Below are 66,845 nucleotides of genomic sequence, written 5' to 3' on the forward strand. Positions count from 1 at the left end.
GAGCTGGCCTCTAATGCACATGGAGGCAATTCCAGAGTCAACAGCTACGTAGACAGGCAACCAGTAATCAAGGTAGTAACCTCGTATCGCATATTAACCAGAAGTGTCTTGGGAAGCAGAGCAGCAGTGAAAAGTGTTACCAGAAGCACACAATTTCACTTCTACTCGGTGTCAGGCCACAAAGGCATCGGCAATGAATTATTGAACAAGATTGCCAAAAATGGTGTACGACTAAAACACGAAAACGAGATCAACATTGGGAGATCCATCCATTATTTATAACATGATCTGAACAGAAGTATAGTTAAGAAAATCAATGGATGTAACGAGCTAGCTGGATTCAAAACACAAAATTCCTATTGGCACTCGATAGAAGAGACTGTAGGTACCTTAACGGAATACTAACTGGTACTGTCTGGTGGCGACACACGCCTGCGGAATGAAGCTGACAGGTCGAGAAGACTGCAGGAAATGTCTACGGCAAGGCGCCAGGGAAACAAGGAATCATTTGTACGCTTGTCCCGCATTGGTAAGACTAAGCATCTGGGATCCCCACGGTATGATCCACTGTTAAAATAAGCGTCAAGTGCAGGCATTCTCTACTCCTCATGGACCTAGTAACAGAACTGCATCTAGTATCGCAAAGAACCGAAACTGGTCTATGCATGGCTCATTGACCTACCAGAATATGGATAAGATTAAGGTCCTCTCCTGAACCTAGATATACATATTTACTGTAACCCGAACAGAACTTGGTTGGATTGGTTTCGATGAAATTTGGAAGTCGCTTACCAATGTGCTATTATTTCTCTCAGTTGAAGAAGATAGCATCTTTGACCAAAGGAGTTGAGAACTTACAGTATTTACTCACAAATTATGAAACTGCTAAAAAATCAATGAAAATGGCTTATTATATTCATGTGTTATATGATATACGGTTGGTTCAAAAGGGAGGCGTTGGAAGCGACCGTACTTTGGACGCCATTAGGCTATTGTGCTCCCGGGGTGTCACCAATTGAATATTATCCAGTAACTCAGTGCATTTGGTAAAAAACGGAATTTGCCACCCCTCCCCAGCTGCCAAAACTCTTTTAAGTTCGAATATGGGAAGCTGTAGACATTCTCTATCGTAATGTTTCAGTATCTCATAATCCTCCTCGGATACTCTTCATTCCGCCGAATTCTCTTTTCCTGTTTTTTAAAGGCGGGATCTTGGGGGGGAAGGTCTACTCTGATGATCCCTATAATACTACTATGATTCATCTTGACTAAATGTATACGTTTTTTCTTTTGGTCGCCATCAACACCACCCCAGTTGCTAGTGTTCCAAGACCTGAGGTATTCCTATAGGGCTCATTGCTTCAAGCAACCTTTGAAGGAGCTTACTAATTGTGTAACTAGCTGCCACCGAACAAGCGAACTCTTCTGCCTCTTCGTTTCTTTCTATTCCTACGAATATATGATTTTTATTGAGGTACTCACTGAGAGTCTAGTTATTGCCTCCTTGCATCACCTAACGCACTGATACTTGGAAAAGTCAATATGGATAGCTTTAATTGTCTTTTGGGTATATAATAGAAGTTTAATAGACATGCTGGTTATATCAGAATATAAATATTATACATATATACTAAATAACTACATTCTAAATGATTATCTTTGCCTTATCATTTACTTCTACCCTTTGCTGCATCTCGAACGTCGTCGCAGTCACCAGCAGCTATCCTCAGATATGCTTTCAAAATCATTGGTAGCTTTAATGAATTAAACAAATCGTCTCACGTAGATAATCAACTAATTAAATGACAGTAGAAACATAATTAAACTCAGATTACGATAAACTCATGTGTTTTTATTTTATGGTCATTGAATAAGCCATTTGGAACGTGTATTGAAGACCTGCAGAAATTATGCCAAACTTAATATGAAGCAAATAGTTATATCAACAATACATATATCGGTTGTTTACTGCAAGACTGTTATAACTCGAAATATGCGTTTTTTTGAGTTAATTAGACAGTAACGAACATTGCTTACTCAGAAACTTACTTAGGAAGAGCAACTAAAGTTTTATATTGCGTCCAAGTTCCATATTGCCATTACTAATAATCTCTGAGTGAGGATTGTGTATGCCGTTATTAGAAAGTTGGCGAAACTTTATAACAAAATAACAAATTTTGAGTTATAAAAGTCTTGCAGTAAGCAAAGTGTATACGAATGTATTTATGACGATACTCGCTTTAGTAGAGCCTTAATTTCAAAGCCAAATATTCTTTAGGATTCATATGGAGTAGCTTTAACTATCGAAATATGCTTATTGATTATAATGCAAGGATAATTATATTGAGGGTCTGTCCAGGTTGCAGCTTCAGGGTACAATAATATTTTTTTATTCTTTTCCAAGCATAATAAAATGTATGGTCAAGGTTATGGCTGTAATTATTACATATATAATACAAGTATATAGAAATCATATATACATATGCATATCATATACAAATAATATATACAGACATATATGTATATTTGTGTGTAAGCTCGCATTAGCTGCAAAAGTATGCGAAACATTTAGCCAATGAGTTAGCATATTTTTGGTGTAATTTCGTTTTGTTTTTATTTATCGCTTGCAATTAATGGTGAAAATGGCCAATTAATTGCATAAGTTCGCCAACTTGCAGAGGACGCAGGTGAATTTCATGCTCGGCAATTAACATTAATGGCGCTCATATCTCATGCCACAGAAGCGACGCGAAAAATGTGGCAAATTAATGCTCATATTCAAAGGGCCATCTACTATATGTATGTATGTATGGATGAAATTAATTTCAAATGTAATTGTGCGAAAAAGTAACACAAAATCATTTGCTTGGATTCGAAATTCCAAACTAAAAATTATGAACTTACAGAACGTTTTCATTCTAGCATAAAAAAATTTTCTGTTGAACGTTATTGGTTTGTAAGATAAAATGTTCAATTAAAAAAAAATATATATGAAAAAAATGTAATAATAATTGTGTATATTAAAAAATCTTTACACAAAATAAATAATTTTTAATTTAGTAAAAAATAGTTTTGTTTTATTTTTTTCTAAAATAATACTTTGAAATCGTATACTACAAAGACGACGTAAATAATTTCAAAATTATATTAAAGTGTTGAATTTTTTATATTATTTTAATTTTTGAATACCAAAATTGTTGACTTCATATTAGAGGTTAGGACAGGTTCGAAAAACTTTGAAACTGATCAAATGTGACCCGACTTGTCCATTGAAACTGTGAGTGTAAAGCGAATCGATAAAAATGTTTTCCTAGTTTGTTACAGTCTTTATTTTGTACTTCCGAAGTTTGTTTTCCCATGATGTTTTTTACAGCGCGAAACGTTTTCTAGCGATTTTTAACTTGGAAAAAATTGAACAATGAAAGTTTTGTATTTCCAAAGAAACCATGTGGAATCGTCGAAAATGTTGCAGAAGTTTTCTGGGAGGTCTTCTTCATAACGCACACAAGTATTTGAGTTCAAAACACTACTACTACTTTCTACTTTCAGAGAAGATCGTGAAGTCGACAAAAACGTGCCTCATTCGAGCTATCACCTTCCTACCTTTACCCTGTTGGCATCAGAGAGAATGCATTTTTGCATCAGAGGCACTTATCTGATAGGTCGGGATATTTTTGTGGGGCGAGAATCGAGGATTGTGGGCATGTACTCGGACAATAGGGATCTGGAAGGTTTGGGGATTAGCTAGACTGATGGACGTTTAGATGCTGTCGGTTTGATCTCCACTTGTCGTAATGCCGAACAGTTGTGATCGTTTAAATTGCTTAGGCGACGAAAACGTTTAATTGGGAATTAGGGTTAGCTTCTTGTGTGAGTGATGTGTGTGTTTATGTGCGTATGGGAGCCAACCCCTGGCACCAGTCCAGAGCAGTCTGGTAGCTCAAGGTCAAAGGTCCGACCGAAGACTTAATTCTGGTACCACGGGTAGCGGGAACCCTTGGCCTTTTGGGGAATATCGTGGTGGTTGTGGTTAAAACCCTAATGCGGAAAGAACTGACACTTTGTCATTTGAATGTGAAGTTGCATTGCCATCGGGTGCCACACAAAGTACGACAGAGGTTTTAGATGAGCCTGGAACCCTACCAAGTTGGTAGTGTGTCCATTTCGCACTGCCAATTGGTACTGAAAATACCTGGCATATTTTTTGATCAACGCATTGATATGATCCGCTCTGCTCTTGAGCTAGTTGTGTAAGTAACTAGTTTCTTAACAAAGATTTCGAAATATTTCCATTCATTTGAAATTCCTAATTATACAAAGTGAGATCTTTAATGTTTTTTTTTTTTTAATTTTTTATATTTATTTAGTATTATAGCACTGCATGAACCTTGTGTGAAGTATTTCCACCTCAGTGGATCAGAGAAAATATTTTATTTATATCCTCTAGCACAGTCATTTTCCTCTAATTATCTTATATGTATCTTTTCAATTGAATTTGCCTAATTTGCACAGTGAATTGACAAAATATTTATTACCAACTCATCTAAGGGCAGCAACAAATACTTCAGTTCATCTGTCTGAATTTCGTTCTGTTGCAGTTAAGTTCAATATAAATGCCCGCACGTAACTCGTAAATCGATTGAGCTTCTACTCTCTTTACAATTTAGCTGGCATTACATTTCATTTATCACCAAGAGTTTAGTCGATCAAAGGCGCGTGCCTACCACCTGATGACATGGCTCAGCCACAAGCGGAAAATTGAGACTACTAACATGCATGCAAGCCTACATACACACACACATATTTACATATGTATTAGTTAGAGCGTATGTCGTTTGGTTGGAGGTAATGAGCTTTGGGAGTTGTGGCAAGTATCGACGTCACTTGAAAAGCTTTGTGCCACAACACGAGCTACAGACGCTGAAATTGCCAGCAAATATATACGTACACACATATAGATATCAAAAAGTGTTAGTGTATAGGTACATTATCTATTCAAAGGTGGAAATGAGAGTCGATGAAAGTGATTGAATGGCAAACACTTGAGTTTATTTACACACTCTCACGCGAAACAGCACACAAGCATCTTAATAAGTGCTAATCGATTAAAAAAGGAAAAGCTTTGAAAGCTTTCAGTCAATACTTTTTGTTGCTGTCATTCAGCTCAATTTCTGATATAAGTGAAGGGAAGAACAATTAAATGCCTTAAGAATTAAAATCAAATTGTTGACAGGACACCCCAGCTTCATAAACTTTGCACAGGCCCGCTTTGGACTGGTATTGTCATCTGTAACCCATTTTATATCATCACTACGCATCCACTTCAGAAATAGATCCATTTTGTTGCGAATCAGCAACGCGAACGGAAATTCGGAACATGAGAATTTGTTCCGTTGTCTCTTGTGGCACTGAAACATCGATCTTCTTTTTGTATCCAGCCTGATTTAAAAACAAATTTGAGCGTGATTTGCTGCTACCTTAATATAGGTTTTTAGGGACCTAACCAGCGTTTTCGTCTTTATTGAAGGAAATTTGTAAAATATTGTATATTTATACAGTCGTTTCTTCTTTTCGCAACGTGGCGCCAATTGGAGATTCCATGTGAAGCTTGGTCTTTCAAACGGAGTGGAAATCTACATTTTCCTCTGCTTCCTCCGACGGGCACTGCGTCGAATACTTTTAGAGCTGGAGTGTTTCGCTGTCTCCTACTTCGCTGAACTACTATGTCGATGTCGTCGTGTAACTCATACAGCTCATCGATACTCCACGCCAATGCGCAAAGGACCACAATTCTTACGCGGAACCTTTCTCTGGGTGACTTGTAGAGTTCAGTTTTTGCTCGTCGAGAGAGAACTTGACTTCTCAATTGTCTACTCAACACACCTGTTGGCCAGAGTTATTCTGCGTTGGATTTTGAGGCTGATATTATTGTTGGTGTTAATGGAGGTTCTAAGATAGACAAAATTATCTACGACCTCGAAGTTGTGATTGTCAACAGTGACGTGGGAGCCTAGTCGCGAGTGCGACGACTGTTTGTTTGATGGCAGGAGATATTTCGTCTTGCCCTTGTTTACTACTCATCTAGTCTGGAGAAAGCAGAACTAACGACGCGGATGTTGAGGCCAATGATATCAATATCATCGTCGTATGCCAGCATTTATACACTCTTATAAAAGATTGTGCCTTCTCGATTTAGCTCTGCAGTTCGAATTATTTTAATCAGTAGTAGATTGAAGAAGTCGCACGGTAGAAAGTCGCCTTGTCTGAAATCTCGTTTTGGTATCGAACGGCTCGTAGAGGTCCTTCCCGATCCTGATGGAGCTTTTTATTGCTCAAAATCAAACTCAGACATAGCAGCATAAAGGCAGCTCCTTTTCGTATGTCAATAGCAGCTATGAGTTCGACGAAGAGGTGGTGTATATCGATCCTCTTCTAAGGGGTCTTTCCTTTCATTGAGGGCGTTTTTTACGTGGTGGGTCCCAAATTCAGCGCACAACCCTGAGGAGGGATGGTTCTTTGGCCACCCTGATGATACTTAGCCTGAAAGTCGTGAGCTGCTTGAGCCGTATGTAAAAGAATCGTTTCTGACCACTCTCAAGAGAATAGCGCTCAGAGAGCTTTCCTCACTTGCGTAAACTTCTACACGTGATCCCTCCTCCAGATACAGATTACTAAAGCCCTATATTAGAAAAAAAGGATATAATATAAGATATAATATCATTATTTAATCAATATTATAATTATTTATAAATAAATTCACATTTCAAAGTTTAATCATCTCTACACCAATTCATAGAAGCCCGAATTCTGCATAAATTACAAATTCTTGTCACCAATGACCAATTCGACTAAAATCTCCATGCAAATTGCCAATAAATTAATTTGCATACGCCAACAGGCGGCAAGCGGATAACAGTTCATATTGTTTTATACGAAGGAAGCTGACACCGCATAACCAAGCGCTCCAGCGCAACCCAACCGAGCGCAGCAGCAATGGGAATGACACAATCAAATGCTACCCACAACTTCACAACCAATTGAGACATACGCAAATTGCCACGCCTTCTCATTATACGTCAATGTCTTTCTATGTAGGCTACCCTTCCCTCCCTCAGCCCAACCGTCCAGCCGTTCGACCGTTCTCTAGCCAAGCCACAGCACAATTATGTACATTTTACTGCTTTTAAAGCGTTTTAGCAAATGATTATGTCTGTATGTATGTGTAGCAGTATTGCTCGCTCATTCATCGCCAATTCATTCATGCTAACCATTGTTGGCTAGCCAGCCGCTCCCGCTGCCATCCACTTCGTTCGCAGTGTGCGTGGGGCTTCCTGCACCGCCGCTCAGCTGGCTGCCAGTTGTGCCACACACAATTGATGCGAACCCGGACTCAGTGGCCTATTATATTAAATAAAATGCTGTAGATCTAACAATTATGAAATTGTTAAGGAGAGATTTGCAGCAGAAATTTCTGACGCACAAGCAAACATGCACGCTTATATACAAATACACTTTCAGATAAATATACATAGAATAGCGGCATGCATTCAGCATTCAGACATTCCGTTGCTAATTGGCAGCAATCTGAAAGTTTTCCAATACGCGTCGGTTATCATATAATTGCACAACAACAACCATCATTTAACACGAAATGCAATGGAAATAGTTTGTCCTTTTGAAAATTAGCTGAACTGTTTACCAAAGCACCACTGACTATATTTTAATTAATGAATTCCTGGCATAACGCTGAAATGCTAAATTTCGCATAATTTTGTATCTCCGCTTAATATTAAATAGCTCTTTCGAGTAAATATGCGGCGAAGGCACCACAACGGTTGCTATTTCGCGTCGTCTTTTTGAGGTAGTTTGGATATGAAGAAGTTTAGTGGGGCCGCTGTAGGGGTGACTACGCTTAAGTCCACTAAATAATATGTTGCTGGAACTAAATATAACGGTGATCTGAACCAACTGAATCGCTTCAGATATCGGCCGACATTATTGAACTTGTGGAACATGAATTAAGTTTCAGTTATGACATTTAGGAAAGAAAATGGTTCATGAGCAGATGCTATTCGATGGAGTTCTGATTGGAGTTCTGATTGACGAGACATGACTCCTTCTGTACAAGTAATTTATAGCAAATTTGCGTGTTTTCTGTCTTTGAAGTTATAACTCCTTAAAGGAAATCAGTTATCATAGTTATCGGCCTATATTAGCCTCTTGCTTTGATTTTCAGGAATTCGTGTTGGTTCCATTAATCGTGTAACATAAGTTTTCGTGTTTATTTTCGAAACTACTCCCGATGGATGACCGTAATAAGCATGTGAGTTCTCATGTTTATTTCAGAACTGGAAAGATACAACTGATCAAAAAGGAACAGTGGTAAAGTAATTGAGAATATTTATCGAATTCGGTAGTCGTTGGGAGCAAAAAGTTATAATCGGTCAATTGTGTTATTATTCAACTAACATTATTCATCTTTATTGGTGTAGACACCGCTTACAGTCGATTGTAGAACAGCCCGCCAATCGTACGTCCTTTTCATATTCCTGGTCTTCTTCCTTCTCTATCTGGTCTTTCCAGCGGAGTTGAGGTCTTTCTCTTCCTCTGCTTCCCGCGGAGGGTACTGTGTCGAATACTCTCAGACATGGAGTGATTTCATCCATTCGGACGATACGCTGAACTACTTGTATGTCAATGTCGTCGTATATTTCATACAGCTCATAGTTCATCGAATGCGATAAATGCCAACGTAAAATACCATAAATCTTCTGCAGAAACTTTCTCTCTCGAAAACTCGCCGACTCATCAGATGTTGTCATCGTAGATGCCTCTGTCCCATATAGCAAAACAGGGATGCCGAAGGATGCCATGTCCGAAACCTGGTTTGTTTTCGAACGGCCGGAGAGGTCCTTCCCAATTCTGGCGAAGCTCTTGGTATTACTCAACGTCAATGCTATTATTCGAATAAATTAGACTAATATTACTGGACCAAACACTGGTCCCTTCTAACACCTCATCGTTTAATTAAAGAAAATATAAAATAATTATATTGGACCACTTGATGCTTATTATTATTAGCATCTTTTCGAGTTTAGCAATTCATCCTTAGCGCTCTATTTTTCAACCATTTATTCATGAATTCTGGGAACCTTTTGAAATCATTTTCATCTAATTGTATATCAATATTCGCTTCACAACTCTTCTCTGTGTTTACTTTTGGTATTCGCTCCACTAGGGCGTATGAGTATTATATCAAATGTTGTTGACGTCAGATTGACTACGAAGATAATTCTCACAGAAGCAGTGTGTGGGCAGTATTTAGGTACACATAAGTGGAATGTGTTTAACCCTTCATATTTACTCGAATGTTTATATATGTATGTATGTATGGCCCACAATTTATTTATCCATATTGGCAGAGTACTCGTGCTTGTTTGTTTGTTTATACACTTGAGTGCATATTGTTTGCTGTAACTGTTCTTTTGGCGTCATGACTTAATTTTATTATTGTGCCACTGCCATTGTTGACACTTCCATACTCATATCAATCGTTCCGAGTTGTTTGTTGAACGATACGTTGATTGCTGTTTGGTTGCTACTTTGGAACAGTGTGCAAAAAAAGTAAAGGTACAATTTTTTTTTTTCAATATTTTGGAGTTATTTAAACAAAATGAAGATTAAGCAAATGTATTAATCGTTAAAATGGAAACTATTCGTGTTGTTTTCCATCTCTTTGTATGTCATATAAATGCTTATAATTTGAGCTGATTTAGAATCTTATTTATGAATCCATATAATACGCACAAATTGTACTGTTCTACAAAAATTTTTTTACTTAACTGTAGATACGTTGTTTCGGATATTTTTTTCTTATTTCCTAAATTATTTATGTCAACGCCGTTCTAACCACAAATGAAAGGAAAATAGTTAGGTGGTCAATTATTAGAATTTTTTGCCATTTAGCTATAGCGGGCTATTGACTCATAAGGTTAAGCACGTGGTGCAACGGAAACGCGAGTGGCGAGATTGCAAATAGGAAAATCAAGCAAATACGAATATAATTGAGAGATTTGAGGGTTTCAAATATGTATATACATATAATGTATATGTAACTCTAAAATTAAAAATATCTATTTTTGAGAAGTCTAAAATTTTAATCTTTATAAGTCCTTCGATCATCACCTATATTCATTCATAATAATAAGATTTCTTTTTGGTTTTCGGATGTGAGATAGTTATAAGCAGAAAAATCTTCTTTTTTTTCGAAGATCGTCTATGGGATCAAGGAGGCTCTCCTTAAATGAATCGCTTTTTAAAAAAATTCACATAAAAACGCGTTTTTTCCGACTTGCTAGTGGATATAATGTCCTAATCGAAGCCTCAAATGCCTTGGCACAATTTTCTACTCTGTTTTGTTTACCTTATTCGCTCAATCGCTTGCTACTGCACTGTACCCCTAGCCTTATTTATACTACAAACTTGGCTTTTGGTTACTTTATTCACTTTAGATTTGGCGTAGAAGCTCAAATGTCGCTTTCAGATTGTGTCAGTTTTGTAGTGAAAGGATTGACTAGGAGGAAAGTTTGTGTCTACTATTGAACATGGTATCCAGTTGCATATGAATACATGTGATTTATTTTACAAACAATAGCTTTTGCTTGCTATTAGCTCACATTTGTTCGTTAAGGATTTTCAACTAGCTTATTTCAAGGACATTGGAGTATATATTTTCTTTTCCTCTTTCTGGGAAAGGAAACATGATAACTTTAAAGCAATTATTAAACAATAATATAAGCAGTTATGGTATCATTCATTCACCATTTTAAAACTTGAGTTAATTTCTTCATCACTCATTCACAATATTGGCTCAGTTTTTGCTATAGGTGGCAACTTAAATTCGAAAAATTTTTTAAATAGAAGACATATCGATTTCTTCGGAAAGCTTTCATAAAGTCTTTTTGTATTATTTTTAATTTAATTTTTATAAATATATGGCAACTCTGTTTCCCAATATGCCTAAACAAAAGAAGTTTCGAATATATTGGTAGTCGAAAAAGTATTTTCGTATTTTATTAATAGATATCGTTGCAGTCGTATATTTCCGATGCTACCAATCACATTGTGTCCTACCATATAGTGTTGGAAAGGTGTAATTTTGAGCTTCACTTAACCAAGAACAAATTAAATTCGGGGAAGTTGAAAAAAAAGTTACAGCTGATGATTGTATAAAAAAGTTTCTGTTTCTTTAAATATTTCGATATTGTCGTCATTAACAGAGCTTGGTTGGATGACTTGCTTGAGACAAGTTTTCGACCATTTTACGATCATCACTAAACGTTTTGGGTCACCCAAATAATTCTGTTCGTGATAAAGTAGGGTCTTCAAACACTTCTGCAACATTTTCAACCATACCGTTTATAGAAATAAACCCTGTGAAATTTGATCTTGATTTAAAACTATATTATTATTATAGACTACATATGTATATGTATGTATTATTTAACGTTACTTAAGCAAGTAATGCTTTTAATGGCCATCGATGCTTTTTCAGAAAGCTTAAATCCTGTGTTAATCCTAAAGCACTCTATTTATACCAAAGTGAGCTAAAATTGGCGCATAATAAGTGGTGAGACCATTTGCATTGGCGCAAATGTGCCAAATCGTTAATCGAGCTCCAAAATGTGAGAATGTGCGAATAATGCTTTGAGTTATTTTCCACAGTTTGACGCTACTTAAATTTTATATTAGTTTTTTTTTTCCAAACACTAACACAAAACAAACTCTGAGGTAGAAACCCTACAGTGCAGCAACAGACTAGTGACGAAAAATACTGATTTACAGCTCAAATATGCGGACTGAAATCAAACTAGTCCAAATGTTATCAGTCTTGTAACTATTTTTGGAAATTTGATTCAGAAAGGGAAAACCGTTTCGTCGGCGAACAAAAGTTGAAAAATAAGTTTGAACTGTGCCAGCGTGAAACTGGTATATGTCTAGCCAAAATCTGACAGTTGACATCTTAACATCTGCTTGTACGAAAAGATGTCATTCGGAAGACTAGTTTTGCTTGTCGTTCGTACTAGCAGTAATGCGGTTTTCAACTAGTTGATTTCAGTTCAGGAAAGTTCCAAATACAGTGTGTTGCCTTAAGTGGCAGAGGCAAATGGTGGCACGGATATAATTGTGGGGAATTCGGGTTTACCATTCTGAAAATCCTCAACGCGCGCTGATGGCGAATTTTCCATAGCAATGAAAATTTACGAGCACTTCAAAAGAGATAGAGCGAGCGCATAACAACGACTACCATGAGGACTATGGTCGTAAAGCAGAAGATAATAATTTAAAGCTTCGTTAATTCGTATTTTACTGGACTTTGTGTGCAATTTAAAAATAAACCCGTTTGCATATCACGAACTTACGTCAAGCGAAGCGTTATGTCTGTCCTTACAGTTATGAAACGTGTCACTTACATTATTTTATGAGATAAATAAATGTGTTGATGAAGTTGCCTGATTCGTTTCGGGCGTCGCATTATCAATTTATACAGCGCCTGATTGAAACACAGGCACATACACTTACATATCCGCATATAGACATTTAAATATATGCGTGGGCGGACGTGGCTGACCCATTTAACGACCAGCATTTATGTATGTCCTTCCATATACACACACACGCGTACTCACACTTTCGGTGGCGCACAAGCTACCGCGGTGATCCCAAAATAAACATAAAAAGTAATAATAATTTCATAACGGTTAATTTTTTGAATAATTTATAAATTAATGCCGGCATGGCGTACATGTTGCAGCCTTCATGATTGCCATGTTGCCACAACATTGCCGCACAGGCGCTCATACAGGTGTCGGGCGGCACACGACCCGCTTCAACGAGCATCAGCATCAGTTACAGTGGTGTACCAGATAATAGCAGAGCGTTGAGTCAACCCGTGGTATATTTGGTATAAAGCTTGTAAAACTCTGCGCTACAAAAGATAAGTAAATATATAAATGACACAGCACTCGGAAAATTAACTCGTGAGATAAAGCATTTTGAGTTCGGTATTTTAAAAGGTTGCAAGAAATATAAGATTCTCGGAGTGCGTACAAAACAAGGTATTAAGGATGATACCATAAAAGCACCTGGAGTTTCTGGTCCTTTAATGGGGAATGTATCTCTGCCCAGCTGACTGATGTCCTCGTAAACATAAAGGCTGATATCATCGCCGTTCAAGAAATGCGATGTACAGGAAAAGAACTAAGACGAGTAGGTCCTTGTGGCATTTACATTTGTGGAATTCGTGGTGGAAGAGAGACTCCTTCGCCGAGTTCTGGCATTCACCCCGGTGGATGAACATCTAGCCACTATCCGCATCAAAGTGAAGTTTGCGTCCACTCCAGGATGAAAGGGAAGGACGATGTGACCAAAGATGCCGCCACGATGTCAAAATCGTTCTTGGCGATTTTAATGGGAAAAAAAGAGATCTTTGGCACAAGGGCCGGTAAATTCAGGAAAACATCCCCGAATGGGTTGAGGCTGATCGATTTCGCCGGGGCCCGAAATATAATTATATGTAGTACTAGATTCTAGCATAGGAAAATTCACCAAGCAACCTGGCTGACATTGACGGAAGACACGACTCCAGTGTTTTAGATGTGCGTACGCACCGAGTTCCTAATATCAACAAACACAAGGAAGGTTTGACGTCGAGAAGCTGTAATCACAACAGACAGCCGAACGATTTTCTACCCGACTTGCACTCCTGCTCTCTGAGAGCACTCGTCAGCAATTCGGTATAAGGGAACTGTGGGACGGCATTCCAAGCTCCTTACGTATAGCTGGAAACGAAACCATTGGTTTTAGGAAAATGCAAAAAATTATGAGAGAGGCCGAAATGCGTGAGTACGAAGAGCTTGACAAGCTAACCGACAAGGGTAATGCTCGAAAATTCTACGAAGAAATGCGGCGACTAACAGAAGGTTTCAAGGCCGGAGCATACTCTTGTCGAACCCCCAGAGGTGATCTAGTAACTGACTCCCAGAGCATACTAAAATTATTATGGGGAACACTTCGCCAGCCTGCTGAATGGTAGTGAAAGCATAACAGAAGCTGATTCTGAACCCGATTCTCCAATGGATGACGATGGAGCCTACGTTCCATTCCCGACCATGAAGCACTTCGAATAGCAATTACCCGTCTGAAAAAGAACAAAGCGGCGGGGACCGATGCATTGCCGGCCGAGCCATTTTCTTTCAGATTTTGAAATATTCAATCAAGCTTGTGCCTATATATAACTGGGCTTAACATTAAGCAAAAGCAAGTCTTGGTTTCAAGGTTCTAAATCTGAAATCACTTGCCAAGAACTACGTGGTGAATACTTGAGAAAAGCATTACTGTGGGCCTCAGCTCACATTCTTCGGCGATTGCATAAAAATCTTGTATAAAAATGTTTACATCTGCCACAAATATTTGGAAGTGCTACTATAATGAACACAAATGTTTGTAAACTTTTTAGCACAAGTTCAGGTCCATAAGCTCGTGTATATGTATATGGCACTACGTAGGTGTCCATGTTTGCTTACACACGTATCCAAATTTATTGGGCGTAAATTTAAATCCACTTGAAAGATTTTTATTGTTTACGAAAGCGTTTTATGTGCGTCTAAATTGAATCATTATCACACCATGGCGGCGAGCTCAAAACTCTGGAGAAAATCACGTATCCTGCAAGCATATTGAAGGATACATAAGTGTGTGTGTGTGTGCATTGGTATGATTTCGTATTTTTAAAATCGTCTATTCAGCGCTATAAAACGCCAAACTTGTCCATGCCACCGGCTGCCCCACATGCTCCCCACTTATGCTCGTAGCATCGGACCACACACTCGAGTACTTTTTGGCAGTTCATTTAATGGAGGTCATAAATATATTTAGACGAGATATAAAATTCTAGAATAGCACTTAATTAGACATTAACGGTTTGAATAGGTGAAAGATAGATACTAAAGTGGAAATTAAAAATAATTGGATATAAATATAAAAGAAAATCTAAAAAAGAAATATTGGCTTGAATTGATTAACTCGTTATTAGCACAAAGGTAAACTCGTAAAAGAGAGGATTGATAATCAATAGAGTTTAGTAAAATATTATCACGTGGTAGAGCATTTAAATTAAACAGTTGTCGATAGGAAAATTGTGTCTTTATGGAATGAGATGTTCTCAATCTCTTTAAGCTTTCTGAAAAATGGTTCCTTCGATTTGATGTGTATTAAAGACAATTCCTACTATTACGTCCTCGCTGCGCAGTCTGGCAACGTGAGTAACCGTGTGTAAGATACGGTACCCAACCCATCTGCAGCCTGGAGTCACGGCTAAAAGAGAGAATGCTTCAGCGGAGCCACCCCGACATATCCGGTTTGAATCAAGCGGATCACTATATAAATGTGTCTAAAGCTTTATACCACTCGCCTAGCAAGATTTTGCGCTGGGTTTGGAACCCGTCACGTAAAAACCACTTCCAATAAAAAGGAAACAACAGCCTCGGATGAAAGGACACACTTTTGATGTCGATCACAGCAAATGTAAAAAGGACTATGACTTAAGAGAAATGTCCGGTCCCTAAATTAGGATGGTGCCGATGCCCAGCTGGTTGATGCTCTCGTAAAAGTAAAGGCTGACATCACCGCCGTCCAAGAAATGCGATGGACGGGACAAGGACGGAGACGAGTAAGTCCTTGTGATATTTACTATAGCGACCATATAAAGGAGCGCAAGTCCGGTGTGGGATACGTGGTAGATGAAAGACTCAGTCGTCGAGTCCTGGCATTCAACCCAGTGGATGAGCGTCTAACCACAATACACATCAGAGCAAAACTTTTCAACATAACACTGGTTTGCGCCGACGACAACACGTAACCAGTGTCCCTTACGTGCGTACGCTCCGAGGACCTAACATTGGCTGGGGCCACTATCTTGTTGTGGCGAAGATACGCACCCCCAAAAGCTTTGTCAGGATCAGAAAGGATTTCTCCGAGCCGTTCGATACTTCTTAAACCTGTTGTAGAAGGAAATAATACGAGCTGCAGAGCTGAACGAGAAAGCACAATTTTCTATAAGAGTGTACAGCTGCGGGCGTATGATATCATTGGTCTCAACAACCGCGTCGTTAGTTTTGCTTTCTTCAGACTGGATAAGGAAGCGCAGCAAATGGCTCTGGTTGTGAACGAGAGCAAGACAAAATATATCCTGTCATCAAACAAACAGTCATCGCGCTCGGGACTTGACTCGCACGTCACTGTTGACAGTCCTAACTTTGAATCCGTAAATAATTTCGTCTATCTTAAAACCAGCATCAACACCAACAACAACGTCAAATGCGAAATCCAAATCTAATCAATGAGTAGACAGTTGAGACGAACAAAGACCAAGCTCTACAAGTCACTCATCATACCCGTCCTGATATATGGTGTAAGGGCATGGACCATGACAACATGTGATGAGTCGGCCTTAGGAGTGTTCGAGTAAAAAGTTTTTCGAAAGAGAATACTCCAGCTTTGAAGGTTTTCGATTCAGCACCCACCGGTGGAGTCAGAGAAAGAGGAAGACTTGCACTCCACTGACCAATTGTATATATAAGTATATACAGTTACGACTCGGCTAAGTAGAACGGGCAGTGGGAAAAGCGGAATATTATATTAAGATATACCACTACATTGAACAAATACTCCAGGTTTATATTATATTGACGATTAAATTCTACTGATGATGATTTATTGTAGATAATGTAATTATTAGCCTGACTTTAACATAATTGAGGAATTACCATGGCTTCTCAGATCTAACATACAAGATTTCTTGTATACATCTATCTCTCGTTCTTTCTAAACCCCTCAAATACCGTTTCAAAAGATATACAATTCACTATTTTCCAAAGTTCTTAACATGTCAACACTTTTCTTCAATTCTTTAACAAAATCACCAGCAACAATGACTACAATTTCACCAAATTAATTTCAACACTTTAGTATTGAGATAGTTTGCCACCCGTCCCGGCCACAAGGGCAACGGAGCTACACATTGCAGACAGCTGTTTGCACGCAAATAAAAAGCAACTGAGATGACAGGCAAAAAATCACACGAAAAGCTTAAAAACCTGACAAGGAATAATGAAAGCAATAAAAGCAACAAAGGCGAAGTCACAAGCGGATATAATGGATGGAGGTGGAGATGGAGGCGAAGGGGCAGACAAAAAGCATAACAGCAGCCATAAAAACACGATGCTGCGAGCCAAGTTGGTCATGGATATACCAAAACTACTATAATGTAATCCCTGTCAGTGACAAAACTCGCTTACAACAACAATATTAATAACAAAACAACAACAACGGTATGCGAATAGTTGCTTGCAACCGCTGTGAAAGGTATATTGTCGCAAGCAGAGGAAGAAATATAGAATTTTGCGGTTACTCAGGTTCTCAAGTAGCCAGCACAGCACTCGTAAGTGTGTGTGTGTATGTATATTTTGCACAACCCGTATATGCAGGTGTCTGGCGCACACTCTCGCTGGCATGTGGTTGTTCGAAAATTTTTGAGATTTCCGACAATGTCATAAATAAGGCGTCGATAACAAAGGCGAAGCAAGCTGAAATGTAAGCGAAAATGATTACAGCTGCACAAAGTAGTAAGTAGCAGCAAAAAAGTTGTCATAAAAAAGCAAAAAAGCTATCAACAACAAATGCAACAATATCAATATACAATAGTTGAATGGTGAGTATTAGTTGTGGTAATAGACAACAAAGCCACTTGGCCATTTTTGTGCTAATGTTCTGCCACTCTTGCTTCCCACCGCATTCGTCTTTTCAAAGTCAACGTCTGCCACAGCCAACGATAGTGTCACCAACCAAGCCACCAAGCAAAGTCCATTCATTCAAATCTATCCTTTCTTCACCTTAATTTCGCCATCAACTGCTGATAGTTCGCACAACGCGCTCGTTTCATTCATGCGACAGTCTTTCAGGCAGCAGCTACTCATCTTTAAAGCCATCTCCTCCGCCAACTTCTACATTAATGCTTCAACTATCGCTTTATGCCGCTGCCTTTATCTTTGGTGTTGCGCCACAAGAGCCGTTGTGGCACCACTTTTCAAACTGCTTGTAGACTATAGTTATCAGTGTTGATGGCATTCAAGCAGCGTTTCTAAGCACATTGTATTGTTCGTAAGCTCTCTCGCTTCCCGCACGTGTCAGTTTGTATGCGTCCTCGTCTGTGTGTCAGTATGATATTTGCAAGGTCGCTTGGCTGCTAGCTGCTTAGTCGCCATTGTGCGTTTATTAAAATTGTTCATTTTTCTTCTTGTTTGTCGTGGCTGCCGCTAGGGACCTTTGGTGCGTACACAAGCGTACAATAGACTTACAGTATCGCTATTGACGTTCGATAAGTACCGATGTATGTACACATATATGTACGTATGTATGTAGTTTTGTTCCTCTAAGTGTTTCGGCATGTTGCCACAGACACTTTGTTAATGACACAATAACGACATTTTTTCTCTGACCGCAGACGAAAATCATTTTTATTTATATTTGTGTACGTTATATGAATATTCACATGTATATATATATTTATAAGCTTGTAATAGCCTACCGCCTAAACTAATTTGTGTCTACAACAATGCAGGTGAGCTTAGTGGGCAGTCTGTTGGCCATTGAAAATAATCACTTATACGCCCCGTTGATCGAACATTATGCGCTGCAATTCACGTGGATCAATTGTAAGCGTATATGCGTACGTAAATATATGTTGGTAAAATAGAATATAATCTAGCATATTAAGATTAAGCAACAAATGTTGTCAGAGTAATTTTATATGAACACAAGTGCATACATACTTATGTACACTATATTGTATATGAAGGTCAAAGCATAAATATATTTTATTAATAGTTTTACATGACGATTCTTGACTTTCACGTATATTATTTGTTCTGATTCGAAGAATGTTCTAAATTGTGGTTGAAATGCATTTTCATTTAATAAGTACAAAACAAATAAGGTAATTTCGGAATTTTAGACATAACATTCGGACTAGTTTGTAACTAGTACGAACAATTTATAAAAAAATGAAGCCTTTTTTTAATCTATCTTTATTATTTCGTAATGCGATTAGTAAAGGACCATTTCATCCTAAAAAAAAGTGTAACTACAAGATAGTCTAGTCCAAAAATAGAGATTTTTTCCGAATTTTTAATCAAAAATTTCTTCAAATACTATTATTGCAGATGAGGTTAGGCAAAGTTAGTTTGGTAGGCTAATGAGCCACGCATAGACCGGTTTTGGTTCCTTGCGTTACCAGATTAAATTCTGTTACAAAGTCCACGAATCATGTTGTTGTTGTTGTAATGGTTACTGCAGAGATGATTTCTACGACAGAACACCAGCAAAAACTGCTTGGAGAGGAGTTCATAATGCCCCTTAGCTGGGAGCATGCGGGCCTCACTCTGCAGATGTTCAAGAGGCATCCCGCTGGAGTTTGGACTGCAGTGTTCTGACATGTACTATATGTAGCTTTCTCGTCTGCATTTCACTGCATCCAGGTACCCCATATTGCTAAGCAAACCCATACCAAAGCCTAATTTGTGTGATATAAGCTTAAAACTATTATTTCGGGAAAAAGTGTGGCATTTTCCAAATTATTTACGTATTCGTTGGAAAAAATAAATAATTAAAACTAATATTAAGCATTTGTTCAAAATAATTGATAACTTCTTTACCTATATAATTTCCCCAAATTCGTACCTCAAATGGCAAAGAGCTAATTCATAATCCTTTTGCCGTTGTTTAAGCAACAAATATTTGCACATTTTTATTCACTTCTAACTAAAAATAACTACCGAAATTTCCCCCTATTTGCAGAGGAAAGCTTTTTGTACTAAAAGCTCCATAAAATACAGTGGTTTAGGAATGACAAAAATTATGTTAAAATGAAAATAAACGGTTATTTACATAGGTTATTTATTTTATTTATCTTCTTCTTCTTAATTGACGTAGATACCGCTTATGTTATGGCCGAGTTTACATCAGCGCCAGTCGTTTTTGCTTTTCGATGTTCGCGCCAATTGGAGATTCCCTGCGTAGCCAGGACCTTCTCCACCTGGTCTTTCCTCTTCCAGCTTCTTTTCGAGCTAACAAAAAAAGCTTTGAAATCGACGAAGACGTGGTGTGTTCCTATTCTCTTTCACGGGTCTTTTCCAAGATTTAGCGCATGTTGAATATCTGGTCAGTTGTTGATTTTCCAGGTCTAAGGCCACACTGATGAGGTCCAATCAATTTATTGACGGTGGGGTTTAATCTTTCACACAATACGCTCGATAGAGCCTTTTACGCGATTTTGAGGAGGCTTTTCTCACAATAGTTGGCGCAGATTGTGTGGTCTCTCTTTTTGTGGATTGGGCGGAGCACACTTAAATTCCAATCGTTGGGCATGCTTTCGTCCGACCATATTCTACAAAGTAGCTGCTCCTTATCAGTTCTTCGCCGACGTATTTGAATAGATCGGCCGGTAATTCATCGGCCCCCGCTGCTTTGTTGTTCTTCAGACGGGTAATTGTTATTCGAACTTCTTCATGGTCGGGCAATGAATCGTCCGCTCCATGGTTATATAGAGGGGATGGACGAAAGTGAGCTAATTTCTCTGAGCGCCATTCTCTTGGGAAACCATTCTTTCACATATGGCTCAAGCAGGTCACGACTTTCAATCTTTGACAAAGTATACTTTGGGTAACCAAACAACATCCGCTTGAAAGCTAGTTAAAGTGAAAAAACGAAACATCCCTTCCCCAGGGTTGTGCGCTGTGTTTGGGACCCGCCACGTAAAAAAACTCTACCAATGAAAAGAAGATTTGAATCACATCAACTTAATTCCAAGAAAGCAATAATTTGTGTCGCTCCGCTTCTTTTTAAGTTGAAGTTAAGATTGTATCGAGGTGAATATATCCGATAATAAGTTAGAAGATCTAATGAAACCTCAACTCTAGGTGAATATACTTTCAATTATAGGATACACAACTTTTACACTGGTTCTTTCGAGTTTATTGCAATTACAATGAAGAGTTATGATACTCAGTGTTCGCTTGATAACTGTAAAAGTGTAAATTGGCTGTAGACATGCAACAGGGTCTAGGCGCAACAATAAATAAAAAATAAATAAGCTTTAAGCGAATAACTAAATCAACTATTTTTGCAGACACCACTATTGGCTGTTTGTTTATTACTCATACGCAGTGGCTTCACGAACACTGAAATGCTGCTTAAAGCGCGCTTAGCAACGCTCCTAAACTCAAGGCGCCCTACGAATTTTATTGAACCAGCGGGAGCGCACAAACAAAAGGCACCTTTTTAGTACAACAGTTGATGGTTTCGTTGCAGGTTTAGTTTTTATATTTCATTGAATATTTCTTAGTAAAATATTGTTAAGAAAAATTAACTATAACATTTTTATATATTTCAAAACTTTGTGTTTGTAACGAAACAAACAAAGTGCAAATTAAAGCAGAAGAAATGAGCTTAACTAAAATCTACCTACGTTATTACCCACCAGGTAAGCTCGACACCGAAGCAGCTACATTTCATTTAAGAAAATCTTCGATTTGTAGGTTTGGCGCTCAACTGTCGCAACGCCGATGGCAAGGAAACGCTGCATCACATAGATCTGCTCAACCTAAAAGCGAAGTATGTGGCTTAAAAAAATATAAAATTTACATGTAAATTATAACTGAAATTTTGTGCGCAGCACACGCGTGGAGAGTGTGATCAAAACCATTACAAACGATTTACAAAACTCTCAGGCAGTAGGTCAGAGATTTTGCAGCACCGTAGCACCGGATTGTGCGGCTGGCGTCAGTGATAAACAACAAAAACAGATATTGAACTCACCACCAGCTGACAAGAAAAACACAACAACTGATACGCACTTTCTACAACAAATTATCGACAACTATACGGATCCGCTGCGACAGGCCATTGCGAAACTGCAACGCAAATTGTTGGAGCCCACACAGAAGAAATTCTATTCGCAACGTCGTGTGACACACCTGTTGCCACTGACCAACATCTGCTTCGATAGAAGCGGTACACGCTGCTTGACCGGCAGTTACGACCGCATTTGTCGCATTATCAACACGCACGACGCCGTGGAGGAGCAGCTACTGAAGGGGCACGATAATGTTGTCTTCTCCGTTGCCTTTAATCAGCCAAAATGGTATATCTTACATAACACTTGTCTTCCTAAGTTAATTAACTGAAAGCTACTTGCATTTCGACAGCAACAAGGTGGTCACCGGCTCGTTCGATGGCACGGCGCGTGTGTGGCAAGCTTCGAACGGCCAATCGCTGTGCACGCTGTACGGTCACACAGCCGAACTGGTGATGGCCGAATTCGATCCCATACAATCGCGTGTTATTGCCACCGCTTCCATGGATGGTAGCGCGCGCTTATTTGACATCGAGACGGCCTTTGAGCTACAGCAATTGCGTCAACACGGCGCCGAGGTGATTGTAAGTCGCTTCAGTCGCTGTGGCAATATGTTGCTTACCGCATCCTTTGACAGCACCGCTGCCATTTGGGACATACGTAGCGGCTGGTAATTTATAAATTTCATGGTATTTTAACAAAGATCCCATTTATTTCTGTTCAAATATTTACCAAGCAGCCTCAGCACTCAACTGCGCGGACACACTGCCGAACTAAGTAACTGTGTGTGGAGTTTCTCCTGTGATCGCATAGCCACGGCTTCGTTGGACAGCACCGCCCAGCTATGGGATGTACGTCGACTGAATGTGCCGTTACACAAGATAACGGGGCATCGCGAGGAGGTGCTGGACGTTTGTTTTGACTCAACCGGTGGTCGGTTGGCCACATGTAGCAGCGACTGTACGGCACGGGTGTGGGACGTACGTGGCGATTTAGTGCAGCTCTCCGTTATGGAGGGTCATAAAGATGAGGTGTCAAAGGTGCAGTGTTGGTTGCTTTTGTTTTCTGATTTCTTACACTAAAACGGTTTGCTTGCAGGTTTGCTTTAGTCCACCAGGTTCTCTACTCATGACGGCTTCTGCCGATAACACGGCGCGCCTATGGTTTACAGAGTCCGGTCAGTGTTCACAGGTTTTAAGCGGCCACGATTCGGAAGTATTCTCGTGCGCATTTAGCTATGCAGGTGACATTATAGTCACGGCTTCGAAAGACAACACTTGTCGCTTGTGGAGATGATACGACTGGTATACGGTGGCGTTTAATGACTTGGATTGAAGTGATGTGGTTTATAATTAACAGAAAATCAGTGGTATATAATGCCTTCGTTGTTTTGCTTTAAGTTTATTTGTTGTTTAAGAAATAATATTAAAATTTACTATTTAATTTCTGGCATTATGTATAGTAACATGAAATACAAACTAAAGAAAATTAGGTAAAGCTTTGTGTGACAAGTTCAGATCATTTGATAAGAGATAAGAAATGAGTAACATTGATACTTGGTTTCATTAAAAATTAATTCTTAATAGTTGCATCCATAAACGATTTTGATCGGACCTTCAAGTTCTTTGCGGCCAATTCCTCAAGATGTGTATATATATTCAGTTGAAGGACCTTCTGTAGCCAGAATAGATTTTGTTTCTTGATTCCCCCGCACTAAGTTGATGTTTTTATATGGAAGATTATCCGTTATCAAAAAGCAGAAATATATAAGTATTACAAAATATTTTTTCCGATATTGGTTTGAAAAAAACAGATGAAAAATAGTCGAAAAAACTAAAAGATAGTGTATATCCCTTTCTCTCCTACAATTGACCCACACTATTAGGATCCTACCAGTTTCTGGACGGTGGTATGCCAAAATATAGGTTATGAAAATCAAGCAACTGGCTCGTTAGACATCTGCGAAGCAGATCAATGCTGCCAAATACTTCAAACATTGATTCTTGAAAATGGAAGCTCGATGTTGTTACCAACCTTTTATGTACGATATGAATAAAGACCCAGATAAGCACCCGCAAATCAAAATTCTCTTGTTATCACTAGCACTAGTGTACCAGTAGTCTTACACAATTAGAATTTTATATACTAATTAGGTGGCATAATACTTTTAACGGGCCAGGTAGGTAGGCAGGAGTGCAGCCCTGTTATATTTCGGGCTCAATTAACAATAGCTGTTTGGTGCTTGATGGATTCCAAGAGTTCTGTGTCGGATCTGCGATAGGGCTGGGCATTCACAGAGAAAGCGGAAAATTGTTTCCTTATTTCCTACTAATTCGCAACCTCGGCAGATGTTGTTGTAGGGCATAAACATTTTGGACGCATATTCTCCAAATGGCCAATGCCATGTTATGATAGCAGTTAGTCTGTAGGTACTTTTCCTGGACCGGTTTAATAAGTCGTTAATTTTTTTTTGTCATATATTGGCCACATCTGTTTAGCTATATTGCATTTTGTTTCCATCTGTTATTTGCTAATTGTTGAATATATTGAGTTCTCTCCTGATCGATCCTAGAGGGCTTGGTATTAACTCTGCCTCGGATTCGTTTAGGTAAGCTCCTGCCTTTGCCAACTCGTCTGTTTTTTTTCATTACTAAGAATGTTCCTGTGACCGGGAACCCAGATCAAGTTCAGTGTAGACGGGCCATATTTCGCAATTCCTTTATCTACTTTTCGCTAGACTGTTTGAATAGTTACGTCTAACTAGCAGCCACCAGCGAGTTTTTTCTACTATAGCATCAATGTGATTGATTAAACTTACGCGGTTATAGCGGAGTTTACAACAGCGCGCCATTCGTTTCTTCCTTTCGCTGTTTGACGCCATTTGGAGACTTCAGGTGTAGCCAAGTCGTCCTCCACCTGATCCACCTGATCTTTCAAACGGAGTGGAAGTGTTCCTCTTCCTGTACTTTCCCTGGCGGGTACTGCACCGCAATCCTTAGCACGTTAGCAGAGTTTGTCATCAAAAGGATTCTCATCCGAAGCTATTTTGATTTTTTCATTAGGTGTGTTTTTTACTTGGCGGGTCCCAAAACTTGGGGACCCTTCCTCATGGTTTTTTCCATAGTTATGGTTTGGGGTTCTCATTGCATCGTATGGACCATGTATTGAAGTGTTTGCTCTATATATGTATATGAATTTTATGGGACTCTTTAGGCGTGGAAATAAATTTATTCAAGGTTCAGGGTAAAAAAATAGATTTTCTTAAGAAAACAGTGAGTTTTATCATAAAAAATCGTGTACTCGAGTAAATTTTGTCCATATACGCATGGCTTTTAGCTTATATTTAAATGTATTCATCCTTAAATGTCCAGACCGGACTAATAAAGAATCGCGAAAGCCTATAAGCATGTACATGCATGTCTTCGACACTGATTCCACTCATCATGCATTAAAAACTGCATACATTTGCACACAACGAAATTTTCCAAGCCAAGCAAATTTGTGGCATAAAATCATGAACCTTAACTATCCCAAATATGCTGAATCTAAGATAACTTTTATATAATATATTGCAATGATTAACCCCACACCCCAGTTGAAATCAAATACCAAAAAAGTAGTTTTTTTACATATAATCTTTGTATTTTAGTTATCATTCATTTATTAACATTCACTACAAACACGTGTGTGTATATTCTTATTACCACTTCTTTTGTTGTTTTTGTTTATTTACTTCTTTTTTTTTTGCTTTACTCACTTACAACTTATTACCATATTTTTAGGTTTTTTTATTTTATTATTTTCATTAATTAAGCTTCTCAACTAATTTTATACTTTTTATACTCAGATTACAAATACGTACACAATATATATGTATGTATGTATGTAAGTAGTTGTTGTTGACAGTATGTGGAAAATTGTAAAATCTTATTTGTGTGTTTTTGCTTTTGTTTTTTTATTCTTTTTTCTTCTTTCTTTAACTTAGTTTGTTGGATTTTTTGTAGGATTTGTGTTTAATCGCCAAAAATTCAGTTACTTGTAAACCGTTATTTTCTCGTTTAGGTCGTATATAGTATAAAAGTAAAACGAATTAAAAAGTAAGAGTAAAGTAAATATGTAAATGTGCTTTTAAAACAGTTTTGAAATTTTGCATTCGCTCCAAATTGGTGGGCAGCTCGCGGCAAGCAATAGAAAAAACGATCGGCCAATACAATTATATGAAGATAGTTGGCTCCCTCGTTTTGCTGTTGATAATGATTACAGGCGCACAAGCACGGCCAAGCTCTCTTACCAGTCTGCAGCGCTCCGCATGGTGCGGCGGTCGCGGTGGTGTTGTGTGATTGTGCGTTATACTTTACACCGGTGTAATAACAAAACTGAAACATCTTTTTGACAATGCTTCTGTCAAGTAGCTGCACATGCAGCCATTTTGAGGTGACATTTTGTTATTTTTGCTACTGCAAGAAACTATAAGCACTACTCCAAAGCTGATTTACTTATTTCATGTTAACATACAAACAAACATATAACAGTTACTTATTTACGGTATAGGCTTTTGTACACAAAACGTCACTAAAACTTAGGTGTTCATCGAATGGCTTCTTATATGCATGTATGCAGGACATAACATTCGAGTAGATTCGTATGCGTGGGTGTGTGGACACATCGTTGGTGTTATAGACAGGTGTTTAGACGGAAGCCGCCATGTGTTGCGTTTTAAAGATGAATTTGGCTGCACATTCTAACGCACATAAGCAATCAGAGCAACGCTTCAGTAGAATTGGTTCACCATAAGTGTGTGTGTGTGTGTGTATTTAGTGTGCGCACTATTGTTACCGTTCGTCTGTATGGTTGTGGTAATGTTCCAGCTTTCTCCTCAAAGTAACGAAAAACTTAGTGTTGTTGACTGCACTCGCTTTTGTGAACTGCCGCAAAATGTTTGGTACCTATATGAGAACCTACCGGGCTCACAGGTTTTAAGTCACTCTCACCGAGCTAGCCCAGGCTTTATAGCTTCACAACAAGTCTGCAAATATGTATATGTAACTTCTTAACCCTAAACTTGGTTGTTCTGTATCATTTGTTTACGAGTGTTTCTGGCTTTTTGCTACAGTAATTTTCCATTTTTTTCTTTCAGTGTATTATTTGTTTTATTCCTGTTTTTTGTATTTAATTATTTCTTCTATTTGGTTACTTCAGTTAAATTTGCACTTTATCAAAGTTATAACCGATTTGTTTTTGTTTTGTTTTTTAATTATTTTGTTTTGTTATTACTTTGTTTTTGAGGTGGTTCAATGAGAAGGACTCTGTAAGTACACATATTGAGAAGAGAAGATAATAGAAAGAACATACTTTTATTGGAATTCAAAAATATTGCAGCAATTGATTGATGAGCTTTGCAGTAATATATGTGGAATAATAAAGATGATGATGATGAAGATATTGTTGTGAAATAGAGTGTGCACAAAATTAGAATTAAAAACATACAAAATTTAAATAAATTAAATATATTATATATAAATTGAAAACAAAATATATAATTATTTTTAAACAAAAAAGATTTATAAAAAAAATTATGAAAAAATAATTTGAAAATGTTAAAAATAAAAAAAAATATATATATATATATATAATAAAATACATTAAACACAAATAATAATAATAAAAAATATAAAAAACTGCCAAGCATTTAATTAAGTATTTAAAAAAATATATTGTTTAGTAATAACATTTTTTCAAATATTAAAAACAAATTAAAAAATTAAAAAAAAATTAAAAAAAAAATTAAAAAAATTAAAAAAAAAAAAAAAATTAAAAAAAAATTAAAAAAAAAATTTAAAAAAAATTAAAATAAAAATTAATTAAAAAATAAATTAATTAATTAAAAATAAATTAATTAATTAAAAATAAATTATTAATTAAAAAATAAGTAAATTAAAAAAATTAATTTAAAAAATTTAAATTAATTTAAAAAAATTTAAAAATTAAAACAATTAAAAAAAATAACAAAAAATAAATTAATTAATAAAAATAACAAAAAATAATAATTAAAAAAAATTTTAAATTAATTAAAAAAAATAAATTAATAAAAATAAATTAAAACAACAAATATACGATCAAAGGCAAGAGCAAGAATTATGAATAACATTTAATCATACATATATTTTGCCAATATCTTTGTGGTACATTGAAATAAAAATAGAGTTGCGTGTAAAACAAAACATTTATTGACTCATTCATATGGACATGCACACATTCAGGTTGCTTTTCGCATGCGTATTGTTGTAAGAAAGGATTTCACCGCCTCATACATAACAACGCATCATACATATGTAAATGAAAACTGCAACTTATTTTTTTATTTTGGTTGAAATTGAAAAATTGTGCAATATTTTGTAAAACAATTTTTTATGGCATAACTTAAACCAGTTGATAATATTCATTACACTAGAAGAAAAAAGGAAATATATTTTCATGTTAAAAGTGAGTGCAAAGCAGGTGAGCAGATAAAATATACTATATGTAGATATGTAGGGAAATATATGAAAATGTGTTATGCCTATTTAGAATACAATAGCGTTAGTGATGTGTGTGTAAAGATTAGTAAACTTAATATTAGCATTTAAGCGAAGCATTAAATATGTGTATACGAATTTAATGAACTACGGGTGAATAAATAGCCAATAAAATAGTTAAAAGCAAAGTAAGAAGAAAAAAACATTACAATGCAGAGTAAAAGTTAAAAGTGAATAACAACAATGCATGAAGCAAAGCAAATGTATTAGAAATTGAGTATGTTTCGTACTTCGCAGTCCTGATCTGGATACAACTCTTTGAACGTTCGCTCGATGACTGCATATCTGTGCGGACGAAAAAAACACAAAAATAATTTCAATATCACTAATGTGCAATACTAGCACTATACTTACTTTGACTGTAAGCCGCCACCAGGAGGAAGACCTTCAATATCCTTATTCTGTAGTGCTTGCAATAAATCAAAGTACTGCGTGACTTCATTACATTCTATCTCCTCTGTAAGCAAAATAAAGAAAAAGTGGTTAAAAAAATTGCAAAAAATTTTGTTTTGTGTTGAGTTCTTATAAAATGCAGTAATTTTAAAGCTAGGTATTAATAGTAATTGGATAAAAATTTACTTAAGAAAAATGCTATTTGGTGTTAAAATTACTATTAAGTGATGTGTCAAATACTAGCGATTTCGAAAAATGTTCAGAAAATTTATTTTTGGTAATGCATTTGCTGTATGCCTATTCCTAGAACAATTTAAAAATACGCAGTCTTACTTCGCGACTCAAAAAAATATTTACTTTTAAATAAAAATATGCTATAAAACATAATAAATCGTTAGCTAGTCTATAACTGATAATTTAAACAAATTTTAACAATAAATAATAAAGCATTTTTTGTACTTAAAAAATTCAAAAACAGTTACATGCAACAATTTTTGTAACTATATTAGAAAAATATGTATTTACAGTTAAATATTTATATTAGAAGCTATTGAGCTCTTTTTAATGCAATATTTGCAAGATGCACAATGAATGAAAAATATATTAAAAATTCAAATAAGTTTTTATGCCTATTTTCTAAAACTAAAAAATTATAATTTTTCTTCGAGTTATATTATGAATTCTTTTTTGCAAATTTTTAAATAGTTAATATAACAAAACAACAAGAAAATATCAAAAAAATAAAAACAAAATTTTTTTAAATGAAAAAAGTTTTAAAAAATAAAAAAAATTAAATATATAAAAAAATTAAAAAAAAAAAATTAAAAAATAATAATAAAAAAAAAATAAAATAAAAACAAATAAAATAAAATAACAAAAAATAAAAAAATAAAATAAAAATAAAATTATAAAATGTTCTTGTTTTTGTAGGGGCAAAATTTTGCCAGGTTGACAATCCTTGGTTAGATAAAAAATCCTGGTCCGTTCCGGTTACGGCAAAAGATAAAGGTCAAAACAAAAACAAAAACTAAATTAAAAACAATAAAACATTAATGGAATCAAAAACAGAAAAACAAAACTAAAAGACTAACAAAAAAAAATAGAAATAACATAAAAAAACTAAGATTAAACAAAAATAAAAAAAAACAAAAACTTAAAAATATATTATAATAAAAAAAGAAAGTAACGAAGAAAGAAAAAAATTTAGAAACATAAACCAAAAGAATTTAATAAATATATGTATATAAATAGCAAATCGACAAACAAAAAAAAATATAAATACGAAAAATTTTTAAGTTGTTCTGACTTCAATCTGCCAATTTTAGTAAATTAAAATATTAGTATATTATTATAATTTCATTTATAAAAACTGAAATTCATTTTTTTGAGTTCTACAATTTCATACGCAAAAACTGAAATTAAGTATCTTAAGTTTTATAATTTCGTTTGTAAAAAAACTGAGATTGAATTTTTAGAGTTTTATAATTTCAACTGTAAAAACTCAAATTAAATTTGTTTTAAGTCACAAAATTTCAACCGTAAAACTAAAATTTAATTTTTTGAGTTTTATAATTTCAACTGTAAAAAACTGAAATTGAACTTTTTCCACTAAGTAAATATTTGAAGCCACTAAATACTTAACAGCCTGGCATGCATTTTACAGTAATTATAATTATGGACATTATAGAAAAAATAATAATTTTTATAATACTTGCATTAGTTAACTATTGTCTTTTTTTTTTTTTGACTAATGAATAAGGTTAATTGAGTGAGTATAACAGTAATAATCTTAGTTTAGCAAACAAAATAAAAACGAATTTTGATTTAACGTACCTTATGCTCACGCTCTTTCTAAACGCGTTGTTTCTACCAAAAAACACGCAAGTCTACGATAGGTTCAAACGTTGAAACGTTGAAACGTTCATTAATTCTTATTTAAACAATTTGCTTTCATCATCAGAACACTTAACGAGTGTTTCGACAAATTTCTTTACGAATGACAGTATGCGCGATTGCAAATCAAAAACAAGCAAAAGAAATTAAACAAAACAGAAAAGTATGTGTGAATTTGAAACACAAAAATAAATGATAGTTAAACTCGCGCAAAGCAAAAGTTATGAAATTTTTAACTCAAAAGCAATGTGGGTTAAATGTTGAAGATTGTGTTGCACCCCAAAAAAAGTGAGCACGCGTTTGTATATGTATGAGTGTAAGTAGACAAAAGTACAACTCGATCAGTTAAATTTCTTTTGAGTTTAAAATAGGAATTTATTTCTCAACTTGCAAATATGAGTCTGGACACGCATCAAAATTCATTTTTACATTTTTCACAATACCATTACTATTCGTAAGTAATTGGCATATGATATTTAAAGTTTTTACGTATTTTTCTAGTTTCGCTATTTGATTTATTATATAATACTAGGTTTACAATTAATATTAAATTCCGTTTATATACTCGTACATAACAATACACCTAAATAACTGCTAAGACTGTACAGATACTTAGAGGTTTTACGCTCCTCCACTATTTGCTATGACTTAGAAATATATGTAATACAGAGTTGTATACGAATTCACAGAATGCACCGAGAACATATGCATTTCGTTTTGATTGTTGCGTTTGCCTTATTCATGTGTACTACAATACGTAAATTAATTTTAAAAAATTACTAAGCAAATATTGCAATGTTTACGTGAGCATAAGGACGCTAATCTTAGCTAGAGGTTGACAAAGACAATGTTGTTGTTGTTAGTATATAAGTAAGCGAGGTTGTGTATGTGGAAGTATGACACGCATCAAATGCTTAAAAATTAGTTTAATTATTTCATGTTACTGTTATTCGCTATTTCTACAATATTTTTTGTTTTTTATTTATTTTTTTTTTTTTTGTAAAGCAAAGGGATTGCAGAGGTACATATGGTATATAACGAAATTGTACTGAATTTGAATGCACTTTTCCATAAATTTTGCATTTACGGAAGTTTCTATTATCATATATTGTATTTACTGTAATGAGCTTTAAGTGTAATACTGTTATTTTGTAAATACAGCTAGTGCTTTTAAACTCTCAAACGCGTGTATATTACAAAACATAATTTCAATTCACTTCAAATTGAGTTAATTTAGTTGACCTTCGGTGGCTTAATAATCACGTTTTTTCTAACTTTTGTAAACATTCCTTAAATTTTAAAATTATTATTGGGTTCGATACATTTTCCGCAAATTTTTATATTAGTATTTACATTCGTTTTTTATATTATATTAAATCGACACTATTGACTTGGCCAATGCCCGCCCACCTGCCTTTGCTCTCAATTGTACTACTACAACTTGACACATTTGATTTATCTAATATTAATTACTGTTATTGTTGAATTCTTTGGTATTCTATATTTGCTTTAAAAGCGTCATGCAAATATGTGAGTATTTTTGGGTATTCTTCGGATATCGTTATTAACAAATAAATTGAATTTATGTATGTATGTGTGAAATCCAGGGTTGCAAATAATGCATTAAAAAATAACATTTCAGTTAAACTTTCTTTAATTAAAAATCCCGAAAAACCTTATTAAAAACAATTTTTAGAAGTATTATCCTGAATAACGGATAAATAAAAGATTGCAAAAAAATTACAAAAATTAAAAAAAAAATATATATAATTAAGGTAAAAAAAAATTACATTAACAAAACATTATATATATTTAATAAAAAAAAATATATGTATATAATAAAAAAATTAAATAAAAAGAAAAATTATAAATTAAAAAAGTAAATTAATTAATTTTTAATCAGGAAAATTTAATTTTTAATTGATGATGGTGTTTTGGAAAATTAGATTTTCAATATTTTATAACAAATCTTGATTTAAAGAGTTCGTAACCCTGTGAACTCGAGTTTTCCGTGAGGCAATGGATAATACAAATAAAGGTATTATGTAGAATGAATGGTAATAGAATAAACATTATAGCAGTAGGAGTAATCCTTGGCAGTCATTGTAGCAAACAGAGAACTCATTAAGTTTAGTAACTCACATTATACGAAGAAGACTAAAAAGTTTAGTATATGCATTATTTGACTAGAAGAAATTACATATTTGCCGCAATTGAACGGATAAGGAACAATTATTAATAAATAAAAAAGGACGATTATCCTACGCACTAAAGGTTTGTTATTACCAGTTTTGCTATATCTCGCACTTCAGGTAAATCGATTAATGACGTCATATGTATGTGTATTCACGCTAGCACATACAATATTCATGTCTATAACAATAAACTATATATCAATTCAATTATTGCCTATAGATGTTTTAACGCGTTTCGTACGCTCGCCACAATAGTTATGTACTAAGTACACGAACTGTTATTTCGACTAGTACACTTATTATTATGATTAAAAACAAAAAAGTCGACTTAGACAACCTCTTGTTAGTTTCTCGATTTGCTTCTCCAGCCGTTTGTCCGCTTCTATGGCTTCTTCAGTTGGTTGTGGTGCGCCCGGGAAAGCGATTATTATTATGCTCATGTTATCTCGGCTGCCCTGCAATGTCGAACGCAAAAATTATATTATAAATTCATGAAATATAAATATAAAAATTTATTATTATGTCAAGTTTTTCCGCACCTTGTGCAAGCATGTATCGACGACTTGGTTTGCTATATTTACTAAATCGTTCGTCACTCTCAGCCTCGAGTGGACAAAACTGCATAAATCCTCATTGGTCATAACATCCCATATACCGTCACAAGCTAAAACTAAAAATTCATCTGTATCCTGGCGACTTTGGCAAAAAATCTCCGGTTCTGGCGACACTAATTGTTCGCATTGACCCTTTTCCTTAACGTTTTTGAAATCATAATCGCCCAGCGCTCGCGACACAGCCAATGTACCGTTAACACGTTTTATCATAACACTGCCGCCCGCATTGTGTATACGCTCCTTTTCCTCGGGCAAAATCGGTTTGTGATCTTGTGTTGCAAATACCGGTACCCCCTGACGGCATAGCACGGCGCGCGAATCACCGCAGTTCGCAATGTAAACTTGTGTGGGCGATATAAACGCACACACCGCAGTTGTGCCACCACATTTTTCTGCATCTTGAGTGAATTCGGGCAACACCCGCATCATTTCATCGATGCGTAGGAAGCCGGTACGTATGCCCTTCACGTGGTCACCATTCCTAAATTCATCTGTGCAAATGATACAGTCAAGCAGATTTGAGGCGCAATGTTTTGACACTTTGCAACCAGCGTGCCCGTCAAAAACGGCAAAGAAACTCCAATCTTCGAGCTCGCTTCCAAGACCGGTGCGTGCATAGTAAGCGTCCTCCATTTCACAACGCCAGCCCTGCATGGAGCTGACGCCGAAAAGAAGTTTATTTCCTTCCCCATGGTCGTTATGTTTTGTTGTTTTCGGCTTATCCAGGAAACCGCCCATCGCTTTTGTGCATGCTGTGTTTAATTGTACGCGGGTAGCAAAGTTACTTATGCGTTCGGTGGTTCGATCGCTCAGTTGATAGTGTGCTAATTTTAATTATGTTTATATACTGGCTTTTAATTTGAAATTATATTTGCTATTGGTGAGTTAATTGTTTATAGTCGCTTTAGAGTCACTGCTTACAGAATCGTTTGTTTCGCAACTGCCTGAAATGTGTACGAAAGGAAACAATCAACACAAGTGTGCAAGATATTCTCAAATCAATTAACCATGCATGTTTTGGTATTGCAGAAATGAGCAAAAAAATGCCAAATTCATTCACCCTAAGTATATAAGTGCACACGCTTTAGCATACGTTTATTGATATCTTTTTACACAGACTATCACTGCCGATACATAGAATATGTTTTAAATATGTAGTGAGTTACACCCTACTAAATTTATTTTTGCCAGAAATTTACTTGCTTTGTGCCATATAGCCATATAAACACTTGGGTATATTAACTGGTGCAGCTGAGATGAAACGTCACTTTGAAAAATCAATGATTACACAATTTGAAAATACTAGCGCACTTTGCATATAACTCAGGCGATTTCCCAATAATAAAAGCCCTATTTGTGCGGTAAATGGTCGTAAATACGTTCATGTGGCTTGATCATTGGAACTGCAAACAAACTGAATCTACACTTGTCCTCAGGAAAACTTGCAGACTTGCACACACTTGGATTTTACATATGTACTTATATATAAATACTTATGTATGTATAAATAATCACTGGCGCATATGTTCTGTAAATAGTTATCTTCAGAAAACTGCTTATTTTCTACTTTTCATTTGGTACCGCTATTCATGCACATTATATCACTTTACTAATTTAAATATACGTGTATATAAATAAGAATAGACACCAGTATATAATGCTTAGAATATTTATGAAACTACACGCACATTTAAAATTTTTTATTTTCACACTCTACCTTTTTGGTGTTTATATTGGTTATGTGGTTGTTCAAATAATTTTCTTTTACGGATTAGCAAAATAAAATAAAATTTTTGTGTATAAAAAAGAAAAACATAGCGAGCGCTTTAGTGTTCGAATGTGAATAGAAAAACCCGATTGTCGTGCTTCTCTTTGCACATTGTGATTTAGTTTAAAGGTGCCAAAGAGGCACCTTAATTTGTTAGTAAACGTTCACAAATGACTCGGTGAGAGATTGAAAGTAGAGAGTAAAGGAAAATGAACAAAACACGAATATAGTTGAAAATTTATAGACATTGTGCATATGTTTTTCTGATAATTCAAGGAACGTTTCTTTTTTACAACGTAAGTTAAACATACATATGTACACATTGATACACTTGGCTTTAAGAGCATACATACATACATATGTATATTGAATAAAAAATTGTAAAAATCGAAAAATAGGTAACAGAACTATTGCCTGTTACTAGTAACCGGCTATAAATTTTTAATTTTCTTCACATACATCCGATAACGTTTTTATCTGAAAGGTGTGCATTTTTAGTGATGATAAAATGTTGGCAATAAATTGAGGATTGCATCCACTCATCCAAATCAGTAATAATACTGTTAGAATAACGTTGTAATTGTCTCCTTAAAAATTTAACTTTTATTTGGAAATTACACAAATAACAACCACTTGATAGAGCTTTTTAGAATTTAAACTCAACACAATCAGTTTGTTGTCAACACACTTCAGATCGAAGGCAATGTTGGTTGTTTTCAGTTGATAGCTATCTTCGGGAATAGGAGGTGGGAAATAGCCATAATGATGCACCAACGGCCCCTTCTCAAAACACTCTTTTTAGACGCTCGTAAAAGTTCTCTCGATTGCTCCTCTTCTAAAATTAGAAAACAATATGACAACATCACCGACCAATAGTAAACGATTGTTACGGCGAATCCAACTGTGGGATTTTTTGCGCGAAGAATATGGTTTCAACCAAAATTGTTTAATTGTAATATATGTATGTATGTATATATTTTTTCATATTTATATCATTTATGTATTCCAATCTAAACACTCAATAAACACACGTTATTTTCGTCTTATGTTAAGCACACTTAAAAATGTTATAGTCAACTTGAGTGCAGAAAGCGGAAAAAATCTTTGGTTATGGCTGCCGAGTGTTCGGCCATTTCCCTTAGCAATGCCATGCGCTTCTTTAGTTATATTAACATTTGTAAATTATTTGCCAACACATGCGATAAACCCAGCAAATTCTAATTTTTATAGGGAAAATGGGATTCATTCTACTATGTCTATGACGCCTCCAAAACGCTCACCTTGCCAGCTAACCGCACCAATATGAATTCGTTGACTATCAACGAGAACTTCTTTCTATTGTTAAATGTTTCTAATACATAACGCACTTACAATTACATTTAAACATTTAAAATCGTATTATTTTATTTCATTACTTATTTGCTGCTTTGAGTGACCTTTTGCCAAAATTTTTTATGAAACATAAACCATAAACTGCACGCAAAAACACGACCACGGCAAAGACAGCGAAGATTTGACGAACGAGTGAATAAGAATAAATAGCGAATGTGAAAAAACGGTGATGGCGGCATAGTTGCCACTATTGAAAACAAAATTTGGAAGTCAATTGGAAATTAGTGACTGGTATATAGGTTACTGGTGACTTAGTTAAAAATTCACAAATAGCCATGCATAATAGCCATTCACAATAAATTGAGCGAATCACTAGATTCTACAATGGGAGCTCGCTCTTGTATATTTCGGTATAGTGTTTTTGCAATCTGCAATCTTGCAAGAGCAAGCGAATATGAATATGAATTTGAGTATTGATTTAACATACTTTGCATCTCATCTTTAATAGTTCTGCCATATTTTAAAATTACGCAGTTTGATCAGATGTGAAAATTGTATTTTATATGTATTTCACAATAGGAATCATCTTTTTTGTAAACAAAGTGTGTGAGCACCCTAAAAATTTGTTTTGTTTAAATAGCGGCTAATCTACATATATGCGTGAACACAATAGCGGAAAGTTTTATTTCATTGCATTGTTTTTATTATTTCCATTGGCCTTAAAACTACAACTTTATCAGGTGTCTTGTATTTAGTGTTTTAAATATTTATGCTTATTTCTACCAGCAAGGATATATTAATTACATTTGTCACTTCAACGAATAAGTACACAACAATTGATTTGAGTGGAAATAATGCCAACTATTAAAGTAACACCACTAGGTGCTGGTCAGGATGTTGGACGCAGTTGCCTACTATTATCAATGGGTGGCAAAAACATCATGCTTGACTGTGGTATGCACATGGGGTACAATGATGAACGTCGTTTCCCTGATTTTTCATATATCGTCCCAGAAGGCCCAATAACAAGTCACATTGATTGTGTGATAATATCACATTTTCATTTGGGTAAGTACTCGTAAAAAGAAATATGAGATGAACAAGAAACCTATGTAAAATTGGGTGTTTGCAGATCACTGCGGTGCCTTGCCGTATATGTCCGAGATGGTAGGCTATTCTGGTCCTATTTACATGACGCATCCGACCAAAGCTATTGCCCCCATTTTATTAGAAGATATGCGAAAGGTGGCTGTGGAGCGCAAAGGCGAGTCAAATTTCTTCACTACTCAAATGATAAAAGATTGCATGAAAAAGGTTACCGCTGTTACATTGCATCAAAGCGTAATGGTGGACAATGAGTTGGAGATCAAAGCCTACTATGCCGGTCACGTGTTGGGCGCTGCAATGTTTTGGTTGCGGGTCGGCTCACAATCGGTTGTGTATACGGGCGATTATAATATGACACCTGATCGTCATTTAGGCGCTGCATGGATAGACAAATGCAGGCCGGACTTGTTAATTTCCGAAAGTACATATGCAACAACTATACGTGATTCAAAACGTTGTCGCGAGCGTGATTTCCTTAAGAAAGTGCATGAATGTGTTGCCAAAGGAGGCAAAGTGCTAATACCTGTGTTTGCTTTGGGACGTGCCCAAGAGCTATGCATTTTATTGGAAACTTATTGGGAAAGAATGAATTTGAAATTCCCCATATATTTTGCAGTGGGTTTGACGGAAAAAGCGAATACCTATTATAAAATGTTCATCACATGGACCAACCAGAAAATACGTAAAACGTTTGTGCAACGAAATATGTTTGACTTTAAGCATATTAAGCCATTCGATAAAGCGTATATTGATAATCCTGGAGCTATGGTCGTATTTGCTACGCCAGGTATGTTGCATGCTGGTTTGTCATTGCAGATTTTTAAGAAATGGGCACCAAATGAAAATAATATGGTTATCATGCCTGGATATTGCGTTCAGGGCACAGTAGGTAATAAAATTCTTGGTGGTGCAAAGAAAGTCGAATTCGAAAATAGACAAGTGGTGGAGGTGAAAATGTCTGTGGAATATTTAAGTTTCTCGGCGCATGCTGACGCTAAAGGTGAGGCACATTTAATATTTATTTTAGCATATAATGCTCAAAAAGTAATAAATATCTACTTCCAGGTATTATGCAACTAATACAAAATTGTGAGCCAAAAAATGTCATGTTAGTGCACGGCGAAGCTGAAAAAATGCAATTTTTACGCACCAAAATAATGGAAGAGTTCAACATTGAAACTTATATGCCTGCAAACGGAGAGACTTCAGTTATTTCTACACCCGTAAAAATTTCTGTCGATGCATCCGTATCTTTGCTCAAAGCAGAAGCCCGCGTATACAATGCTCAACCGCCAGATCCAAAGCGAAGACGACTCTTACATGGTGTACTTGTTATGAAAGATAATCGTATTATGTTGCAGAATCTAACCGATACTTTGAAGGAATTCGGTATTAATCGTCATGTGATGCGTTTTACTTCCAAGGTGAAAATGGACGATCCTGGCCCCCGTTTGCGAACGGGTGAAAAACTTTTCGCGCTTCTACAAGAGAAATTAGTCGGCTGGACTGTTAGCATGCAGGAAAGTTGTACGATTTGCGTCGAAACAGTTGAAATCAAGGTTGAGGAAGATGAAAATGATCCGAAACATAAAACCATACTTATAACATGGACTAATCAGGATGAAGATATCGGCGCTTACATATTGAACTTGCTACAAAATATGTCTTGATTCAAAATAAATTCGTTTTTTTCTATAGTTATAATTTGTCTTTATATACATAAAAAGTAATTTTTGAGAAAATAAAAAATTTGTAATAAAACACTTATACAATGTAGGTATTTTTATTTTTGTACGAAAATTGTAGAAAAAACTAGTTATTTTGTAGCATATATTAAAGTTTTGTTTTAAAAAGGTGAAGTCGCACTGAAAAACTCATCTGTGAATTTTGTACGAAAAGTAAAACAGCTGACTAGTCAAGTGGACAGTATATACTCCTATCGTTGTCGGTTTAGGTGAGCTTCGATCGCCCCACTGGCGCTGCTGACGGCGAAGCAACTACGTGGGCCGTTATGCTCTTGCCATGGAAATATCTTGCATCGTTAAGAGCGGCATTAGAGGCGGTGGAACTAACATTTGCTGTATTTCCAGCTGTTGAAAATAGCAAAGTATTCACGGAGGGTAATTTTTGGTTTGTTGTAGACTGCGCTAGCAACGGCATTGTGGTCATCGGATGTATATAGAAATGATTGATAATCGCTTGCGTAGTTGTTGGCAAGGTATTCGTATTCGCCGGCACAATATGCGTTGTGGCTTGAGGCAACTGGTGTTGTAAATCGGCGGCAGTTTGGTGCGTCAATGAATTATTGAGACTAGTAACTACTTTTGGGCATTGGCCATTTAGCGTAAATGGATCTAGCCCAAAGCTATTCGCGCCATCAGATGTCGTTTGCATATTGTTAATATTATTTATGTGGACTGACTGCATCATAGGCAAAACAGACGGCGTTGTTGACAGTTCGATCGATGCTGGTGAAGAATACGGAGATGATTCTAATGATGAACATAATAACCGCTGATTCATGTCTTTTAATGTACCTGAAATATATTGCAAATTGTAGTAAAACTAACTAAAATAGCATCCAGAGAAAAAACCTACCATGATCCTCTTCTTTAATGCGCGTCGAAGACAAGTCCACAGGATCGAATTCACTTTTAATTTTAAAATGCAGCGCCGCTGTAGCTTCCGACGATGAGATCGCATTATCGGTATCTATGGAAACAGAGGGCTGTCCCACATACAAGCCGCATTCTTCCATTTCCAGCGCCTGCTCCATAATGAGCTCTTCAGCCGAAGTGATACTCAGGTCGGGGAAACCGCTGATTGCACATCGGGTGTCTGTTAGTAACGATATGCTCGCTTGTGAATTGAAGATCGCATCTGCTTCGGTATTTTCACGTTTTATTGAAGACAACAAAGCTGGTGTTGTCGGAATAGCTTTTTGCACTTGTTTGGGTGACGGTTGCTTTCGCTCACGCTTTGGTTTAGCCGTTTTGCTTGTGCCAATTTTATTTAATGTGTTGTTTAATGCGCCAACTGCTGTTGCTGGTTTCAAGTGTTGTGACATTGACATCGGTATCGAAGTCATTATATTACTCGCACGCGTCACTTCGGTTTTGATGTTTGCCGATAATGTGGATACCGCGATTGTTGGCAAGGGATGGTCATCTCTAATCGATACTAGTGGCGGCGGTTGCGGCGCGGGTGCAACCTGCACTGTTGGTGGTTGCTCCGATTTTTTCTTGCGTTTAGATGCTTGAGATTTTGGCGTTGTCGCGTTGGAATCGCTTGGCTTTAGATTTTGCACAGAGGAAACTTTATTGGTGTCGTTTGTAATAGACTTCGTAGTCAGTGAAGCTGACGCTGGCTCTGTGTTAGCTTCGGCGGCCTTTGCTTTAGCCGCTTTTGTAGATTTTTTGGAACAATAAGAGGGAATGTTTTCCAAATGTTCGCCGGTTTTATGGTCTACTTTGTGCCGACGACGTGTATGTTTCAGCCAGTTCGGAAAGTTGGTGAAGTCTCTTGGGCAATAGTTGCATTTGAATGGTCGTTCGCCAGTATGTATATTAGAGTGCTGTTTAAGCTTCGAATTACTTATGAAGGATTTATCGCAGACGTTACAAGCGAAAGGTCTTTGCTCGAGATGCACTAGGTTATGCACCTTAAGACAACGCTCTGTTTTGTACATTTTACCGCATTTTTCACAACGGTACGAGCGGGTTTGTGCATGATATTTTTGGTGTCTTTGCAAATGTGAACGTTCTTGGAACCTTAAACAAAAATTATTTCGTAATTTAAAATTGTTTTTCAAATAGTTTGAAGTTTTATATTTACCTCTTTTGACATTCCGGACATTCGTAAGGCTTTTCAGCAGTATGGATACGAGAGTGATGAGTCAAATTGATCTTTTGTACAAATTTTTGGCCACAAATATCACAGCCATATTTCTTGTTATCACTATGGATTTTTCGATGCATCCACATGCTGCCCAATTTAAGGCTAAGATGATAATGAAGAGAGATATTTGTAGATTACTTGGGTGTATTTTAAGCTTGTATTGAGATTCTTACCATTTTCCACATTCGGGACATTTTTTCCAAGCATCTTTTCGTGGATCTGTTGAGCGATGCGTTTTTACATGTTTCTTTAAAGCCGCTTCCTGTTCAAAATCGTTATCACACACCGGACATCGGTAGTGCACGCGATGTCCAACAGCCTCGTGTGTGGCGTATTCGCCTCGTCCCTGAAGTATGAGACCATCACAGTCCAGGCACTTAAATACCGGTTCGGCAGCACTTGTGCCGCTTTCTTGACTACCAGACTCTTTTTTACCTATACCAACAGTTTCTACCTTTGATGCTGGTACTAAATTATTACTATTACTACTACCACTTGGTGTATTGTCTTCTGACATTGTAAAAATATTGAAACTAGATGATGAGATCGATTGGTTGTTACTGACTACAACATGATTGGTGGGTGCACTTTTGATATCGTTTGTTTTATTTTCAATTGTTTGGATATTATCCACGGCCGCGTCGTCTATATGGGTTGCATTCAATTGATATGCTCGATCAATTGTGAGGATTTCATTTTTTAAATCGCGTTTAATTTTTTCTTTTGACGAGCACCTTTCAGCTTGTCGTTGGTAATCCGCTTGATGTGGTTTAATCAATAATCGTTTTAACGGTGATGGTGTCGGTGGCGGTGCTTCGGGTCGTAAAAATGTGCCACTGAAGCTATGTTGTGGTTTCTCCTCTTTTATTATTACACCGCCTACAATTTTGGCATCTATACCACTGCTACACAAATAATGTGTATCAAGATTTTTTGTTTTACACTCGTAACTAGCATTTGGCAAATCGTCAACAATGGAACTGTCATCGAGACCATCATCACTTAAACTGGCACAAACCAATTGGTGTTGCACATCATCACTAGCATTCGTCAATTCAAGATGTGCATTTTGCGCACTTTCATCTAAAACTCGCCAAAAATCCGTGCTTGATAGACTGTTAGTGGTGGCCAGCATAGCGGCCGAGTCGCCGCTTATGGTGACGCAGGCAGATAAATCGATGTCTAGCGATTCATCCTTAATATTTGAATCGAAATTATTTAGACGTAGAAGTGAACTTAATATTTCATCGTTAGCTCCCAATTTGGTAGGCGTGTTCGGTGCTATATTTATTGGCGCTGATCTTGGTTTTCGCGGCATTTTTTTGCTGCTTGGCGCTTCTTCTGTCATTCTCGTTTAGACTGTGCGCTCCACTGTTGTTGTTGGTCAAGAGGTTATGCGGTTTTTTACACCTCGCCGTGTACAAAGAGCTTTACAAACACAAAACACACACAATTCACTTAAGTAATACGTTCATAGCACAAGGCGTTGCCTATATAATCACAACAATTAAGCGCCGCTTATAAAAGAATTTCACAAAAATTAAGTTTAATTACGGAATGACGCCTTGTTTATTTTGCACACATATGGAAATGTTTGGAAAGTGTTTGCTGCAAACGCCATTTTGACGAGTGCTGCCAAGTGATATTGGTTGTGGCACAGCAATGCATTCGGCAATTTGATGTAATAGTAAACAGCTTGGCATAAAACTAAAATGTGGCGTATAAAAACGTGCATTTGAGGTAATTAACAACAAAAATTTGAGTTTACTATTAAAAAATTTAATATATTAATTTAATACATTAATAATATATATATAATACGGCAGAGAACGTAGAGAAATAAATATACGTTCTCTGCTTTCGGCAATATATACTATTTTAGCGCCTGAAAGTATGTTATGCTGTGTTATTTTTCGTGCAGGTCAAACATTTGGCTATTTTATATGCCGGTTTTGTGCATTTTAACTGCAATATTTTATTTAATGAAAAGTTAAATTATTGTTTGTGCTTTAAGCGTTGTCGTAGTAGTTTTTGTTGTAGTGGCAGAAATTTGTTTTAAAATTTTGTTGAAATAAATTTTAACTCTTATTATATTAAATGTACATCTACATATGTAGATATCTACTTTCAGTTATGTTTGCTTATAGCTTTATATAATCTCAAATTAGCCTTGATGGCACATATAAATAAATAAAATTAAATATACATACATACATACATATGTGAAGTATAATTATTACTGTATGTGTGTCTTGGATATTTATGCACACTATTTAGCCATCGATATTAATGAAGTTGCTCAAATTGCAAATAAAATTTACAAGCCTTACATACGATTATAACATGAATGGCACAATAACAGCATAATACATCAGCAACAATAAGGCAGTATCAGATTGAACAACAAACAACTTGTTTGGCCACAAACACGGTTCAATGCAATTCACCTCAACAACAATTGACCTATTGGATATGCACATGAGCAAGCATGCAGTCATTATGCATACAAACGTACATACTTATATTGGCATACCCGCTAGGAAATCGTAAAAATAGCAATTATAGGTTAGGTTTAATGCCTAATACCAAATTGGCTAATGGTAATGTAAATATATCTTACAGCAATTTTTTTATTTATTTTTAGTGCCTTTATGTCTATATGTAGATATATAACTGTAAACCTGCCTCTTAAGTAATATTTTTCCTACTGGGTATTTGGAAAATAAGAACTGTGTGTGTTTGTCTGGTCACAAGTGCTGGCCTTACCATGGCAATACTTTGATACATTTATGTAAAATAATATATGTGTGTGTGCGTGTTCATTGTTGTTGCCGCCTTTGCGTGGGCTGCTCTGGCCTTGTTTGTTCATCTCGTTTAACTGAGATTTTCCCTTCATTGCACACCGCTTTGACCACTTGCTGTCTGTCCGTCCGTTCAAAAGTACATACAAAACACATGTCTGTCCGCTTTTGCAACGGGCGGTGAATCAACATCAAAGGTTGACGCCATTGCACACCGATTTGGTTGTAAAGAACATATAAGACACAGTAAAATAGAGCTCATGCGTCCCGGGCGGGGCGTCTTCCTGCATATTATATACTGAAAACATTTGAGCAAAGTGTCTTGAAACTTGCAACAAATACCAAAAGACTCTTCAACTAGACAATGTCTTTATACAACTGGTCAATGTCCTCCTATGGACCAAGTTTCGATATTCGTTGAACAATTTATGGAATTTTTCATCAAAGCGATTTCTCTGACAGTTTTCGGATTTCTACCCACAATCTATTGAAAGGAAATCCCAACGCGATCAAGCATTCCCCACACAAGCTGCTGGGAGACCTAAAAGTTCAGCATGGAAAGGATAAAGGGCAATAGGATTGTTCAATGTTTGATAAATTCGGTTTGCCTAATTGGTTTGCTCATGTGACCTGCGGTTTTCTAGATCACCGGCTTCTAAATAGCTTGGTGGTCCTTATTAAATGAAGATAAATGATAGCTCATAAACCTATTCGCATAGCTATGGTTCAAACCTACAATACAAAGACATATCATTCATCTTAGATTCATCAAGATCTTCTCTTAGAAGTCTTCTCTCTCAAAGATCTTTCCATGCAAAAAACTCTTCCCAGCATTTTAGTCACATATATATTTGTAACATTTTTGGTCGTTGAGTCGATCTTCGATTTTTCCTGAATCTCTAGGCTTCTAGCACCTATAAGTTAGGCCTTTTGTAGCCTATCTATTTGGCAGAATAAACAAATGCTTCGAAACTTTAAGGTCACATCTAAAATCTTCTTGATCATTTTGTGTCAAAACGATATTTAGATTAACCAAGGCCTGCAATTGGTTTTCGTAAAGGTCGTACAGCTGGTACGATGAGGACAGTCGTGTCACAGTGGAGAGAAAATGGACGGCCTACCTCGCAATGTTGCGACCACAACACGAGCGGGGTGGCATAGATACCGAGAGTTGATGAGGGAAGCGATACGCATTTGCAGACAAAAAAAGAGTTCAAAGTTCTTGAGTATGAAGTGGGAACACCTTTCAGCGCGCTTAACGGCAGTGAAATTTTAACATCTGGAGATAGCGAACCCAATTCCCCAATCGATGCGGATGGAATAGTTGTTTCATTGCCTGACTATGATGAGGTCGAATGGCAATTATTCGCCTGAAGAACAACAAAGCAGCAGGGACAGATGGATTATCGGCCGAGCTATTCAAATACGGCGACGAAGAACTGACAATCATCAGCTTCTTTGGTCGGATGAAGGTATGCCCAATGATTGGAACTTAAATGTTCTCTGCCCAATTCACAAAAAGGGAGACCCTACAATCTGCGCCAGTTACCTCTGGGATAAGTCCCCTTAATATCGCATATAAGGTCCTATCTTGGAACCAATCAACGCCAACAATAATATCAGTCTTGAAACCCAACGCAGAATCAGTCTTGCCATCAGGTGCTACTTTAGTTTTGCGGAAGCTTTATGGTCCTTTCCACATTGGCGACGGCGAGTAACACAATCGGTGGAACGAGAGGTAGGTTATATTGTTCGGATAGAAGACACCATTCCGCCTTTGAAGGTTTTCAATTCAGTTCCCGCAGGTGGAAGCAGAGGAAGGCGAAGACCTCTACTTCGTTGGAGAGATCAGGTGTAGAGGGACCTGAATAGAGAATAGCTCTCTTCGTTTTGCCAGTTACTGAAGAGTGGTGAATCGAAGAAGCAGCTGATGTAAATACACCAAGCGGTTATAGTTGTTGTTGTTGTCGCCATAGCGTCAGAAAACCTTCTTGAAGCAATTTTGACGGTCAAGTTTGATAATTTTCACATCAGCACAATTATAGCGAGTAGCGGAGTGGTGAATCGATTACGTTTAATGAATGGTGTAAAAGCATGGAAGGAGACGGTGAAATTTCTAAGAGAAAATTGTTGCTAATAATTTTTTTGATTTCAGTCCATAAAAAAGCCGACTTTGTATTGTTACTTAGCAGAATATTTACTTTAGATATGCTTTACGTCGCAATTATAGACCAGGAAAGGGTTTCGCAGAGTTTCAACTATCACTCTCTAAGCTACCTTAGATATTTTCGCTCACATCGTTATTCTCCTTCGATTCTTTGGAATTAAGGCACACCAATTTCCGCTCATATTTTCCTTTACGCCGCCAATTTAAATATTTGCAATTAAAATAACTGTAAAAAATGGGCAAAAAGGGCTTCAAAAAATTATGCGAAGTGATTAATTTTGGCAACTGAAGACAATAGCGAACCGATATTCATTCCTTCAACGAAACAAAGCGATGTCAACGCGGCTCGTTAGGTCGCTCACACAGTGGGGGGATCGCTTGCGCCTACGAATATATTTGCAAATAAATTTGTTTGTGTGTTTGTATGGGTGTGTGCTCATAAATACATTTTTATCGAGCGAACAATTTGTTGTGAACATTTGTATGCGCCTCTAAGCGAACCACAACAACAACAACAATAGCAAAAGAAAGCACGAAAAGCAAAAATTTCAGCAACTCCGCGAGCAGTTGCTGCGTTGGCCGCTGCCGCTCGATCGGCGGCTACAAAAGCTGGCGTGCCCGACGTCTTAGATAAGCATCGCTTAGGCAGAAGCTGTCAAAATATAACAAATACGTACTTGCTGCGCCGAAGCTACAAAGCCAAATGGCTACAAAAGACCCCAAATCTCAGTTCAATATTTCTTCAGCGGCATTTGTGTGTGTATGCGAGTGTGTGTGCGCTCGTGTGTTAATCCAAAAGGTTGAAGGGCGCAACGATCGCCAAAAAGGATCTTCATCAGCGGCTGTGCAGCGGCAAATCGGCATTTTTAAATATATTACAGTGGCTCTTCGTTGCCTTTCATACAGTATCGGCGGTAAAGTGAAGAATAAAAAATAAAAATATCGTGCGATATTCAAAATTATTGAGATCATAAATTTGCAAGCGTTTAGCGGTTGCATGCCTCCACCGCGTCGGCACTTTAGATTATATTTATTTTCACTACTTTTGCGGCGAAATTTCGTTTCGTTTCGGTGCCTTAAATAATAAACAATTGATATATGCATGTATGTATGTATGTATGTATTTTTGCATAAGTGAAATATCGTAATTTATCTCGGCTTATCAGCGCAGATCATCGTGCTTTGTTCGTGACCGGTCAAGCCGAGTTGTTTGATACGCTGGAAGATAGACTAACTCGCAAATTTTGACCAAACTTTTCATGGAAAAATGGTATATAATGTATGTATATACTTTTTTGACAACCCATTATGTATGTATAATACTTATTTTGTGAACTTTGTGGGTCTAGAGAGCATTTCCGATCCAAGAAAGTGCCTCAAGTGAGCTCGTCGATATTCGTGCAAGTTTTGGCAATGTTTCGTAACTGAGAACAAACTGTGGATGCATTAAAAAGTAACAGTTTCTAAAGAAAAGTCAAAACAGCGGTCTTCTTCAAGCGAAAATACATCAAAAGGGCTCAATGTAACGATTTCCACCATATTGTTAGGCGCTACGATCCTGATGTGCTACTTCATTAACTTATTACTTCGTTAATATTTATTTTCTAAAAACGTTACTACAAAAGGTGTCTCTCATCGAAAGTGGTCCTCTGACTCCACGACACCATAGTCAAGCCCAGTATGTTCTATGAAGTTTTTATGTGGTGGAGGGCTCGAGAAAAGACCACACTTGCAAAGAAACTCGAGAAAGTTCAACGAGCGGCTCTCATCAGCATGTGTAGTGCACTAAGGTCCACTCCAACAATGACATCTAACGCCATCTTACACATATTGCCCGTAGACATCGTCGGAAGGTGTATGGCTGCGAAAGTTGCTATCAGACTCAGAGAATCTGGTTTCTTAAAAGAACACATATTTGAGCACTCAGATATCCTCACAAACTTTCACTTCATACCGATTCATGGAGCCGCCAAACCGAACTCTGCCGGCACCGTCTCTGCCCATATACCGGCGATGGTGTTGTAGGTGGGAAAAAGCCGTTGACGGAGAGGGGCAGTGAGCTTCTATACAGATGAATTTATCTTATTCTTCTCATGGTTGCAGCCATTAAGTAAGCTGTAGATCTGCTGCTCCGGACTGCAGCCTCCTTCAGAGAAGTGAGTATTCACTAAGAAAGCAGAGCGGCATTACTAGCCTTGAACTTATTTACAGTCCGTTCAGGGTTGGTCGAGCATCGCCTTTAATAGCATCGAGTGTCTTTGTTATAAGACTGGTATGGGCGCCGGGCCAAAGCGGAATTTGCAAAGTTGATGAGCTAGCAAGGAAAGGTAACCTAGTACCGCTAACGGTAAAATGAGAGCCTATCGGTGCTCCAGTATTCTCTTGTGTTTTATCACTAGATTGCTGGACTACGCGAAAGCTTGGCCAGCGCTGGGCCACCATATGCTGCATATGCATATGTGCTGCCTTTTAGCCCAAGATCGATCCAAAGAGATTTTGTGATCTCTTTGTCCTCAGCAAGGCTAGCCTATTCCTAGTTGTGGCGCTTTTAACAGACCATTGACCAATTGGTGTTCCAGCTGTAAGGTTGGGTATCTTGCCAGATGCTATTAGCAGAAGCTATATGGAAGAATATGCGTCAAAGTTTTTGGGCTGAAGAACGTTCGTTCTTGCCGGATAAGTGCTTTTTGTCAGATAGACTGATAAGTTCATCGGCCTTGTGCTTTAATATCTACATTAACATCAAGCGGCTTTAAACAGTTCCCGACTAACCTTGAGTCAATTATAATTGATGCTAAAAATCAGATTATCGCTCATATTTTTATGCTTTAACTTTCGAACCATCGGTAACCAAATTCGATATCCTTCGTTGCCATCTGTTCCCGCTGAAGATTTATTTTAAGGGGTTACACGAGTTTCCTCGAGCAAAAAGCGGTCTATTTTCAATATTTTTTATATGATATTCAATATTTTATTCCAACTTTTTATTGTTCCAAAGATACATATATATTTTACAAAGGTTTAATTAAATTTTCAAAAGAAAATATTCAAAACTCGGCCATTACGACGCCATTTCCGACAGTCTCCCGGAAAAAAAGTGCCTTCTTGTTGACAGCAGGACAGGATCTTCAAAATGAAAACAAGTAAGGAAAAGCTAAGTTTGGGTATAACTGAACATTTCATATTCTTGCAACTTGCAAGGACTAAAGCCAGGGAAGTACTTTCAGGTTCATAAGACCTGTTAAATATATGGGGTCTAGGGAGAATTTTCATCCGATTTTATTCATTATAAGCACAGATATGAACCGTTGTAAGAAATAATTTTATTAAGATAACTCACATATCGACCGATATCTGTATATGCTATATAAAGTCATTTGAAAGTTCGAAAATCTCTATATTAGCTATATGGGGGTTAAGGGAAGTATTGACCCCATTCAACCGATTTCTAGCACACAGACATACTACTATCGGCAAAGGATTCTCTCTGTATTTCAATTACAAAATCTGACACATTCACGAATATTTTCGGTAAAAAGTAAACTATAGGCATTGGGGTCCACATATTCGCTATCTAGGGGCTTCAACAGTTTTTGTTGGACTTGGACAATTTTTGGCCATAAAAATTTCAAACACTGTATTGTTTTAAAAAATATCAACGCCAGTATTTTAAGAAATTTTTAGGTTATCGATCTCACCGATCGCCCAAGCGCTGCGACATAATTTAACCCAGCAATTATAAGCATGTGTGTGTGTGTAAGTATGTTAAATGAGCTGCAAAGTGTGTGTGTAATTAGATATTTATGCGCTTGTAGGCAAAACATTTTGTTAAACAACTTTATTATTACTAAGGATCTAACAGGCGAAGTGTTGCAACATGATTGATGCCACAAACAAAGAATTTATGCAGTCAAGTGAAAAGATGTTTGTCATTAGTTAAATGTCAATTTTACGTGTGCGAGTTGGTTGAGCACAAACAAGTGACAAGAACGCACATGCACACATGCGCTTAACTAAATGTGTATGCATATATGTACATATATGTGTGTGTATATAAATATATATGTGTGTGTGTTTGTATGTTTGTGTTAAACAAATGAGCAAATGTCTTCATTAGGCATATAAAAGTCTTGTAGCAAAAGCAAGGATCTGTCTACAAGCTACTCAAAGTCAGGCAAAAAAAAAATCATACATGCATACAAATATGTACATTAGGGTGATTCAAATTTTTTTTTTTTTTCAATTGGTACTCGCAAAAATAGGTTCCTAGACACCTCTAAGAAAGCATCTCCAAATATGAGTTTTTAATTGTAACGGGAAGGTCCTCCGCATAACGGTTTTCTATTTTTTCTTATTATCAGATAGAAAAATTTATATCTCGCTTCCAACTACTTGAAAAAATATATTGTTCCTTGGATTTTGTAGGAAATTGAATGCTCTACAAAAAAGGTCTATTATGATTTTTTCGTAAACCCAACCGTTTATAAGATATTAACGGTTAACTTCAACCGTTATTATGATTATTTTTGGGAAAATTTTTTATTTATTATGAATTTTATAACTCAATGAAAAAAATCATTATGAATAAGGTTTTTGGAGAGGCTTTCTTAGAGGTGTCTAGGAACCTATTTTTCAGAGTATCAAACGAAAAAAAAAAATTTTTTTTTTGATCCACCTTAATACGCATTGATGTTTGACGATGAATATCTCGTAAACGATTTACTTAATCGAAAAATCATAGGAGACCATTTTTATAGAGGAGTAAATTTCCTACAAAACTATGTGTTTCATCATTCATAATAATTTTTTTTCATTGAGTTATAAAATTAATAAGAAATAAAGAGTTTTTCCAAAAATAGTAAAATTTCAAGCGTTAATATCTTTTAAACGGTTGGGTTTACGAAAAAATCATAAAATACCATATTTTAGAGCATTCAATTTCCTACAAAACCTAATTAACAAGATATTTTTTCAAGTAGTTGGAAGCGAGATATAAATTTTTCTATCTGATAATAAGAAAAAATAGAAAACCGTTAGGCGGAGGACCTTCCCGTTACAATTAAAAACTCATATTTGGAGAGGCTTTCTTAGAGGTGTCTAGGAACCTATTTTTGCGAGTACCAATTAAAAAAAAAAAAAATGTTTGAATCACCCTAATGTACATATGTATGTATATACTTAAGTACATACATACACATACTTGTAAAAATAATTCTTGTCGTTTCACATTTATGTGACATAAAGAAGAAGCATTTTTGTTGCTTCAAACAACAACTACACTACACATACATACATACATATATGCACCAAAAAGGTATCTACAGGATAACAACAACACTTCTCTGCCCCCGATTCGATTACATGCGCCTATCTGATGACATCTTTATTGATTTGATAATGTTGCATGCAACTACCTGTACACTTAGCCACATACACACATACATACATACATACAGAGAAGTCAGTGTCACTTGTCGGAAAATTGTTGGAAAATTTTCCCTCCCTCCGTCTGCGGCACGTCGCCCTACACCGTGCCACAACGCTAATTAATTTAATACAGGAGCTCGAAACGCTCGGCTGGAATGTTGTGCGGGGCGTTGCGACGTCTGGCTACTGGCTGGCGTTTGTCGCACCGCACAGCTCCGTTCCCTTCTCCATTTTATGCGTTTTATTTACGCGTCTTATGGATGGCTGTCGCATTTATCGTTTGTGTACATCTCATCAGCCAAATACTTTGATCTTTATTTGTTCGTACACACACACACACACACACAAAGATCTTTCGTATGTGGTAGCCTTAAATTGTCCTTTATTCCTGGAATTCCTGCTTAGCATGTTTCCAACATTACTTTTGCTTATTTGAAATTGAATTGCGTTGGCTTATCGGTGGGTCCGTTGCGTGCTTGGCGTACACTTGTGTGGTAAAAAATGACCTTAACCTTTTTGGCTTCCAAAAATATGTCTAATAAATGTAATTAATTTTAATTTAAAAACCCTCGTTCGACCTATATGGTTTGTAATGGTTTGTAGGGGCGTTCCTGTCCGTCTGGTCCCTTTTGTGACATTTCAATTAAACTGACATAAAGTAGCATAACGTTTACGTTGACGCAATGAGGCGGCTCATATTAAATATATTAATAAATTAAATGGGTGGAGGCGAAGTTTATCCAACAATCGTTCAACCTCAAGCTGTTCGCATAAAGTGCTTCTAAGAAGAGAGGCTTCTTTCTAATTTGGCCGCATTTATATTATATTTATATAGATATATTTTGTTTCATTAATAGAAATAAAGATATTAGATACTTATTTAAGAATACTTCAATTTATATAATACTTTTTGAAGTGCCTGTGTTAAGGATATGTTGCTTAGGTTAGGTTCGATTTGGTTGACGCGAACTTTGAAATTTTGCGTAGGCAATAGCAACTGATCAAATTTAACGCGGACTGGCCACACAAAATGGTCATATATAGCATTTTAATACAAATATTTATTAATGCTTCAAACAAGGCTCCGTTTGAGTCATTATAAGCATGCCATTGCTTAATCCGTTTTTCCGCAAAAAATACTGTAAGCCTCAGCTGGAATGGCCCACAGTGTCTTTATTTATAAACCTAAAATTCTGCATAGTGGAGCCTCGTGAATGTTTTACCTTCTTCAGTTGGTTATTTACTTTCCGCCGTATAGGACATTTTGTGGTATAATATCCGCATAGATTGTTCAGATCGGACCAGAAAGCTCAATACTAGTGACCGAACAAAGTCAATACGATTTTTTACACATTTTATGCTACAAAAACATGTGAAGGGTTCGAATGTCAGTCAAAAGACACTTATTCGTTGGTTTGAGTGTTTGAAAAATAACCTTTTAACTGGTGATTCAAGTAAAGGTGCTTTTTCCAAAAATTGTTGACAGATTTTTGACAGAGTCGTGTCAAGCTGTCATGTTATTTTTGTTCAGTATTCTTTAGCACTTCGTCATGGAAGGAATTGAATAACTCAACATTATTACAAAATTCACATTCTGTAAAGAATTTGATTCGCGCGCTTCGCTCAACTTATGATCAACATAATTGGCCTACTGAGCATACTATTCGCAACACCATTACCCATCTTGAGATCCAGTATTTACTATTGGAAAATATTCAGCCGAACAAACCACGTCCAGGACGCACTGAAAGAATGTTGCAGACGTAGCAGAGAGTGTACACGAATACCGTGGAGAGTCGATTCGGCGCCGGACTGACGTATGGAATGACTTGGCGCATTTTACGTCGAGATCTTAACTTGGAAGTGTACGAAATACAGCTTGTGCAAGAACGGAAGCCGCTCGACCTTCCCAAGCGACATCGCTTCGCTCTTGAAAAGTTCCAAGAAGATCCGACGTTTTCGAGCCAAATTTTGTTCAGCTACGAAGTCCATTTCGGGCACAATGGGTATGTTAAAGGAGCAAAATTGCCGCATTTGGGCCGAAGAGCAACTTGAAGAGATTAAAGAGCTGTCATTTCATCCGGAGAAAGCAACGGTTTGGTGTGGTTTGTGGGCCGGTGGAATCATCGGTCCATATTTCATCAAAAATGACAGTGGTGGGAACGTAACCGGCAATGGGACCGTTATCGCGATATGTATACTGACTATTTGATTTCTGAAATTGAAACACGTGATCTATATTCTGACATTTGAGAACACTTCGTTGAGCAGATAATTTCATGTTTTGGTCCAGTCGATTGGCCACCAAGATCGTGTGATATCACACCATTAGACTTTTTCCTGGGAGGATATGTAAAGTCTAAAGTCTATGCGGACAATCACCGCTTCAATTCAGGCCTTGGAGCAAAACATTACGTATTTCATTCCCCTGCTTCCAGTCGAAAAGTTTGAACGGTCGAAAATTGGATTCAACGGATGAGTACGAATCTGAGACGTAGCCGCGGCCAACATTTGATAGAGATAATCCTGAAAAAATAAATGCCAAAGAATGCTCTTTCGAGTGATAATGAACACTTCCCATTAAATTTGAAGTTTCTGTGTTTTTTTTCTTTGAAAAAGTAGGGAAGTTTTCTTTGAAAAGTAGGGAAGTAGAAGCCTAAACATCTAAGCATTAGTCTTTTTCGTTTAACAGTTTCTATACTTCTTGTTAAAAAATATACAAATTTTATTTCGATTTATTTTTTAGACTACCTATTTCTGTAACATTGGTATACTTTATACCATATATAATAAAATCTCACCAAGTGTAATCAATTCCAAGCGATTAAGTGATTTCGTGCGCTCGGAGCGTGCGCGCATTATAATTGGATTACGCTAAAGCCAATAAGAGACGTATGCCAGCCATAATTGAGCTCCACGTATACGTACATACATATGTATGTTTGTATGTATGTACAGATATGGGTAAATAGTAACAAAGTACTAAAATATGTATGTACTGAATTTGACAAGTAGCAAGCTAACTGCCTATCAAACTAATAGCTCTCCCCCCACTAACTTTCAAACTTTGTTTTTCACGACTGTCTGTGCAGCAAAAATTATTACTAATCGCATTCAATTTTCATCACACATACTTTCAGCGCACGCACACACAGCCAACCACCCACATTGCAGCCAAAACCCGAGTGAAAACAAAAGCAAAAATAACTTAATCATATCAAAAAGTTAAACATTTTCGTCTCGCTTATCAACGCCACTAAAACTTAATCACGCGTTGCCTTATGAATGATTAAGAAGCAAACACATCGCAAATGCACACCAACACACAGCCGGAGTCACATACACAGCGTAGCCACAAGTAGTGAGGGTGGTTAGGGAGTCCAAAGCATGGCAGGACGTGGGTTAATCGCTTTGGCTGTTGCCCTGGTCATTCGCCTTTTCGGCTGCCTAACAGTCCGCTCGCTTGTCAGTGTGCATGTGTATTTGTTTGTTTGTGTGTGTCGAGGAGGTGTTCGCCTGTCATAAGCCAATTAAGCAACAAAAACCATATTCTTGTCAAATTTCCTTGGCACATTTTGGCACTTTGCAACAGTTTGGCATTAGTCGTATTTGCTTTTGTTGCCATTGTTGTTGGTGTTTTAGCATGATTGGGGTGCTGCGCATAACGATTATGTGGTGGTTGTAGCAATTTTCATGCTGATCATGACTGAACTTCATATATGTATGCGCGTGTGTGTATGTTAAGGCTTGTGCTTTGTGGAACACGCAATGATTTTTTGATGATTGCAACCCAGTGGTGAATTGTGGAGGGTCCATTGGTTGTGAGCATCAGAACTATTTTATTTTTAGTATATAATAATATATGTATAATAAAGCCCAAATCATTTTTCTGTTGATACGAAGTTAAGGATTTATGATATCAAACTTAGTGTAATCGGCTCCCTAACCTTTAAATGCGTTTTCTCCGAAATGTTGTCGATAGAGTCGTTAAGCAAATATTCTGCAAAAAGAGTGAATTGATAGACGAATCAGCCAATCGACCTTCTTTGAATATTTGTCAGGCAATTATCAAAGGAATAAGATTTTTACAACAATATCGATTTTTTAAGTTACTCTGAAGTGGGAATTTTCTCACAAAAAAGGACTTTTTGTCACCATTTTATCAAAAATTAGAATTTTTACTAGTAATCCTTAAATCATTGCAACTATTCATGTATAACATTATTTTTTTATGGGTTTTGGAATTGAGATAAAATCTTCCAGACGGATTTTTTCGGACGTTCTCCTGGAGATCGGCTACGCGAACAAGGGAATCCAAAAATTATAAAAGTTAATCAATGATAATTAAAGTATATACAATTCTGTAAATGTTCTTTTCAAGTTCAGTTTAAATACTAACAATGATAATTAACAGAACAAAACTACATAAGTCCCCTGATATGGACTATCTAACCACTGGGTTTTATTAATCTGCATGCTACAAATACTCGGAGTCAAGGGTTGATTTTGTGTGCGTAATTAGGCAGTAAATGCATCACAGTTTATATATATAAATATATATATCATACACCGATTCCTTACAACTGTAAAAAGTTCATGAATCGCTGCGTGAGTAAGCACTGCATTTTACCGCCTCTAATAGCGCAGTTCACACGTTAAACGACAGCTGAATATTATTTCTACATTTATTACGACGCGAATGTGTAGCTGTCACGAGCTATTACGAACATTTGAGGTTGGTAGTGTAAAATGACATAATGGGATTATAATGTAAAGCTATTTGTGCTTGTTTGGTCTAAGGCAGATGAAAAAAATTATATTGATAAAATTAGAAAATTTTATTAATTTACAAAAAAACATAAACAAATTTTTAAAGCAGGTGCTTAAAGCAGCGTAAATAGTTGTTGAAATACAATATTGGCTAGGCGAAAAAGTATTTTTGTATTTCTAAACAAATTTCAACTTATTTTTTTTATTGTATTTATAATGAACCAAATATGTACCATTTTGGTCGACCATTTTTCCGCTAGAGACATTAGTCTATCAGTGTAAAACTTTTCTGGTTTATCGTCGAAAAACTGCGACTAGTAATTTTCACAGGCTTTACTCCATTAAGGGAGTTCTGGATTGACCGCAACAAATGGTAGTCCGATGGTGCAAGGTCAGGGATATATGGTGGATGCATTAAAAGTTCCCAGCCAAGCTCTCCCAGTTTTTGCCGAGTCATCAAAGATGTGTGTGGTCTAGCGTTGTCCTGATGGAAGACGAAGCCCTTTCTGTTGATCAGTTCTGGTCGTTTTTTTTTTTATTGCTTGCTTCAATCTCATCACTTGTTGACAGTAAAATGTAGAATCAATCGTTCGACCATTCCTTTCCAATCCCACCAAACACTCGGCATAACCTTTCGAGGCGTGAATCTTGGTTTTGCCACTATTTGTTGAGCTTTACCCCGCTTGGATCATCTTTTCCGCACATTATTATCGTGTTTGATCCACTTTTCGCTTCAGAAATGGTTCGATTTCATTTTGTTTCGGCAAAGAATCGCAGATGTTAATTCGATCCATTAAATTTTTCACAGACAATTCATGTGGTACCTAAATATCGAGCTTCTTTTTGTAGCCAGCCTTTTTTAAATGGTTCAAACCCATTTGATGATGAATGCTAAGTTATTTAGCGATGTCATGGCTGCTTCAGTGACGCTCCTGGTTAATATTTTCCACAATTTCATGGACTTTTTCAACGATAGGTCAACCAGAGCGAGGTGCATCTTTCACATTGAAATTTCCAGAACGGAAGCGAGGGTACCATTGTTGCGTTACACGAACTGATACAACATCGTCTCCGTAAACTTCACAAATTTCATTGGTGGCTTTCCTGGCATTCTTCCATTCTTATAATCTCACCTTTCCAACACTCTATGGTATGACACAATGTGACTGGTAGCACTAGAAATGTACGACTGCAACGACATCCATTGACAATATACGAACAGAATTTTTTGTCCACCCAATATAAACGGGAACTTGTTCCTCAGTTTTTGAGATATCGAGCTGAAATTTTGTACACGATCTTTTCTCCCCAAGAAGCTACTTAGCATGCAACTGCCAGACAATGTAAACGATCGGTTTCAAGTCTTTGCATGTCAAACTTCTTCACTTGCCAAGATAGCTTCACGAAATTCCGCAAGAATTATTATCTAAAGCAACGGTGCAATCTCCGAAGAATTGTATATAACACTCTTATAAACTGACCGATCAAACCGCGGTCCTTGTATGGAAAACTTTTTCATTTGTCAAGATATATTCATGAAATTTGGTATAGATTATTTTCTAATGCAACAACGTAATCTCCGAAGAAATTGTTCAGATCGGATTACTATAGCATATAGCTGCCATACAAACTGAATGATCGGAATCAAAGGCTTGTATGGAAAACTTTCGCATTTGACGTGGTATCTTCACGAAATTTGGCATGGATTACTGCTTAAGGTAACAATATAATCTCCATAAAATTGTTCAGTTCGGATTACTATAGCATATAGCTTCCATACAAACTGGACACATAGTTACTAACAGAAATGTACCTGTGAGGGGTATTTTGCTTCGGTGCAACCGAAGTTAACGTTTTTTCTTGTTTTTGTATATACATACCAATATGTTTCTTAGCTTCCTTTTTATTTTTTCAAGTCGTCACTTTTAATCTGCAATTTGCGTCACCTTTTATATTTAAATATAATATCTGCATATAGATCAGTGTGTGTGCGTGTATATATGTATGTATGTCAGTGTGGCAACCAAACGGCAGCCGTTTTTTATTGTTCAAATCAATTATTAACCAACTTAAAGTCAACAGCGACGTGTTGGCTTAGCTTTGCCGAACAACTCCTTCCACCGGACGGTAGGATTTACCTAGTGTGTTGAAGAACATCTAAACGCACTTAAAAACGTTCAGGTATGTGATTTTGACTCCCAATTAAAGAAAGCAAACAAATCGTCCGACTGACTGCGCCAATACAAATAGGCCGCGGCTGCCGGGTTGACGTCTTCACTTCGTCAGCGCGCAGACCGCGTAGAGTTAAGACGGCAAGTTGACGATAAGCGCCGTCAGTGTGGCAGCAATAGCAAAGCAACTTGGCTCACATGTACCTGCGAGCAGCTTCCACTATCGCACAAATTTGTCAGTTGAGTTCGACGCGCAAATAAACGCCGCCAAGTGCCGCCAAGCGTTGCCGCGCTGCGTTGACCATGCATGTGTTTATGTCGTGGCGTGGCGCATGTTGGCGGCGCGCATGAAAGTGTTGCTGCGGCTGTGGCCATTAGGTGACAATCAGCACTTCGGCGCATTTGGCAGCGCAAAATTTACAAAAATAACATTCTCGCCGTTGGCTACAATAAAAGATATGCCGCGCGTATCGATCAAGCAGCCAATTGAGCTGTGTGTACCGTAAGTGTAAACTTATTTACTTGTATTGCGGCTGTTGCTGTTGCCGTTGCCATCGCTGTTGTTGTTGCCGTTTTGTCCGTCTGTTTGCTCAACTGTTTGTTCGCGCATGCGGTATGATTGTTCCGCCAACTACGCGCAGCCGTGCGGCAGCCTCTTTACCTGGTGGCCGAGTGTACAACAGAAGCCGCAGCAACTTGTCCACTTGCCTGCCTACCCGTGTTGTCCGGTCGAAACGCTCGAGCTCGAGCACACACACTGGACCGGCTAGTGCGGTGGCGGCACTGGACCAGCTAGGCCCGGCGGTTCGGTGCGGTGCTTCTACTATTAGTGCACAGCGACTTATTTGCACTTGTCGGCGTGTTCAAAGTCAGCCAAAAATAAACTTACACATACATACGGACACACATATGTGTTGCTTAGCTTATTTGAAGACGTCTTCAGTTGTGGAGTTTATGCGGGGTTCGTCGCCTATGCTAACAGATTTATGATTTGTTTGATTTCCACCTGAGATGTTTTTAGTTAATTTTAAATTGACACGATTGAGCGAGCCAAAAACACATTTAAATGCATTTAAGACCACCGGTATTGGCTCACAGAAAGCGGTTTTTGCCTGTCTGCAGACATGCCTATGCCTCTTTGTACAATACATAGACACATTTATAAGTATATTGATGGGCAGTTGTTCATATGTATGTATATCAATATATGTAGAAGTACACGTCAATAATGTCAAGTTATTTTGTTACATATTTCACCATACTCTACCAATAATCAAGACTCATCTACTTCAAGCAAATGAATTCACTAGATAACATAGCAATCCAGACATACAAGGCAAGACGAAATATCTCCTGTCATCAAACAAAGAGTCGTCGGAAGTCACTGTTGCTAGTCACAACTTCAAAGTCGTCGATAGTTTCGTCTATCTTGGAACTTGCATCATCATCAACAACAACGTCAGTCTCGAAATCCAATGCAGAATATCTCTTGCGAACAGGTGCTACTTCGGACTGAGTAGATTATTAAGAAGCAAAGTCCTTTCTCGACGAACAAAGACTAAATTCTACAACTCACTCAACATCCCCGTCGTGCTATATGGTGCAGAGCCATGGACGAATGACAACATCTGATGAGTCGGCGTTACGAGTTTTCGAAAGAAAGGTTCTTCGGAAGGTCACGTCCTCCTAATTGATGAAAATACTCCAGTTTTGAGAGTATTCTACGCAGTAGCTGTCGGGGAAGCAGAGGAAGAAGAGGAACTCCACTCCGTTAGAAAGACCAGCTGGATAAGGACCTGGCTACAATTGAAATATCCAAAAGTTATATTACCAACTTCGCCAGAAAAGCGTGGTTCCGAAGCGGAAGCTAGTTTTTGTATAAATAGAAATTGACGTCACTATCATATCCATGGTATCCTTATTTACCGATTGAACGAAGAAGCTTAAACTAAAATAAAACTTCAAAGTCGATAAGAGCTTAAGATAACGGGAGGTAAAACTTTTCTCTTATTCGCGGTTGCAATACCCAATGGTACTCGGATATATTGAATATATTATAAAATATATTATCGAGAATAACTAGTATGACGCAGACCACCAGGATAAAGGCGCTTTCTTCTCAACCTCACCTATTTAAGGGGTTGAAAGCACCAAGTTCTGTTGTTAGAATAAAGAATTTGGGAGGTTGGAGCAGGAAAGATTGTTGACGTATAAGCTAAACATGAATAAATCAAACTATATCCTCCCAAGTTTAGATTTCCATAGTCACTTTCGGTTGAGGATTTCCCCTAGACGTGAATTATGAAGAGGTTTAGTAGGATAGGAGGCTAGGCTCCTATCTATACCGACAGGTCCAAAAAGGATTGTGAAATAAGAGTTATACTCCAACGATCTTGGCATCTCTATTTCTATCCGCCTACCAAACACATTTTCCAAACTGAAGAACTGGGCTGAGGGAATGCCTGTGAAGTTCTATTGAATAACCACTGGGAGATATAGAAATCAACCATACACACGGCGAGCCATTGTTTGCCTTGTCGACACTACAAGTACATAATAATTCAACAACTGCGGAAAGGCTGGCAGGTGAACTTCATATGTCCGTAATTTGAGTTCCCGGCCACAGGAATATTTTCGGCAACGTAAAGGCAGACGAGTTGGCAGAGCCAGGAGGTTTCTAGACGAGCCCGATACAGAGTCAATACCATACTAACCGAGAACGATCAAAAGTGAGCTTTGTATGCTTTTTGAACAAATATCACAGAGCAGATGGAATTCAATAACACACATGGCCTAAATATGGCAGGTGTAGAACCAAGCACCCAATATTTATGTCCAAAAATGGTAGATACAGCTACTATAACGAGCAGTGGACTTTTAGAGAGCAAGCAATAATAAAGGGCTGCCTTATAACAATATTTGCCGCGGCTGCAATCTAGAAGGGAATGCGGAAACGCTTTCCCTGTTCTATCACAAACACGATACAAAATACTTGGAACCCACTAGCCACCTACTTATTTGATCGATAGATAAAAATCTTTTTATTCCGCTCTACTTCTATTTACGCTTCCCATATTTTTTTTTAGAAGGACTAGAAGGAAGGAAGGAATGCAAGCAAATGCCATTATTTCCAGTGTTTGTTTTCTAAGTTGGAATTTAAAGTTTATACTTAAGACCGAATAACGGAATGAGAACAGAGTTAGAAAGACAGAAGTGATGACAAAGTCATGTTTAAGGATGCTAATGGACTTGTTTTGCTTTGAGAGGCATTAGGTTGTGACAGCGTAAAAAACGAATTTTTGGAAATTAAAAAACAAAAAACGACTGTATATTTTTTTTTAATTTTAAGAGTATTTTTACGCACACGTACTTTAAGAAGACACAGTAAAATACTTAAAAAATAAAAAATACATTTTTTAGTTAGAATCAAGGCAGATGTCCTCTCTGCTGTAATGGCTTTTTAAAAAAATAAATAAAAATGTTGACAAGCAGACTACTTTTATTAGTTACTCTAAATTAATTTTTTTTTCCATAAAAAACTCAAAAATTGTGCTTTAGAGGCGTCTATACTAGATAAGTTACATATAAAATATAATATCAAATTTCTCGTCCACTGCCCTCTCCTCTTTTGTATTACAGCATAAAGATCGAAATATTAAAAAATCTAAATCCAATCACCAACACTTAACTACACTATTCCACAACTCATCTTTTTCGGCAACAAGCCTCTCATCTCAACTCCGCTCATCAGCGTTTCAATCAGCCGTTGCCAAATTTGTTAGCACCTTCTATGTGATATTGCCGACCAATCGCGGTGCCTTCTTTTTGAAGTGGCCATAAGCATGTGCCTCTGTATGTGTGTGGGCACAGGTACTTTCTGGCTACTTCTTTCCACATTCACACAGCGCTAACAATATCGCATAACTACAAATTAAACAATCATTACCACTTGGGCGGGAAGTACGCGCTCGTTACGCTCATTTAAACATTGCTCACCCTTTGTCTAATTGGCGGCGTCACTTTGATGTCCGCCTACTGCTTACCGGGCTTTTAACAGCACAAATCACATACACATATTTACTTACTTGTATTCGCATTTAATTTTATTGTTGTTGGCAGGGAAAAGTCGTCAGTGAAACTGTTTTGAAAGTGAGACATTATTTGTGTCAGTTTTGTGTGAAAATTTTGAAAGCTCTCCACTTTTTCCCATGCAAAATAGAAAGTCATCTGTTAATTAGCTGATTATTAATTAAGTTATCCTTGAAAAGTTGGAGGAAGCGGTGACTGGCACTCTCTATAATATATACATACATATGTATGTATGTATGTATGTAAGAATGAGTTTGAAAAGAAAAAAGTAGAATTGTGTAGAAACATCAATACAATATCGATAAGTGTCGTTAGGCAATATCAAATATTCTTCTGCTGTGAAAAATCTTTTTCAAAAACTTGTTAGCCGTTGAAAAGAGGACTCTCCGTAATCATATGTGTATATATTTTATAGATGATCACTACTAGATTCCGTCGAAAAACGCTTTTTATACCCTGAAAAGGGTATATTAAGGAGGCGTCGGAGACCCTATAAAGTATATATACTATACATTACAAATGATCAGTATATTGAGCTGAGTCGATCTGTATATATACGAACTAGTCCCTCAGTTTTTAAGATATCGTTTTGAAATTTTGTAAACGTCATTTTCTTTTCAAGAAGCCGCTCATTTGTCGGAACTGCCGATATCGGACCACTATAATATATAACTGCCATACAAACTGAACGATCGAAATCCAGTGCTGGTATAGAAAACTTTTGCATTTGTCAAGATATATTCACTAAATTTGGTATAGATTATTTTCTAAGGGAACAATGTAATCTACGAAGAAATTGTTCAGATCGCTTAACTATAGCATATAGCTGCCATACAAACTGAATGATCGGAATCAAATGCTTGCAGGGGAAACTTCCTTATTTGAAGTGGTATCTTCACGAAATTTGGTATGAGTTATTGTTCATAGAAATAATATAATCTCCGAAGAAATTGTTCAGATCGGATTACTATAGCATATAGCTGCCATACAAACTGAATGATCGGAATCTAGTTCTGGTATGGAAAACTTTTGCATTTGACAAAATATATTCACGAAATTTGGTAAAGATTATTTTCTAAGACAACAATGTAATATCCGAAGAATTTGTTCAGATCGACTCACTATAGCATATAGCTGCCATACAAACCGAACGACCATACAAAGAAATGCACCTGTGAAGGGTATATTAGCTTCGGTGCAGCCGAAGTTAACGTTTTTGATTTTTAATTTGTCTCGAAAGATAGTAATCTGGAGTGAAATTCTATATAACACCTCGATTCAAAATCTTTATAGTTTCTTCGATTTTTGCATTGATAAATGAACTTCCTAAAAAATATGTAGAGCAGCTAAAAAGAGCGGATGCAAATTTCGGTGTTATTAACAAGACAAAGCAGCTGCAAGCAAACGAACTGGCTGAGCGCAAATACAAATAGCGCCTTTGGCGTTGAAATCCTTCACATTTGCATGCTCAGCTGTCGCAGCGGATGATCAAATTGAAATGTCAATGTGGGACCTTCACTGCAAACATACTTACTCAGGTAACTATAGAGGTGAGTGTGGTGAGAAAAAAGCGTGTAAAAGTGTTGTTTTGCTTATTGACTTCTTCTTGTTGCTATTTTTGTTGTTGTTGCGTTTATGCTACTTTGCATTGAATGCAGTTTTTGGTCCAATTGACATTTTGGTAGCCAAAAAGTGGTGAATCGATTGAAACCACATGTATGAGTATTTGCATATAAACAAGTAAATATATACATATATCTGTATATATGTACATACATATGTATGAACGCATACATATGTATGTACGTTTTTATATATATATAGTATATATATACATTCATATGTAATATATATTTCCATGTTCGAATATTTTAGTGCTGCACTGCGCCCATCATCATCTTCCAATGCAAATCACTACACAAAAACAACAACAACAAAGTGTTGAAAAATCGTGTTGCGTTGTGATGCTGTGATATTTTAGCCACAATTCTTCACTTAATTCTTCATTTTCTTATTGCATTTCGCTTGCTTTATTTGCGGATTTTGCTGTCATGCATAATTTGAGTTTCTTTTTTTTTAATAATTCACAGTTTAGTTGGAAATACGCAAATCTTTTGGCGACAGTTATGGAAATATAGAAAAAGGCCAGGCAAAATTAAGGATTTGGAAGCCTTTCATATACCATATTTGTGAGTATGTGTGTGTGTGTGTGTAAAATGCAAATTTCAGCTTACGCGCTGTGAGCGTCCATTATTTAAAGAAAAATAAATATATTCTAATACTTTTAAGGCACTTTGAAGTGTGGCGAATTAAGATATCTCAATTTATATGCTCAAATGCCTTCGTCAAAAATATTTCATATTGCTCACCACAAAGCCGCAGCACAGTTTCCATATATTGTATTTACATATATACATACATATATATTATATTCGCTTCCAACCACATTTATATCCGTCATAATTTTTTATTTTCTCCAGGCAATATCTAAATCCTTGCCATAATAATTTGCATAAAATAAAATTTCTCGCTTTCTATTATTACTTAGCAACTTGACTTAACGCGCTGCTAAAAGCACAGCAGAAAAGCGTCACATAAATCTCAAAAGTAAATTCTTTTCCACCAATAAAACTCAGCATGAATAATTGCAAATTAATGTAAATCACCGCATGACGCGCCACACGACGCACACGCCCACCACCACGCTGCCCGGGTGGCAACGCAGCCGAAGTGGTTGCAAAGTGACAAGTAAGGACCAGAGGAGGAGTGTTAGCATATGCTGCGCGTAGGTTTTTTACAACCCACTAAAAAGCGTGAAGAATAAGTGCCTGGAAAAGAGAACTCACAGGATATACGCCTGTTTATATATTACATGTATGTATATGGAGCTGCCATACTTCGTTGGTTTTGGGCAAAATTATTAAAATATAAATGTACATAGTAATTAAGTCATCAATATGAATTTATTAGAATTCTTTTCAATATTCGGACACAATTGCAAGGGACATGAGAAAAACATTTTTTGCTATATAAAGGCGGGTGTGTATCTTTGCTGCAACATGACATGTCTAAAACACCAGAGAGGTGTCTTCCGTCTATCACAACATGATCGATATGGTTGGTGGCTTTTTGATCCTGGAAGAGCCAGTTAGCTTGATGAATTTTTGTATGCTGGAATCTAGTACTACAGATACCCATATTTTGGACCCCGGCGAAGTCGATCAAACTCAACCCATTTGGGGATGTTTCATTATCAATGATGAATTTGCCGACCGTTGTGCCAAAGGAACCTTCTTTACCTATCCTGGCGTTAAAATCGCCAAACACGATAATAAATACAACAAGGACCTATTCGTCTCAGTCTTTATCCCGCCCATAGCACGTCTTGGACGGCGGGGACTTCAGCCTTTACTCTTACGAGGACATCAACCAGCTGAGCAGCGGCACCTTCTTAATTAGGTGACCGGACAATCCAGGTGCATGCCCTTAAATCGTAATCCATTTTACATTAAACATATATTTAAAGATGGAGAATTTTCATGAGGCACAGCCGTACCTGAATGACTTTTGGATTCCACTCTACAATATCGGAAAGTAATAGACGCAATTTGCTGACCAAATCTATGATTAAACAAGTAAGGAAGAGCTAAGTTCGGGTGTCACCGAACATTTTATA

At 36.8% G+C, this 66,845-nt stretch overlaps 4 protein-coding genes and 1 long non-coding RNA gene across 13 annotated transcripts in view; 3 read left to right on the plus strand and 2 right to left on the minus strand.

The window, feature by feature from the left end:
• Positions 1-21,515: 21,515 nt before the first annotated feature.
• LOC120766237 (dynein assembly factor with WDR repeat domains 1) lies at positions 21,516-23,321 on the plus strand. Its single transcript, XM_040091615.1, has 6 exons — positions 21,516-21,598; positions 21,654-21,729; positions 21,791-22,258; positions 22,323-22,640; positions 22,710-23,010; positions 23,069-23,321. The coding sequence occupies exons 1-6, from the start codon at positions 21,559-21,561 to the stop codon at positions 23,264-23,266; spliced, it is 1,401 nt and encodes a 466-aa protein (XP_039947549.1). The 5' UTR covers positions 21,516-21,558; the 3' UTR covers positions 23,267-23,321.
• Positions 23,322-25,590: 2,269 nt separating this feature from the next.
• Positions 25,591-36,922, minus strand: LOC120768708 (protein phosphatase 1B). 8 transcript variants are annotated; one of them, XM_040095516.1, is made up of 6 exons: positions 36,689-36,912; positions 33,566-34,584; positions 33,364-33,481; positions 28,900-29,002; positions 28,776-28,830; positions 25,591-27,276 (listed from the first exon to the last, which is right to left on the minus strand). In XM_040095516.1, the coding sequence occupies exons 2-6, from the start codon at positions 34,376-34,378 to the stop codon at positions 27,262-27,264; spliced, it is 1,104 nt and encodes a 367-aa protein (XP_039951450.1). In that variant the 5' UTR covers positions 34,379-34,584; positions 36,689-36,912; the 3' UTR covers positions 25,591-27,261. The 8 variants fall into 8 exon arrangements, with proteins under 8 accessions (XP_039951450.1, XP_039951425.1, XP_039951415.1 ...); XM_040095491.1 differs by lacking the exon at positions 25,591-27,276 and adding an exon at positions 28,175-28,417 and having other exon boundaries at positions 36,824-36,922; XM_040095481.1 differs by lacking the exon at positions 25,591-27,276 and adding an exon at positions 28,175-28,417.
• Positions 36,923-37,394: 472 nt separating this feature from the next.
• Positions 37,395-39,553, plus strand: LOC120782752 (integrator complex subunit 11). Its single transcript, XM_040115202.1, has 3 exons — positions 37,395-37,808; positions 37,873-38,847; positions 38,913-39,553. The coding sequence occupies exons 1-3, from the start codon at positions 37,595-37,597 to the stop codon at positions 39,515-39,517; spliced, it is 1,794 nt and encodes a 597-aa protein (XP_039971136.1). The 5' UTR covers positions 37,395-37,594; the 3' UTR covers positions 39,518-39,553.
• A 74-nt stretch (positions 39,554-39,627) lies between these two features.
• On the minus strand, positions 39,628-43,330 carry LOC120778754 (serendipity locus protein H-1). Its single transcript, XM_040110733.1, has 4 exons — positions 41,918-43,330; positions 41,682-41,846; positions 40,446-41,617; positions 39,628-40,384 (listed from the first exon to the last, which is right to left on the minus strand). The coding sequence occupies exons 1-4, from the start codon at positions 43,090-43,092 to the stop codon at positions 39,798-39,800; spliced, it is 3,099 nt and encodes a 1,032-aa protein (XP_039966667.1). The 5' UTR covers positions 43,093-43,330; the 3' UTR covers positions 39,628-39,797.
• Positions 43,331-66,474: 23,144 nt separating this feature from the next.
• Positions 66,475-66,845, plus strand: part of LOC120780821 — a 3,517-nt gene continuing 3,146 nt past the window's right edge. For both annotated transcript variants that reach the window (XR_005705951.1, XR_005705952.1), the window contains exons 1-2: positions 66,475-66,645; positions 66,696-66,804. This is a non-coding gene — a long non-coding RNA (uncharacterized LOC120780821). The remainder of the gene's footprint in view (positions 66,646-66,695; positions 66,805-66,845) is intronic.

The sequence above is a fragment of the Bactrocera tryoni genome, chromosome 1, assembly GCF_016617805.1.
Source record: "Bactrocera tryoni isolate S06 chromosome 1, CSIRO_BtryS06_freeze2, whole genome shotgun sequence".
In the NCBI taxonomy this organism is placed as follows: Eukaryota; Metazoa; Arthropoda; class Insecta; order Diptera; family Tephritidae; genus Bactrocera; species Bactrocera tryoni.

Coding starts and splice junctions, on each gene's coding strand:
- LOC120782752 (XM_040115202.1), top strand. CDS start 37,595: ATGCCAACTATTAAAGTAACACCACTAGGTGCTGGTCAGGATGTTGGA. Junction 37,809..37,872: donor AATATCACATTTTCATTTGG/GTAAGTACTCGT, acceptor GGGTGTTTGCAG/ATCACTGCGGTGCCTTGCCG. Junction 38,848..38,912: donor GGCGCATGCTGACGCTAAAG/GTGAGGCACATT, acceptor ATCTACTTCCAG/GTATTATGCAACTAATACAA.
- LOC120768708 (XM_040095491.1), bottom strand. CDS start 34,378: ATGGGCGGTTTCCTGGATAAGCCGAAAACAACAAAACATAACGACCAT. Junction 29,003..33,363: donor AATCGAGAAACTAACAAGAG/GTTGTCTAAGTC, acceptor TTTTGCTTACAG/AGGAGATAGAATGTAATGAA. Junction 28,418..28,775: donor ATCCAGATCAGGACTGCGAA/GTACGAAACATA, acceptor TTTTTCTTCTAG/TGTAATGAATATTATCAACT.
- LOC120766237 (XM_040091615.1), top strand. CDS start 21,559: ATGAGCTTAACTAAAATCTACCTACGTTATTACCCACCAG. Junction 21,730..21,790: donor CTGCTCAACCTAAAAGCGAA/GTATGTGGCTTA, acceptor TTTTGTGCGCAG/CACACGCGTGGAGAGTGTGA. Junction 22,259..22,322: donor GCCTTTAATCAGCCAAAATG/GTATATCTTACA, acceptor GCATTTCGACAG/CAACAAGGTGGTCACCGGCT.
- LOC120778754 (XM_040110733.1), bottom strand. CDS start 43,092: ATGACAGAAGAAGCGCCAAGCAGCAAAAAAATGCCGCGAAAACCAAGA. Junction 41,847..41,917: donor TGTCCCGAATGTGGAAAATG/GTAAGAATCTCA, acceptor TTATCATCTTAG/CCTTAAATTGGGCAGCATGT. Junction 40,385..40,445: donor CATTAAAGAAGAGGATCATG/GTAGGTTTTTTC, acceptor AATATATTTCAG/GTACATTAAAAGACATGAAT.